The sequence below is a fragment of the Eschrichtius robustus genome, chromosome 3 (assembly GCF_028021215.1).
Source record: "Eschrichtius robustus isolate mEscRob2 chromosome 3, mEscRob2.pri, whole genome shotgun sequence".
Taxonomy (NCBI): Eukaryota; Metazoa; Chordata; class Mammalia; order Artiodactyla; family Eschrichtiidae; genus Eschrichtius; species Eschrichtius robustus.
In genome coordinates, this window is record NC_090826.1 from 153,820,461 (window position 1) to 153,883,643 (window position 63,183).

A 63,183-nucleotide genomic window follows, 5' to 3' on the forward strand; every position below is an offset into this window, starting at 1 on the left:
CCACATAGAGTGCAAAACTATTCCTGCTGGGTTCAAACATTGTGATCCAGAACCTGCCATTGCCTATTATCAGGAGCAGGAAAGCGTAAGAACCATATGTGTTTGCCCTTAAGTTGGTCTACAACACAGATACTGTCAATCAGCCTCTGATAGTACCCTCCCCGTGGACAACCTTCTGTGCCCTTTTGAGCATGCTCAGATGGAGTCTACCATCAGTGTGGTGGGAGTTCACTTCGCTTCAAGTGTGTCCACGTTGAAGGGTGAAATGAACAAATACTAACCAAATTTGTGGCTGTCCAAACTAGGAAAATAGTTAAAGAATCAGGACATGAAGAATCAGGCAAATACTCATTTGGCGTCAACCCAATAAAAAAGCTTCTTGGTGAGAAAAAAGTTGCCAAAGATGAAAGCCCAGAATAGTGCTACTTTAGCCTAACCACAGTGTCAAAGCAAATAACACACATACACACAAACGCAAAAGGAAGCCCTCTTCACACTAATGCCCCAAAGTCCTTTATGGGTCTTCAAATTGAGCAGATTAGGTAGGTTGATGGTTGTCCTTTACGGACTGGGTCCACCTAACAAGACTGCTTACTAACGGAATATCTCTGTTTTGCCATTTAATAGACATCCCAAACTTAATATACCTTGCAATCAAATACACACTTAGTCACTCATGCTTTCCCTGTATACTTTCCAAAACAGAAAAAGGCAGCTCCATTCTTCCTGGTGCTCAGTTACAAAATGTGATTCATCTTTGAATTTTCTTTCTCTCTCCTTTCACATCCAATACAGAAGCAAAATGTGTCAACCCTATCTTTGAGATAGAACCAGAATTTGACAATTTCTTGATTTTTCCACTATTACCACTCAGGATTAAGATTTCATTGTCTGTCATCTTAATTATTATCCCTCTGAAATGTGTCCTTAACACAGTGGCCGGAGAACCCTTTGAGAATCTAAGTCAGAAGAATTATGTGACTTCAGTGTCTTCCCTTTCATCATAGTTGAAGCTGAAGTTCTTAAAATGCTGGAAAGTTGCTACATGATTACCCTCCACATTATATATTTGATCTCATCTCCTCCACCTCTACTCCTTGCTCACTCTTTTCCAAACACCTTATACTCTTTAGTCCTTGATGTTCAACAAGTATAGTAGGCAGACATTTTCACTTGCTCTTCCCTTTACCTGAATTGCTGTTCTCTTTACTATCTACAGTACTCATCCACTCACTTTTTTAGGTCTTTTCTGAAATATCACCGTCTCCATTATAAGGCCTTGCTTGGATTCCCTGTAACAACCTGCAGCCCCACTAATACACCCTATCTCCTTAGAAGCCTCCCTTCTGCTGTAGAATCTGTTGAATGAATGAATGGAGTGAGCTATGTCTAATTTCCAAAAAAGTAAACATCAGCCATAAACACTTGTTGAGAGACGGGATCAGGGTATAAAGAATAAAAGAAGTGTAAATTCAGGCCTTACCATTCATCATCCATTCCCTCAGGGTTCTGCTATGGTGTATCTTTGAATAAAAAGCACAATTTGATAAGACTAATTAATAGCTTAAATTCGTTAGAATCCCAAACCTTTTATAGTAGAAATGTGATAAAAATTGTGTCAGAGATTCTCAACAAAATGTTAGCAAATTGAAGCCAAAAAAGTATAAAAACAATTATATACCATGACCAAACGGGATTTGTGTCAGGTATGTAAGGCTGGTTCAACATTTGAAAATTAATTAATATAATCCATCCAAGACAAAAAAGGAAAAAAAAAACATATAAATACATTCAGAAGAAGCATTTGACAAAATCCAGCGTGCACTCATGAGAAGAACTCTCAGTAAACTAGGAATAGAGAGGGACTTTCTTAACTTGATAAATACGATCTACAAAAAAACCAATAGCTAACATCATACTTACTGGAGAGAAACTCAATGCTTTCCCACTAAGGTTAAGCGCAAGGCAAGGATGTCCTCCTTTATTATAACTTTTCAGTATTGTGCTGCAAGTCCTTGCTAATGCAATAAGGCAAGAAAAGGAAATAAACGGTATACAGATTGAGAAGGAAGACATAAAGTTGTCTTTGTTCACAGGTGACATGATCATCTATGTAGAAAATCTTAAAGAGTTGACACAAAACTCCTGTAACTAATTAGTGATTATAGGAAGGTTGCAGGATCCAAGGTTAATATACAAAAGGCAATTGCTTTCCTATATACCAATAATGAGCAAGTGGAATAGGTTTAAAAAAACCCCACACTATTTACATTAGCATTGCCAAAAATGTAATACTTCAGTATAAATCTAATAAAATAAGTACAACCTCTATAGGAGGAAAACTACAAAACCGTGATGAATGAAGTCAAAGAATAACTAAATAAGTGGAGAGATATTGCATGTTCATGAATAGGAAGACTCGGTATTATCAAAATGTCAGTTCTTTCCGACTTAATCTATAGAAATTCAGTGCGATCCCAATCAAAATCCCAGCAAGTTATTTTATGGATATTGGCAACCTGATTCTAAAGTCCATATGAAGAGGCAAGAGACCCAGATTAGCTGTGACCTCAATGAAGAAGGACAAAGTTGAAGGAATGACACTACCCAGCTTGAAGACTTATTATGAAGGTGCAGTAATCAAGACAGGGTTGTATTGGTGAAAGAACAAATAGATCAATGGAACAGAATAAAGAGCCCCAAAATAGACCCACATAAATACAGTCAACTGATCTTTGGCAAAAGAACAAAGGCAATACAATGGAGCAGAGATAGTCTTTTCATCAAATAGTGCTGAAACAACTGGATGTCCATAGTAAAAAAAAAAACAAAACCAAAAAAAAACTAGACACAGACTTTATATCCTTCATAAAAATTAAGTCAAAATGAACCACAGACCTAAATGTAAAACACAAAACTGTAAAACTCCCAGAAGATAACATAGGAGAAAACCTAGATGACCTTGGGTATGGCAATGACTTTTAAAATATAACACCAAAGGCACAATCCATGAAAGAAAGAATTGATAAGCTAGACTTCATTAAAATAGAAAATTTCTGCTCTGTGAAAATCACTAAGATAGTGAAAAGACAAGCCACAGAGCAGGAGAAAACATTTGTAAAAGACGCATCTTGTTAGGGTAAAATGGCAACTTGCAAGCTTCTTACATGTGCAACTGGTGTAATTTATTTTGGTATGTACTGTGAGGTACAGACTTTAGTTTTCAATGGGTGTGTACTTTTCTAGGCATCAATTTTACAGATTATAACTTGACTTTATCACAATCAAACTTCCCAGACATACTTAGAACTATTTGTGGATATTCTTTTCTGTTTAATTTGTATATGTGTTCATTCATGTAGTAATGCTACAATGTTTGAATTGTAGTGGCTTTATACTTAAGTTATATAGCTGTCTGCTAATTAACAGATACTCAACTTCTAATAAAATTTATGACTTGTACCTGAATGCCTCCAGATTATGTTCTTCATTCAGACTCTTTACTATTCACTCAATATAAATTCAGAGCTGATATACATTAAAAACTGAACTAAGGTGGCTAACATTTTTTAGTTTTCATCTATATTCCTAGATTTAAAATCTGAGATAGTAATAGAATGCAACATTTTAAAAAACCTCTAATGACTCACATTTTCTATCTCTAACTAAAACAGAATACCCTGTGGAATATCTTTGCATCATTTACATGGTTTCATTAATTCTGGCTGCTGAAGTTAATTTAAATTCACTCTGGTAAAATGAGAGCTCAGTATAAGCTTTTAGCACACTCAGTGAGACTTACAAATAGTCATCTGCTAGGTGGTAAACGGTAAACAGTCTTGTTTATTGCAAATAATCTTAGCCAATAAATGTTATTTATGCTCCATTTAAGAATAAAGATGTTAATCTGAGATCACAAAACGATCTTTTTGTTAAATCTAGAAGCAATTCTGCTTTGATTAGTTGCAAATGCAAATATTACCCAACTTCTTTCTCCTTCTTTGATAGTTGTATAGAAATAAAGCTAAATATAAGAATGTAAGCCAAACCCACTACAAATAAAACTGCACTACAGGCCCAGTATCTTCAGTGATTTCTAGATGATTTCTATGCTCAAACCTTCATTCTATCCTCTCTTCCTAAACAGAATTGGTTTTTTTTTTTGTTTTGGTTTTGAGTAACTTTTATTACACAAGGGATTCATATTCTTTATAGAGAAATCATGTAATCAAATAATCCAAAAATAGATTAAAAAGCAGCCAAAATTCTACCTCTCAGATATATTATCACTGTATCTATTTTATAGTATAGCTTTCATATATATATATATTTTTAACATGTTTATTGGAGTATAATTGCTTTACCATGTTGTGTTAGTCTCTGCTGTATAACAGTGCATCAGCTATACGTATATATATATATCCCCATATCCCCTCCTTTTTGCATCTCCCTCCCACCCTCCCTATCCCACCCCTCTAGGTGGTCACAAAGCCCCGAGCTGATCTCCCTGTGCTATTTGGCTACTTCCCACTAGCTATCTAGTTTACATTGGTACTGTATATATGTCCATGCCACTCTCTCACTTCGTCCCAGCTTACCCTTCCCCCTCCCCATGTCCCTGAACAGAATTTTAAGAAGTTAGCCAAGATAAAATGAGAAACTGATTTAGACTTAGGTCCCAAATTTACAGCTTCAATGATTTAGGAAAATTTCTTGACAGCTATACTGAGCCTCAGTTTTCACATTTGTAAAAGGGTGAGGATTAAAAAAACTGATACTTCTGAAAATGCCTGTCATTCTGATTGGATATTTTTAAAATGTTAACTGAAATTTAAATGTATAAATTATAAAAAGAAGATGACAAAAAGGCCTATTATCATTTTATTACCCAGATAAACCCTGGTGGTCCACTGATAGGAGAAGGGGCTTCTCTAAGTAGTTTTCTTCATCCTGATTTCTGGACACTCCCTTCTTTAATCTGCTTTTGGAGGCAGCGGGTGACATTTTGGCAAGTTTTATTCAATTTCTTTATGCCTTGATTTTAGGAAAGAAGAATAGTAGCTGTGCTGAGCTCTGCCAGGTCAGATAGAATTTTGGAGTACTCTTTATCTCTCTTGTAGACAGCCACTGTCATTTGGTAAGCCATAAGCCTTTCTTTGCTTTGACTGTGGTTAGTGTGTTTGCTGGATTTCTAAAATATATTTTTAGTGTTTACTTGTTTAGATTGAAAAGATTGGGCTATATTTTTAAAAGTTTATCCCTTCATTTTGGAAGGCCTTTTAAGTTGTGATATTGCACGCAAGAGAGCTAACGGAATTCTGGACTCCATATTTTTGTTCCTACCTTTTTTTTTTCTCAGACTTTGAACCAACAATGGCTAAGAATGAAAGGAACTCAGACACAAATATTTTTTTCCCTTGTAAAGCACAGAGAATATGGGAAAAAATGAAATTGGGAAATTGTTTTGCTCGCTTCCTCCTCCTTTTTGGTCAGTTACCTTAGTCGTCCACCTCACTTTGTATTTCTAGCCTGGCCTCAGAAAGACCTGAATTTGATGAACTACACACTGTTGGAGTAGTGGATTGCTAGAAGGAACCAAGATCCAGACAACCTTCAATGGTGGCTTCATGGAATTATATTCAAGAAGGATGGTCCAGCCAATTTCCTCACTTCCATTGTGAAAGGAGTTCCCTATTCCTAAGAAAATGGACCTATGTCCGACTGACACAGAAGATGGAGATTTATCCCAGTGCATTTATACATGTATATATGTTAAAATTATGTATATATATGTATATATATTTATATATATATAATGCCTAATGGAAATATCTCAGATGGTCTATTTTGTGTTTTTTCTTTAATTTTACTTATAAAATTGTGACCATTTTTTAACTCAAAAGAGGAGAACCTTAAAAATTAATTAAAAAGACATTCTCAGTAGTCTAAGTGACTTGGCAGAGAAAATTGCTGAATGGTTAGATAACAGTGCTGGTATGCTTGGCTATTGTAACACTTTACATTTGAGTTTCTCTTCCTTGAAATTACAAGAACTATATGGCTCAAGAGAAAGATTGATAATTAGGAATATTCTGCTTGCTTTTTATATAGCCGATTGAAGAACATTTTGATTAATTATTTGGAGGTCATAGGAAGGAAACTTCATGATCTAACTTTTGAACAAGCAGTGTTGCAACACAAAGCTATGACTTCAAATTAAAAAGGAAATTTGAAATGACCTATTTCTTTTGGCATCTCAATACAGATATCTGTCAGTAAAATGAGTCACTTTTCAGTCAAATGGGTGGTCAGCAATATAATTTTTTATTGGGAAGCTGAAAGACACCATTGCCAAACAGAGCATCTGCAGTGTTAACATCTATATTTGAGCATCTTTTGTTTTCCCAAGGGGTGCAGATGAGAAGAAGGAAGGCAGAGAAATGCACTTGAATAAAGCTTTTCAAGATGGATAGAACAGAGAGCATTCCCAGAGGCAGGTCAAGTTCAACCCAAGAACAACTCTCTCAGTGCTTTCACACTAGTTAAAATACAAGACCAGTAGTAACTCAGCTCTCAAATCAGTGCTGAAATCAAGCAGAAGGTTGTTAACATTGATATGGTTAACATACATCAAATAGGATTACTGAATTTTCTGAATCCAAAAGTTCTCCACAGTGTTGACATTTCCTTACTGAACTCCCAGGATTGTTTGGTTTCAAAGGCTGTTGGGCTCAAGATGCATTTTGTTTTAAATAATCCTTCATAAAAAGTTCAGCTTTCAGTCTAATATGATTGAAACCCAGCTTGAGTGTGTTTTATAATGCACTGAACTGAAAAGACTATGGGCATTGAATTATTCAAAATATGGTAGGCGAAGGAGTGATATGTGGGGAGGAGGTGATCAAAGAAATCAGTGAGACTTGATATGTCTTGTTATTTCATTTTATTTACCTTTTAGAACTCTTCCAAATATCAGAGGAAAGAAATCAATATCAATTTTCACCTGTCACGTTCCACACTTCAATTATTAATGAATGTCAAATTTGACCACAGTTTTCTGTACCACCTGCTCTGCAATAATATTTCTGAGCCTTTATTAAAAATGTAAAATTGTCATTGAATTTCCAAATATGATTCTGCAGTGGCTAATTCAGCTTGTTTTATTAATAAGCAAGTTCTGATGAGTAATACTAATTTAATACGCCTGCATGTAAGGTTAAAGTGTAAATTATTCCTGCCAAAGGTGATGAGATATGACTGCGATGTGGTGGTAGGGCACTCACCTTCCTGAATAAACCCTGCGAGCACACAGTTCTTGGGAGAAACCAGTACTTCATATAGTAGCAAATCTGATATTATTTTGCATGTCTCCTGTAGCAGTGGAATGCATGCACACACACACACACACACACACACACAAACATGATCATGGGTGAAAAAACACACATGCGCACCTTAGATGCTTGCATTAATTTCTGAATATAGTTCCCCAGAAAGAAAAAGCTTTACTGATTATTTGTATTTTTATAGTTTATTATTTTATCCATACTAAAACACTTCATGAATCACTTACTGTTTTGTTGTCCATGGAATCCTTTCAATTTTGAGATGCTAAATAGAAATCGAAATAATGATTATAGTCCTTGGTTACAGAGAACCCGGTGACTGGAGGTCAGAGCTGCCACGGAATTATTCCCTGCTCCAGAGACCATTAGAATATCACTGTGTACCCACTTAAGGATAGAATGCTGCTATTGAGAAACTAGCTCTCTTTTATTTATGTTAAAATGAGAGAACAGTAGGGGACCTTGGCTGTGTGAGTGTATGAGACTTTCTCTGTTATGTACAATAAGCCAAAAACTATACATGAAATAGCCTCGGGCCTTTTGTCTTTTGTCCCCAGCTCTTTCCTGTATTGCTCCTGATCAATTACACTTAAATCAACAAGAGTTGCTTGAACATTTTGACAGTTATGTTCCCCATACCCTGAAGCATTTTTAAAGGGTTACTGAGATAAAGCTATTTCAAAAAATACTCCCTCCAAATTTTTTCAGGGTGGCATCAATGAAAGTAACTTAGAGGAAAAAAACTCCACCTTGAGTTCCTGGCCTACCACTCTAAGGCCAGGCAAGCATAAACCTTCATAGCAAAACCTAAGTTTGCTCCCAGTTGAGAATTTGGTTTCCATGGTCTTATATAAAAAGTATATGAAGACTTTAATTCTCTATAAGCCCTTTCCAAAGAGTAAATACAGTTCATCATTCGTAAGAGATGATGAAAATTACAATTTTGTTGAATAGGTGGAATATATATTATATATAATATATATATTTATTTTTAATATATATATAAAATATATAAAGTTACTATTCAGAGTCCTAAAACATGGATTTTTCTTACTTACTAAGAATGAACAGTAACTTGATCTCTAAACACAATGAAGCACCTGGTCATAGCAGAATCATAACAAATATTTGATATCAGAATGAATTCACTGTTCAGGTGTAAAGAGGGAATACCTTCAGTTTTCCTCTTTCTTGTACCCCAGTATTGCATCCTGGACAGAGGGGATTTTCTTGATTTTAATCTAAAGGAGAAATGTTCACTTTTGTTAAGATGGAAACTGACAACCTCAGTAGGCAGAGGCACTGTTTTTATTTGGCTGAATTCATGTTTCTAGAGATAATTCAAGGTGTAATAGGGTTTTCTCTGCCACTCCAAAATCTGAAAATGATAAGCATCTCACCAGAGTTTCAGGATGGCCCTATTCTGTGGAAAGGATATTCAAAATACCATGCTTCATCTATGTCTTCTTTGACTTATTCATCAATGGACAACTACTGAGTTAAGACAGTGTCTTATCCTTGCTTCATTAAAAATAAAAAAAACCCTACAAACACAAAAAAACTGTTAACGATGAAAACTTATTATGCCAGGCCTTAGTATGGCCTGACTTGGAAATTTAGTTTCAGAGGCTTTTCTGAATATACCAAGGAAAGAGGACCTAGGTGTATCTTATTCCCACAGGCCGCCAATAAATATTTGCTAAATGGAGAAAAAATTAATATATAGTATAGGAGAGAACCTGACAGATCCTTAACATTATTGAGTGATAGCAATGCCCAAACTCATCTGTGATCAAACACTATGAAGTATCCTCCTAAGGATAAACTGATTACAAATAAGAAGTGAAAATTCAATTGTGGAGATACTTTCAGTTTCAGCTCTGATATGAAAAAGCTTGGAAGTTGTCACTGTATCTTGTCCTTACAAGATAATGCTGTACAAAATGAAAATCAAGGACTTTTCTCAGACGTGATTAATAAAACATGTAACTATGAAAGAATTTTAAAACTGTAATTATGTATGTGTATATATGTGTCTCTGAAAAATCTGTGTCAAAGAAAACTGAGGCTATCAGTATAAACTCATTTAACTTCTATCTCTTCTTACCTTTATTTCCTCACAAACTTACCAGTATCCATCCAACTCAAAGGATACAAGTGAGTTTTATATACTGTGCAAGGTTTTTTTCTTATTCATATGTCCATGTTTCCCCAGTTCTCTAAATTATTATCTACATCTTAAGGATCTCCTTTATCGGTTCCTTCATTTCAACATATAAAATATAAGTCCTTCTCATTCTAAAAAATTCTTTTTTGCTCATTATTTTCTCTTTTCATCCAAACTCCTTCAGAGCAGCCTATTCCCACTGTCTTCACTAGCCCCACCTGGCCCCCACAGGCAGCCCTACACCCTCAATTTATTGCAATCTGGCTTTCTTGTCCACCACTTCACTGAACTGCTCTAAGGTCACTGGGGACCTAACTGCCCAAATCCAATGGACACTTACATTCTCTGAAGGATGACACTGTCATCTACTTCCTCCTTCTTGAAACTCTATCACCTCTCTCCTTCTCAGAATTCTTTCTCTGCTTATTACTTAAACGTTGTCAGTACTCACAATTCTCTGAAATCTCATCCATTTTCATGATTTTAATGACTGCTAAGTGCTGATGACATTCAAATTTTTATCTTTCCATGTCTTCACGTGCAGTTCCAGTTATCTACCAGTTTGTCTCCTGAATTCTACAGGTGCTTTAAAATTCTACATGTCCAGAACTAAAGTCTTTTCCCCAATTCAGTTCTTTATCCCCTATTTCCAAACTCAATGATACCACCACCCAACCTTAGTCACACAGATGGGGGTTCAGCCTCCGCCTCCTACTTCTTCCTTACTTCCCAAGATCAAGTCTTGCTTGTAATTTCCTAAATAAAATTAGAACTTCTTTCCTCCCTTCATCTATACCTTATTTCAGACCCCTTTCTATTACCTGGTCTAGAAGTTACCAAATTGCTGTTTGCTGGAACCAGTTGTTACACACTTCTATTAAAAAAGGACTCTAGAGTCAAATAACTTTGAGGATGGCTGTGTACCATACACCTGCTGTGATGATCCAGAATGAACATTAGCCTACAGCAGCCCCGAGAAGCTGTGCAGTAAAGAAACCTGAGTACCTTTACTTAAGCTAGGTTCTCCCTTCTGCCGGCCTATAAACCTTTCAGTAGGGACAGGAGAGGAGGTGGCAGCATGAAAGTCCCACTCGAAAATAAAAAACTGCTCCTCAGAAGAGTGGGGCATAATTGTCTCCAGGCTTCTTCAAATTCCTCATCCATACTGACGTCAGTGGTCTAAAATGCCACCTGAACTTGTCCTTTCCATTCTTAGCTATTTTCTGAGGAAAACAGCTCCACGCACATGGATGGCTAAGACCCGCTCTCCTCCTTCTCGCTGCCTCCTTTAGGGGCGCTTGCCACTGCCTGGTGACACTGCACTGATGCTCCAGAGCCTGTGCCTGTGGCCCCGTAACACACCCCTCGCGCACTCACGGCTCTGGACTTCCGCTGTCCTCTCTGCCTTGAGTGTCCTTGCCCTTCACCGGCTGACTCACCAGTTTTTCACGAGTCCTTTAAGACTTAGCTTAGGGACTGCCTCTTTCGATGACTTTTCTTTGCCTCACAGCTCCCCCTCTTCTTCCACAAACACTGACGAAACGCCCTGAATATGCCCGTCACAGCATGTCACGTGCAGGATGAGACATCTGCTGTGCGTCTTCCCCTCTCACTCCACTGCTAAACGCTACATCTTGCTCATTGTTTCGCTCCTCTAACACTCAATCCATGACTTATGAACTAACTAGTACTCTAGCAGTCCTCTTAGTAACAATCAGGCAGGACCTTTTAGAAGATATCTGACACTCTAGCTTTTCTCTGATCTCACCTTTCAGTCTGATTGAACTAAAGACTTATCTGTGCATGTTTTACCAGGGAGACATAATTTAATCCAGAGATGTGTCATCACATACTCTTACATACTCTGCTGTTTAAAAATTCTGCTCAGATGGGGGAAGGAGACAGGTGTGCTTTCTGACAGCCCCACTGTTTTGTACTTCTACTGCTCACTGCTCACTGGCTTCTGTCCCGGTGCCTTCCTTAAACCCTTCTTCTCTTAACAAGGAAACATGATAACAAAGTAATTAAGAGCCTGGGTTCTGCCTATCCGTGAAACAGAAACATAACCAAGGACATAGAGAATAGACTGGTGGTTGCCAAGGGGGAGGGCGTGGGAGAGGGTTGGATTGGGAGTTTAGGATTAGCAGATGCAAACTGGTGTATATACAGGATGGATAAACAAAAAGGTCCTACATGTGACTTCCCTGGTGGTGCAGTGGTTAAGAATATGCCGGCCAATACAGGGGACACGGGTTCGAGCCCTGGTCCGGGAAGATCCCACATGCCACAGACCAACTAAGCCTGTGCGCCACAACTACTGAGCCTGTGCTCTAGAGCCTGTGAGTCACAATTACTGAAGCCCGTGTGCCACAACTACTGAAGTCCATGCACCTAGAGCCCGTGCTCCGCAACAAGAGAAGCCACCACAATGAGAAACCCGCGCACCGCAAAGAAGAGTAGCCCCTGCTCACGGCAACTAGAGAAAACCCACATGTAGCAACGAAGACCCAATGCAGCCAAAAATAAAAAATTAAATAAATACATTTATTTTAAAAAAGTGGATGTATTTAAAGAAAACCAAAAAGGTCCTACTGTATAGCACAGGGAACTATATTCAGTATCCTGTGATAAACCGTAATGGAAAAGAATATGAAAAAGAATGTATATAAATGTATAACTGAGTCACTTTCCTGTACAGCAGTAATTAACACAGCACTGTAATTCTACTATATGTTAATAAAAAATAAAATTTTAAAAAAGTGCCATAAAAATAATCACATAAGGGGGACTTCCCTGGTGGTCCAGCGGTTAAGACTTCGCCTTCCAATGGAGGGGGTGAGGGTTCGATCTCTGGTCGGGGAGCTAAGATCCCACATGCCTTGCGGCCAAAAAACCAAAACAAAAAACAGAAGCAATACTGTAGCAAATTCAATAAAGACTTTAAAAATAGTCAACATCAAAAAAAATCTTTTTAAAAAAAATCACATAAATCAGAAACAAATGAAACATAATAAAGTCCATACATTAGGGCTTCCCTGGTGGCGCAGTTGTTGAGAATCTGCCTGCCAATGCAGGGGACACAGGTTTGATCCCTGGTCTGGGAAGATCCCACATGCTGCAGAGCAACTGGGCCCGTGAGCCACAATTACTGAGCCTGCGCGTCTGGAGCCTGTGCTCCGCAACAAGAGAGGCCGCGATAGTGAGAAGCCCGCGCACCGCGATGAAGAGTGGCCCCCGCTTGCTGCAACTAGAGAAAGCCCGTGTGCAGCAACGAAGACCCAACACAGCCATAAATAAATAAATAAGTAAATAAAAAGTCCATACATTAAAAAAAAAGAGCATGGGTTCTGGTCACATCCCAGTTTACCACTTACTTATAGCTGTGTAATTCTGGGTAACTCACATAATGTCTCCTCAGACTCCTCATCTATAAAATGGGGATGGTAATAGTTCCCTACCTCATAGTGTTGCTGTAATCCATAAACACGGTTAAGTGCCTTGGTAAATGTTTGATGCTCTCTGGTTATTGTGAATTAAAATATGTCCATGGCTCCTGGCCATACAATTTATAATAGTTTGACATTTAACCAAATGGTAAAACTATTCCATTTATTATTCCCATCTCTTTTTACCCCTTACACTGTTTTGTTGTTTATGTTTTCTCCCACCACAGAGTATTAGGTCCAGGAGAGTAAAGGCTTTATTTTGTTCACTGTTGAAAGCAATAGCACCCAGAAAAGTATGGTACATATGAAGCCCTCAGTAAACACCAGCTGAATGAATGGTGCAAAGTGTCACAAGGAAAAATACACCAAAACTTTCAATTTAATAAAAAGTATAGATAAATCTTTCTCTAATGGCTTCCAGTCAAGTATTTTAAAACACCATATGCTATAATAAAAACATAAGTAATTTATTAAAATTTGAAGGCAAAAACATAATTTTAAAAGATTTTAAAAGATTTAGACCTATGTTAGGTGTGATGGAGTATGGATGCTTTCTTGAAATTCACAATCAGATCCAAGAGTATCACTTTCAGAATGTTCTAGTAGATTGAGTTTACTTTTAGTTGTCTTTGATGAAACAGTCACTATTCTACTCTCTTTCTTAACAAAAATGTGTTTTTTTGAAGACTCACTTCTAATTGGTTCATTAAGCAAAGAATTATTTTGCCCAATTCCTTTGATTTTCTGCTTTACAGGTGAGTCAGAGCAGGAATGCAGGTCCTTCCCAGGTTGTTTCTTAGCAGAGTATTTTTTGGTATATTCACCTGCTTTGCTCATTTTCTCTGAAGAAGACCTGCTATTTCTAGATAATTCCTCTTCTTTTCTTTGACTTCCAGTTCCAGAAATGACATCTGCTGAAGGAGAACATGTTCTAGCAATGAAATCTTCAAAAGACTCCTGCCGCTGCTCTGTGACTGGGACCCCCAGGTTGTCTTTTGAAGTTTCCAAGGCCTCCTGAGTAGAGACTGGGACATGGAAGGAGTCGAGAGGCAAAGGAAGCCCAGCATCACCTGTAATTTTCTGAAACTGGAGGGAAAGACAAAAGACAAGGCAAAAATTCAGTGATGAACAAAGCCAACCATTAAAAAGTAGAGTTCAAAACTTCAATGTTATTCTGTGATCTTATTATTAACACAGTAATTGATTATTCAGAAGATTTCAGAGCCAGTTTTTTTCTAATTCTATCTTGCCAAGTGATTCTCAACTTAACCTAGCTATATATCCAAGGCTATGTCCGCTACATTTTCAGACTTTGGTGATTGGGGTAGTTATTACCCATTTCCTTTCCCTCACTAAAAATGAAACCCTACTCTGTAAGAAAATTAATTTCTTTTCTATCCTCCAGGCGCATGTAAACAGTATATAGTTTGTGACCAGACTGTGTTCTCAAGCTGTCAGTTCCCAAGACCAGTCTGAGATTGGCTGAGGTGGGCGAAGGGTGCTCCAAGTAAGGCTAGAGGAAAAGCTGACATGTTTCCCCTCCCATTCCCATGACCAGGTGAGTCACTATAATATCTTACGTATTAGCTATGTCAAGATTACTTATTTTAAAAATTCTGTCAATACGTGTACCTTCATTAGTGTTCCTTCATTGTAAGCTGACTGCATACAAATAGAAACCTAGATAAAATATGAATAGAATAGACATTTATTCAATTTAAAATTTGGAATATTTTCTGTAATGTTTTCTTTCTTCATTAAGGAGAGTTTGCTTTAACTCATAAATTTTCTACAGAACTTCCAGTTTTCTTATGTACAACAATACAGTATCATGAAATGGGCCCACATTTACTAATCTCAGATTTGGAGAGGACTCCACAGTCTTCTAGCTCCCGAGCATGTGAACTATTAGAGACTGACCATTATTAGTTTCTCTCTGACTTGGTCATTTCCTTTTTGCTAATCACTCTTAGAATCATTAAGTGCTGTCCTGTCCACTTACTTGGAGATTCTGTGTTTGTACTGGGGCACTCTGCTTTGATTCTGATTTTTCTTCTTCAAGTGCCTTCTTTTCTTCTTTAGGTGGACTACTAACAGTAGAATTCATCTGGGGACGACCTAGTAAATGAAAATCTGACTGATCTATACCAGCCATTGTGGCCAGCTGCCCAAGCCTGGACCAGAGGAGGAAAGGAGAAAAGACAAAGGTTATTATAATCACATAAGAGCAGTTTAGATTTCCCCAGACCTACAATCATGAAATACTTCTAAAATCTTAAAAGCCAACATCCTACTCCAGACTACAAGCCTCTCTCTCCCCCAAATTCTCAGCCCTTTCCAGATTCATCCTCTAGGAGACATCCCACTGTCTCACTAGCAGCTTCAACAAGTACCACGCACCTCGTCCACTGCCTGTCACACCTCCATTCCCACACTTCTTTACCACCTTTCCTCCAGTTTCCAAGAATGTGTTTGTTCCTTCCTTCCCAACACCAATTCATTCACTGACAAAACACCACTCCATCAACTATCAATCTCTACTTCCCTCTTTCAGCAAAATTGCTCCCAGTTGAGAACCACTGACCTATATCTTCCCTGAAGATTAATAATAATTTTTATGTCTAAGACAAAAATAACTTTAATTCAAACTTATCAAACAAGCAAAATAAATGAAAGATAGGAAAATTCTTATCCATTCCTGAATATTTTCAATGAAAACTGCCTTCAATTTAGTCTTTACAAAAAACTATACCTACTAATTACTCTGTCTACAGGTTACTCTTTTATAATGGGCTCCCCACTCTACCAAAGCAGGCTCCCCTATTTGCATTTCTTAAAAAATTTAATTCCTCATTTTAAAACGTCAACTATATTACCTATAATTACACTAAATTTGGCTAAATATGGCCATGTAAGTGATGAAAATTGCTCCAGTTCCTCAGCAAACTACCGTTATAGTCGCAAAGAGAAGAACGCCATGAAGAGAAATGAACTAACCCAGCATCTTTAAGGAGATCCAAGAAAGCATGGAACTTCTGAAAAGAATTCTCAGTGCTGCCCAAAACACCTTCATCATCCAGGATCATGCTTGTCAATGAGTGGGCATGAAGGCCTTCAGACAAAGAGAAATTTATATTTCTTAACTGGGCATTTTCATGTTCCAGCTATAAAAGAAGACTGAAAATGTCTGACATGATTTTTTCTCATTGTCATCAAAAGTAGTTTTGTCTAGTTTCAAGGAACAAAACTAAAACACTCAAAATGTAATTAATCTGTAATTAACCTAACTCTCCACCAGTAAAGACAGAGACCATATCACATAATAACCAAAACCCCCAGGCACCCAACAAAGTTTCCTATATAACACTTAGGTGGTATATAAATAAACCAAAGTTACCGTTTTATTAATGATCTTTCACAAAAGATCCCATTTCTAACTGGTTAAAATAAATTCATAATGGAGCCTCATTCCACATTAGAGAATTACCTGCTTTAAGTTTCCCTTAAATTAGAAAGTGAATCATAGAATCTGATTTGAACAAAACATATTACAACTCTGCTGAATGTTAAGAATTAACTTTAGTGAGCAAAATATCTAATGCTTACGTTTAAAAGTCCTAAATCATACCCAACCCAATTTATTAAATGTAAGATCACCAATATTTTCTTTGGCTTCTTGAAAATATTCACTCCCGTGCACTCTTCCCTTTCCACTCATCACCTATGCACTTAAAACCCCCTATAAGCTCAACTCTAGTATTTCTCAGAAAGGCTGTTATGTTCATGATGCCCCTTTTGCCTTATATAAGCAGGTGCTCAACATTTATTGAATGAGTGTCTGCCAATTCAATGGATGCACTTTGAAAAATTCCTCCCTATGTTCAACCTATGATAAGATGGAACTTCTTAGATTATGCCCTGCTTTCATGCACATTACCTAATGTAATTCTTATAGTATATATTTTTATCTTGCATTGCATTCGTACAGGTTTTCCAATATCTTAAATTTATTTAAATGATTCACTTTCCTAATTCATTGCCAGGAGAGTCTCATCATGTCTTTTATGCTACTGTATATACAGTATATGCACAAAAAGTGCTTTCTTGAATCAAAGAATCATGAACAGAAAATAAGCTAGTGTCATATGAAAGCACACACACACACACACACACACACACACAAAACGAGATTTTCACATTTTTAAAAACATGCTTTCTGGAATATAGATCATATGATCACTAAATAACAGTAAATGCAAAAGTCCATATGATACAACCAATTTGCAACATATTACAGTTTTAAAGTTTACAAACTATGTGTATATGGCTTAAAATCAAATCAAAATAAAACGAAAACACTCTCAAAAGTATAAGAAATTGTTTGCCTCATTGACTCATTTATCAGCCTTAAGTCTTATTACTCTTTCCTCCTTTAACTGCTTTAGGCACTCCTCCAGTTTTTCCTAAACAAACAGAGTAAATATTATAACTAATTCATAGTATAATATCCAAAAGCCTTTCCAGCTATAGGACTCTTCAGGATTTAGGGGCAGAGCCAGAAGTGAACTCAGGTTTTAGTCTGCTACTGGTAATATCATACCATGCTAGTGAAATGAATTATCAAAATCTATCAAATTAGCATAGTAAAGATTTATTTAAATTCCACTTTTTCCAACATAAATTTGTGGCAGCCCACCATAAAAGGCATATGCGTATAACATAGCAAGTCAGAAATAAATAGTTAAGACCAAGAAAGAAAACTTCTATTTTTATTTGTGGGTCTCTTTATAGTAGGAAGTCCTATTAATGAACATGCTTAATATACCTGAATTGCATAATTGTAGATTCAAAAGCATTTTTTTAAAAAGTAATCACTTTTAAAGCAATTTACAGTCAAGCACTGTTCCTGGAGTTCCCTGGGCATTAAATAATCTACTCATCAAAACCCTAAGAGGGGGCTTCCCTGGTGGCACAGTGGTTAAGAATCCGCCTGCCAGTGCAGGGGACACGGGTTCGAGCCCCGGTCCGGGAAGATCCCACGTGCCACGGAGCAACTAAGCCCGTGCGCCACGACCACTGAGCCTACACTCTAGAACTCCCGTGTCACAACCACTGAAGCTTGCACACATAGAGCCCGTGCTCCGCAACAAGATAAACCACCGCAATGAGAAGCCCGCACACCACTACAAAGAGTAGCCCCTGCTCGACGCAAGTAGAGAAAGCCCGTGAGCAGTATCAAACACCCAGCGCAGCCAAAAATAAATAAATAAAATTAATTTATTTAAAAAAAAAAAAACCTACGAGGAAAGAACAATCACTAGCTCCATGTTATTTTACAGATGAGGGAAACAGAGGCAGAGAAGTAGAGTAAGTAGAGCAGCACAGCCAAGGTGACACCACTAAGTAGCAGAGCCACACTGTGGACTCAGGAAGCTGGGTGCCATTCCTGTTCACGGAGGTGGTAGTCTTCCCATTCACCAAGGTCAATCAAACAAAATGAACACTGATAAACTCTCTTAGGAGTTTTAGGAACTAAGGCACTTCGGTCCTTGAAGTGGGGACACTGCTTGCAATAGGCTGAATTCTAACAGAGCCCCTAAGACTCCTACTTACTAAAGTACACAAAACTTCCACTTATCCAATCAAACCCTAAATCTAGGTGCTGTAGTGAAGGGATTTTGCAGACGGAATTAAGATTCAAAATCAGTTGATTTTTTAAGATAGGGAGATTATTCTAGGTGGATGTGACCTACTCGGGCACCCCATGAAAAGGACTTGAACTCTTCCTGAATTGAAGTACAAAAGGGACAAGAGGGAGACTCTCCATTGTTGGCTCTGAAGAAGTCCAATGCTGTGGCAGGGAAGGCAAGTGAGAGGCCTCTAGGAGCTGAGACTGTCCCCCGACTGACAGCCAGCAAGGAAATGGGGACCTCTGTCCTGCAACTGCAGAATCTGAATTATGCCAACAAGCCGAAGAAGCTTGGAGGCATTCTTTCCCAGAGCCTCTGGATGCTAACACAGCCAGACTGACATCTTGATTTCAGCTCTGTGACCCACACAAACTATGGTGAACATGCAATGTTTGGGGCTCAATGTTTACACTTAAATTTCACGTGCTTTAACACTCTCAGGAGGGAACCTACATGTTCCAGTGTGTATCTGAGCAGGAAACCCAGTCACGCTGTGCCTGGACTTCTGACCTGCAGAAATGTGAGCTAGTCAAATAGGTATTGTTTTCAGTCAGTGAGAGTGTAGTAAAAGCATTAATATTCTACTCAACCTCCAGGTTCATGGACAAAATAAATGATTGTCATTGTTTTGGGCCACTGTTTTGGGGTGGTTTCTTATGCAGAGAAAAACAATCAGAATATCCATACTTATGAAAACAGTAAGGTATATTTATACATTTTAACTGCTTTGAACAATCACTTAAAGAATGAGGAACTCTATTATATGCCATCATTGGGAGAGGAACTGGTATCACTTTCTGGAGAGTAGCTTTTGGTACCTAACAACAATCCTACGTCAGGAGTTTACCCTAAGAAAATCAAAGATGTGGGCAAAAATTTATCTACCAACATGATGTCATAAGATTGTTTATAACCAAACCCTAGAAGAAAGCTAAGAGCCTCCAAATTGGGATTGGTTTCAATAAAAATAGCTCACCTTATGAAAGAACCTGCTGTGAAGCCACTAAGAAAAGAATGACAAGAGGTCTCAACCAGCGTTAATGAATGGGCTTCAGGAGTTCTACATTCAAAATATATCTGTGCGTTTCTCCTGGGAGATGATGCATAAGCTTAATCAAATTCTCTGATGTAGAAGAGTATTTAGTGACATGGCAAAATATTTTTGATACTTTTTTAAGACAAAAGAGCAGATTAGGTGTGTGTACATGCAGAGGTGGCTTTTATTTCCTTCAATAAGTTGTTCACTGTTTTCGAAGATTTGCTTAATGAACATATATTTTTATATTCAGAACATGTTTAAAAAATTGAGAGTCTAAGAACTTCAAATTCTTTAATGTTTCATTACTAAAGCCAGTCAAGTTTTCAATGGGGAAAAAGGGAAAAAAATTGCAAAATTCCTCTACTTTTAGTATAATGGTTTAATCAATCTTCTAAAACTGATTTCAAAGAAATTCTAAGCAAATGAGCAAACAAACGAAAAACCCTCACCACAGTCAGAGGAAAGTAGACTAAAATTCCTGACTGGTTCTAAATAGCACATCAAAGTGCAATTACATGAAATAGTTTCTCCCTCTAATGGAGGGAATTAGAACACAGTGTGAAATTTTTGTGAAAAAGTGTACCCTCCTCCTACAAAGTATTAATAATTCATGTCCCTTACATGGAAATATGGAACCAAAAAAGTTAGAAAGTAAAATTGCTTGATATTCTATTACTTAAGACTAATGATAAGGCTTTGGAATAATTTTCCTTCCTGTCATCTGCTCTCCTTCCTCCCTTCTGTACACTGGCTAGGGTGATTTTTCTGGGACAAAGCTCCCATCATATTGGATATCAAATTTTATGTTCAACTTTTCTCCATTTAACATTGAAATCAATCATTTCTCATATAATCAGGGGATTCATAACCTTGATTTTTTTCTGTGGGCTACAATATATTCCACTGAGTGGGTTTACTGGTTAACCATTTTACACATTTAAATTCTTTCCAACTTTTCAATATTATAAGACAAAATAACCGTTTTTATGCATGAAGGCTTTTTTCCATATTGAGAATAACATTCTTACAATAAATGCATAAAAATGAGTTTGAGATCAAAGCAAATGAATATTTTTAAGGCTCTGAGGTACCTATCTCCAAACTTCTTTCCAAAAGAGTTCTGAGATTTTATACTGCCATCAGCGATGTATCACTTGGTATATAACCTCTACTATAACTGTTGGCTTACTTCCTCACCTAGAGTGCAAGTTATTTGAAGATAGGGGGTGTATTTTATTAAGTGTTTATCCCCAGCACCTGTGCCTAGCAGAACGCAGACGGTCAATAAATAATTGCTTAATAAGGAAAATCCCTGCCAATACAAGATGTACGTGTGTGAAAGACAGACTGTGTGTTTTTCTCTAACTGGATAGATGAAAACTTGTCATCTTCTTTAATGTGCAACTTTTTTGCTTATAATTAGTAATTAAATTTCTCTTTTAGATTATATTGTAAAAATTCAGATTCTCTGAGGCAAATGGGTCTGGCACTACCCATCAGCTATATAACCTTGGACAAGTTCTATAACTCTAGGCCTCAACTTCCTCATCTATAAAACGGAGATAAGCTCCCATATCACAGAGCTCTTGTGACTATTACATGAGTTAAATCACATATAAAATTAGAAGAGTGCTTGGTACACAGCATATGTTCAATTAATGCTGAATGAATGAACATGTGAACGCAAGCAGCAGTGAAGGGCTTAAAATAAAATAGTCTCATCCCACTCCCACATCCAGCACTCAAGAAGCAACCGATTCTATATGCAGGTTTTTAATTGTAAAATACGATATGTGTACTGAGAAGTGCACAGGACAAAACTGTCAATGTGACAAATAAAAAGAGAATACTTACATAACCACTACTCGAATCTGAAAGTACTGATACTTGTCAGCATCTCAAAAACCCCCCATATCGTTTTCTCATCACAAGCTCCTTCCCTCTTCCCAGTTAAACACCATCCTCATTTCTCAACAATCATTTCCTTTAACCTGCATGCATCCCTAACAAAAGAGTTTAGTTTTGTCAACATCTAACTTTATGTAGAGGATCATAGTATATGAAGTCTTTTCTATCTTATTTCTTTCACTCAACATTGGTTTAAAAAATTCATCCACATTGCAGCCTGTAGCTCTAGTTCATTCAATTTTATTGCTTGATAGTTTTCCCACTGTACGAATACACATAATTTATTTAATTTTTGACTCTTAATGGACATTTGGGTTGTTTTCAGTTTGTGCTAATGCAAATCATGGACAGGAATCCTGCTGTACCGGTTATTCTGGTGCATTTACACAGGGCAGCGGTGAGGGCTGCTGGGTCACAGGCTATTTATATACCTTCAGTTGATGGAGAGTGCTAAATGCTTTCCAAAGTAGTTGTGTTGATTTATACTCCAGTATAAGCAGGGTAGAAGATTCCCATAGTACTCCAGGTCTACAGTACCTGATACTACCAGACTTTATTTATGTATTTGTCAATCTGATTGGCATGTACTTTCATTGGTTTTGGCTCACTTTTCTCTTATTACTTAATGAAGTTGTACACTTTTCTGTGTTTACTGGCTGTTTGGATTTCCTTTTTTATGAGGTTGACGTCAACTATTGTTATTTTTTATTCTTATTTTTTAAATTATTATTTATTTATTTTTGGCTGTGTTGGGTCTTCGTTGCTGTGTGCAGGCTTTCTCTAGTTGCGGCGAGCGGGGGCTACACTTCATTGCAGTGGCTTCTCTTGTCGTGGAGCACAGGATCTAGGCACGTGGGTTTCGGTAGCTGTGGCACGTGGGCTCAGTAGTTGTGGCTCGCAGGCTCTAGAGCGCAGGCTCCGTACTTGTGGCGCACGGGCTTTGTTGCTCCGTGGCATGTGGGATCTTCCTGGACCAGGGCTCGAACCCATGTCCCCTGCCTTGGCAGGCAGATTCTTAACCACTGCGCCACCAGGGAGGTCCAACTATTGTTATTTTGAATTCTTCTCCATTTCCAAGTAATACTCTTACATGACTATTTTCTGACTAAATTTGAGGCATTATCTGTTCACTTTCTAATTTACTAAGTAAGGGTTTAGTTCCTTTACACTCTTTCCTATGTCCACACTGCTCAGTAAAGTTATGTCATCATTAGTTATTCCACTGCTCATGATCTCTTTGACTTGTAGTGATATACTTAAAAACCTACACTGTTGATCCACTATAAACTCTCTCAACATCACGCTTTGTAAAATGAGGACATTCATACCATCTTCCCTTTTTTCTACCTCCTGTCTACCTTCCAAACCTAGCTTTTACGTTGTCAAGGTTGAAATTTATATTCTGTTCTATGTGCATTTAAGTCTTCTGTTATTTGAGAGTCAGTACGGAGTAAGGTTTAAGAGAACAGGCAGAGAGCCTAAACTCAAAGCCTCTATCCAACCCTAAATTCGGTACAGCCTGGGCAAGTTCCTTCCCTGTCTTAGCATCCTTTTCTCAGAAGTGGGAATGATATTAGCACCAACCTCATAAGGCTATTCAGAGGATTAAATGAGTTAATATATGCAAAAACACTTAGAGCCTAATATATACTAAGTACATACTAGTACACAATACATTTCAGTACATACCAAGTTAATACTAATACATACTAAGTATAGTTTAGGTTAGTTATTTGTTATTACAGGCAAGTTGACAATAAAAGCTGCAAACCAAGACAGTATTGCCATTATTACAATTAAATTAATATTGCCCACTGCAGATGTACTGTGACTCTGTGTACAGACTACACCTCATTCCATACTGTGTCAGTGTCACTGCCCTTGTGCGGGTGACCACACACCCCAAGCCGCTGTGGGCTGTTCCAGTTTATACCTGTTGTCCTGATGTTACAGCATTAGAGCGCCTCCTTACACTATTGAAGTGTAAGGAGTTTGGACAAGTTCTGGTTTGGACAACAAATTAGATAGGTGGTCATTACCCCTGTGTGTCACTGAAAACGGGGGCATCTATAGTGTCAAGTTTAAGTGGATTCTTCTCTTCCTCACCAATAGTAGGTGAAAAATCAACCATAGTTTAGTTTGCTTCATGTTTATGTCAGTATAGCCTTTTCTCCTCTGGAGTTCAAGTTCCTTCTCCTCTTCCTCTCCCTCTTCCCTTCCAACAGTGCCTAATACCTAGTAAGTACAATATGCCTCAAGGTGTTTCTAAGCTCTCAATCACACAATCAATAGAAGCCTCTCCAATCTAGACTAGCTGCTCTCTGCACTGAATCCCCTATTACCTTCTTTCTTGGTTTATTGCCTTATTTTGCTGGATTATTTCTATAAATAGCTTAAGGTGTAGCACAGGAGGTAAATTTTTCAAATTTCTTTGTGTACAAAATATCTCATTCAGCCTCCACTTATGACTGATAGTTTGGCTGGATACAAAACCCTAGGGTGAAAATTATGTGCTGGAAAAGTTTGGAGGTATCTTTCTAATGCCTTCCAGCATCCATGGTTCTGATGACAACTATGATAAAGTCAGATTTTAACTTTTTTTTTTAGGTGACCAGTATTTTTCTCTCTGGAATGGATGTATCCTCTCAGTATTTTATTCTATTTTAATTTATTTTTTCAGTATTTTAAAGTTTCACAGTGAAGGGTGCCTAGGTACGAGTCTATTCTTGTTCATCTTGCTCAAAACTTGAGTAACTATTTTCAATCTGAGGCCTGATGTCTACTTTCAGCTGTGGGGAATTTTGTTGCCCTTTGACAGCTTCCCTCCATTTTTTGTCTGGGTCTGGAGTTTCTAATAGTAACATGTTGGATCTCCCAGATGCAGCCTCTCTAACATATTGCTATCACATTTTCCATTGTGTCGTTCTTTTTTATATACTGAGAAATTTTTAAAATTTCTACTGAATTTGTTTCAGCAACCATATTTTCATTTCCAAGACACCTCTCTTGCTTTCTGACCATTCTCTTTTTAATTAACACCCTAGTCTTATTTTATAGTTGCTAGCTCTTTTTAAACCTCTCTCAGGATACTAATTAGGGTTTTTGCTTAAATTATTTTGTTCCCTAAATTGTCCCCGGTCCTACCAGGATGTGTTTTCACTCTTTTTCCCCCCTCTCTCATGTTGTAAGCTTTACTCAACTATCAGGCAAATGACAGTTATTTTCTATTTAAGAATGAGCGCAGAAAGCTCCCTGAAGTCAACGATTGATTGGCTTCTTATGCAGGAAGAAGTGGGGAGTGACTGTAATAGGATCCCCCCAAAACACTCTTTTCTAGGGTGTAAAAACTCACACTAGCTGCCCTAGTTCTCCCCAGTTTCACTGTTTTCAAAATGAAATCATCTCATTTCAGGAGCGTGAGGGTGGGGCTGGGAGTCCACTCCTCCAAACACAACCCTTCAATGAGCTCCCCTATTTCAGTCACACTTTTAACTAACTCCACCCTCTCTCCTACATGTGCATCAAAGCATGAAGCTACTTCTGCAGGTGGGGTCAGAATCCTCCTCAGTTGCAGGTGGTCCCTGTGCATATTCTAGGTGATGCTTTTCCTCTGTTCTACTGCTTCAGTTTCACACTCTTCCACTTGTCTTCTGTCTTTCAAAACTATGTTGAAATCTCTTGACTGTTGTTGGCTTATGTACTTAAACACTTTGATACCATCCTTGTAGTGTCTTGTCAAAACGGAGAAGAGCTGCAAGGGTTCTCAGTGCATTCTGAATCTGCTATTCTGTGGTCCCAGTGTTTAAAGTTCTTGGTCTTCCCCAGTCTATCACTGCTTTTAGAAATACAATCTCCTGTTCTACTCATGAAGGAAATGAATACAACACATCTAAAATGACAAGGAATGCGGCTTAGATGCTCTAGGGTCTTGTTGTACTCTGCAATTTACTAAGAAACCACTTATGTGCTACAAATTGTAGGTGCTCATTTATAAAACGAAAGGGGGTAACTCTACATGAACTATAGATTTCTCCTACTGTTACATTTCATAATTTTCTAAGTTTTCTTAAAATTTCTCTATATTATCATTAATTTTAATTAAAAACATAAAAATCTAACTTTCTCTTTTGAAAATCAAAGAGTAATTACCATAGTCCTACAGTAATGGGATAATTAGTTCTGAAACCTGTCAAGTTTCATGTTTCATACGAAAAGAGAATCATATTAAATAATTTTAAAAAATTAAACATGGACTTCGTAGCACAAAGACAAGGTTCCCCCAAATGGTATTCCCTTATTTACTAGAAATGTTCAGCTCTGCATTAAAGTTGAAATAAAACAAATATATTATTTTTGAGGTGCAAAAGTTTCTTATGAAAATCAATTTTTCTTTTCTGTCCATACAAACAAAAGTATGGAATCACATTAGATGTCAGGTTTATTAGGGAATATAATGTAGCTTCTTGATGTTTTTTATTTTAGGAAAGGAGAATATTAACATCAAAACTTTTTTCAACCTTACTTTTATTTAAAATGAGGCCATATTTTCCTCTTATAAAAAGAGAGTTCAACTAGAACTGTCAATTTTCTCATTTGCAAAACAAGAGCACTGAATCAGCTGACTATATTCATTCAGAACTCAATTTCTTTATCTTATGATCACTAAGGTTCTCCCTAAATCGAATATCCTAAGGTTCTAAGGAAAGGAAACTATATTACTAACGACATGTTTTGATTTTTATTTCTTAGAGTTCAAATGTCCACCATTCACCTTGGTCTAAGCTTAAGGAACCATTCAAGGGGATACAATGCAGATGGGAGGAGAAAACAGAACCCTCACTCAAGCTGTGCAGTGTTGCAATCAGGCTTCCATTTGAAAAATAATCTCCTCTATAGCTTTAAAGTGATAACTTTCCTGCAATGCTTCTTGTTTCAAACTGATTTTCTCTGGCTCTTCCTGAACACTTTCTGAGGAATCTTCGACCTCTTCGATTTCTGAGGAGGAAGGACTCTCTACTGTCACAGTCACAGGAAATTCTGATGGACCTGAGTGTCACAAGAAGAAGATAGGAAACCACCGAGTTGTTAAACTGAAGTGCAAAGAAAGAAGACAAGATTGTATAAAAGATAACACAAGCCAGATACCAAATATCCAAATATTAGAGGACATTTAACAAAAGTGATCTGAGGTATCATTATTTATAAATATCTCTCACTGCTCCTTAGTCTAAAACAGGCAATGACTAAGTAAAAGTACAGTAACTTATTTTTGCTATGTTACTGTACAGACCTCTGTTGTACATGGTTAGGATTAGTAATGGGAATTGCCCATATTATTTTATTAAGTTTCTTTCACAGAAGCCAAGTGAAGAGCCAAGGTAAACATTTTTTCTCAGATCAACTTTATACTGCAAATGAAAAATGTATTCTTTACCATCAGACAAAAACAGTCTGGAAGAAAATGTAGTTTTTCGGAGGAAAATACATCAGTAAAGGGACTGATGAATAATCAGAAAGTCAACATATCTAAGCTGTGAATAACAGACGTTAGAATTTTAAAAAATAAATCACATACACATACACAACTAAAATTGACCCATCAAAAATTTCATCTTCTCGTCACCCGTAGGACAAAACTAGGGTAACAGTAATACAATTCTCCTGTCAAGCGTCACTGCCACTGCGATGTTGTTCCATAGGACATTTCCAAACATTTAAAAACTGACCTGGCCACAACCCCATAAAAGTCTACAGATCATACAGAAGTGTGCTGGGATTATATAACTATGCAGAAGACAAGTCACTAGGACATCATTTTCACAACAAGCAGCAAACCTGCAGCATAGGAAATTCCCAACAGGAGAACGAGGCACACACCCCTCCCTCTGGGCATGCAAGGGCAGGACTGACACCCAAGGTGCTCTTCTCTCAGTCTCAGCAGTGGTGCCTTTCACAGAGCAACTATGCAGTCTCCCAAGACCACTGGGAAGGAGAATCTGATACTGACAGTATTAGCTTGCCATGAGGCCATAAGCGAGGGAATGTGTGTGGCCTTGGTGACAGAGCAGAGGTTTGGGAGATGTTGCTTTATATTGGCTTTCAGATCAGGAAATTGTACATATAGCCTGCAAACAACATTTCTTGAAAACCTATGAACGTTCTTGAGTATGACAGCTCCATGTGAGGGGTCAGAAATGGCAGTCAAGTTCGTTTCACTGGGTAACAGCTGATTTGCGGACTGAAGAACACGCTTCCTTGTTTACAGACATAACCACAAGGCTGCCAGTTGTGTGCGAAATCCACACAACTACACAGTTGCATTGGGAGAGCAACCAGACAAGTTTTACATGGATTTACTTCAGAGAGGGAAATGCTTCTTGTAAGGCTCTGTCAGTTTAAAAAGCAAAAAGAATGACCACCCACCTTTCCCAATTCGACCCCTACATGTCATAAATATGATAGCTACGTACCTGCACCTGATTACATACATCACGAGTTTGATGAATGGAAAGCCCCTAAAAGGATATCAACAAAACCAAGTTAGATCTTGATGTAAATACATCACCAGTTAAATCCAGTTAATACAACTATTTAGTATTACGTACAGTATCCATACAGAATTGTGTATAAAAATAAATAAGCTCAAAAGAAGGACCTGGAGGGCTCTGCTACAGAGAAAACTGAACAGAATTCAGCCGACTGGCTTGGTGATAACTCTCTGAACTGCTAAGAGGCCCCTTCAGTTCCTATGTTCAGGATGGTTGAGAGTTCAGTCTCACTTCTTTAAATGGTGATATTAATCGTTCTCTAATTTACCACTCTGTGTGAGGAGGATGGACCTGAGATTAAGTGTCTCACCAAGAAGATAGGAAACCACAGAGTTGTTAAACTCAAGTGCCAAGACTGGGGATTCAACACTATAGTTTATGCAACAGCAATTCACATTACCATTTGCAAAAAATTAGTTGGTTGTCCAACAGGGATTATAAACATCCATTTAACATGAGCTACTGAACAGATACTTTACACAGTAACTCCTTCAAGTACTATTTAAAATCAATTCTCTTTGTTTTCTTAAGCAATTGTTAACCTCCAATTTCATGAATACTACCAAGTAAGTCACTTGAAAATCATCTAGAGCAATCTATTTCACTTAGCAAGTCTAAAGCTATAATTCAACAATTTTATTTACTGTTCTATGACAAAAATTACTATGAACAGCTATCCCTTGGATAAGTAATCAGCTAAAGCTAGCTTGACTCACTAAATCTGATTTACTGAGTTAATAAGCCAGTTGATTTAGAATAGGTCTAATGCAGATTTCTCATCCATTCTGCATTAAACTACTTCCCATGTCTAAAATATCTTTTTCCCATTCGTACATATCCAAATTCCTACTTCTGTGCTGTAGGGCTTGGCTCAACTACACCTGCCTTTAGTGAAACTTTTCTCACCTGCACAATTGGAGATAATTTTAGTCTCCTCATGACTCCCACGGGGTTACCTCTGTTGTGACACTTGAGAAACAACTTGAAACTCCCAATTACTTTTTGTTTTTCTTCCTTAGAGGGCTCATTAGGCAGAAGCCATGTGTGAGTTATCTTTTTATCTCTGTAGAAAGCACCAGAGACCGCCCACGTAATAGAAGTTCCAAAATAAAGAAATCTGAACGACTGTAAAGACAGGGAATGCAAACATATTACCTGTTGCTTTTTGCACGTTCTGCAGTACGCCACGGCAGGAAACCAGATACACCAGGTGGTAGAGGTTCAGGACCATAACATTCTTTACCAGCAGAGTGTTTCCTTCCGTTACTTACAGGTTTCTTTGTAGCCAGTTCTATGTTTGACAAAGCACGAAAGAAGGAATCAAGATGCACCAAAGGTCTACAGAGCAACTCTCAAACGTGTACAGTTTGAAAGGAATCAAACAGGCACTGTACAATGATGCCAAGGCCATTAAAAAAAGGATCGTTTTGTAAAAAGGTTTTACATAAGCCAGCATTTTTTAAAAATATAAGTTCTCTACAGTAACAAGTTATTTTAACTAAAAGAAAAGTATTGAGATGTGCAGAAATGGAAAAATAAATTTTTTAAATATCCCAAAGTATGATACATTTTATGTATCATACAGAAACACTCAAGTTTATTGAATCTTAGAACACCTTTGGCATTTCTGAATCTCAAGGATAGCGAAACACAGGTATACCCATGACTTCTGCCAAACAGAATCTTCAGAATTAGACCAAAATTTCAATTTAAGATGAATTTTTCTATGTAAAAACAATAAAAGTTATAAGACTGCAAGTTGCTGGGTGGTAGGTGAGTCAATGTTACTCTCCTATAAGCCTGTCAACCTTCACTGCTCCTTTGATTTCATATAGAAAACACACAGAAAAACAACTGAAACCCACTGGATAAAAGAGTGAAATGTGGAGACTTATCCTATATTTCAGTAGTAAAGAGGCAAGTATCTTTATATGAAATATTTGGTTGCAAAAACTAGACCTATGTGTTAATATTTTATTTAGAACAAGCCATATATTAAAATTCACATTTAAATATTTAATTTGAATTTACTGAAAACAAACATCATAGGTTAAAATGGTTATATTTATCCTTCAAATCTACTATATTTCATGTTATTTAATTTATTTATTTTAATAGATCTTTATTGGAGTATAATTGCTTCACAATTCTGCGTTAGTTTCTGTTGCACAACAAAGCGAATCAGCCATATGCATACACATGTCCCCATATCCCCCCCCTCTTGAACCTCCCTCCCACCCTCCCTATCCCACCCCTCTATGTCATCGCAAAGCAACGAGCTGATCTCCCTGTGCTATGCTGCTGCTTTCTACTACATTTTAGCAGCATTAGGATGGAGTGTATGTGGTAATATAGGATAACTATTTCATAGAGTGTAGCTTATTGATAATCACCACATGATCCTGTGTCATTTAACATGCCTCTTAAAAATATATAGGAGCTCAGTTCATTTTGTGCTATTTTATTTTGTTTTTTAACTTAATTACCCTCCCAAAAAAATGTCTGTATGCATGTGGTTTGTATGTGTATACCCTTCCTTTACTTTCAGAAACTAATGCAAATACATTTGTATTAAAATTTCTTTTAATTACACTTTTCGTGTTAGGAGATAAAAAAAATTTCTAATAAAAGTTCCCATCTTTTTTAGGCATACATAATTACAATATAAATGTGACACAATTCACACCATTATGTTACCCCTATACTCACCTGGATCTAAGTATATACCCAGCTATTGATTTGGCTTACCTCTATGTCTCCAAATAACTGAGGCAAATACAAAAAATAGCCCAAGAAATAAAATTACTCTTAAAATAGCTCAATGAGCTTGTATACTTCAGTTACATGTCCACTTTTTTTAATCACGCTAAATAAAAAAAAATTTTTAATTGTTTTATTCTCATTCCATGATGCCGTATTATATACCACCAGGTACTAATATTACAGAATTCCTAATATGTTTTACATATACATGTTTTATTTATATATATTTCCATTTCTAATATTATAGCAAAAGGCAACTTAGCTATTGTAAGAATGCTTTACATATCATATAAATTTTTAATGATAATATGTAATTAGTGTAATACCACAAATCTTAACTTCTTTGTATGTACTATTTGATTATTAAAATATCACTGTCTTGAAATAACAATTGGCAGATAAATCATAAGCTTTTTTTTTGACTTCATAAACACTCTTAACAACTTCTATTTAATACACTATTGTCCAAGCAAGTTGATTAATGGAGAATCAAAAACATACATCTTTAAGAAGAAAAAGAAAAGTTGTATTTATGAAGATGTTTACAATAGTTTGTTTTAGGTTATTTCCAATGTTTCACCAATTTAAAAACTGGACCAACTCAATGAAATCTTCTGAATCCAATGTTAAAAAGTATAGCTACGAATCATAAAATGTAAATTTAGTATGAAAAGATAAGAATGGCAAATTATATTGAAGCTATGTGGAATTATGTTTATAGACAACAGGAAGAGAAAATAAAAATGTAAACAATGCTTGATAGGATAATGAGATTAGACATGGTCTTTTAAATTTTTCATTGTTATGCTAATACAATACCTTTATAAAACCTAAAAATCTTGAAACAACACATTTTAAAAAAATTGTGGTAAAATACACAAAACAGAAAATTTATCATTTCAACCATTTTAAAGTGGACAGTTCAGTGATATTATGTCAACAAATTTTTAAAACTTTCAGATGGCACCTGAGTAAAATATGTGCTATCCATTGGTGATTTTAATATATCTGGTATATAACTAAAGTCACCACAAAACTTTTTCTGGGAAATTGGCAGATCATAAACATAAAAAATTTATTTTGCTTTATATTAAACCTTATTGTTTTACTATTTCAAAATTCAAATTTACTCACAAGAAAGAGTCAGTTTCATATTAGATTTGGTTTAACAAATGCTGCTCCTGCTATTCATTCTTATCACCAAAAAAAAAAAAAAAAAAGACTATTTGTGACTAACGATAATATGTTCCAGAAAATTAAAAGTTAAGGTCTCTTAGAAACAATACAAACGTTATAAGTAGAAGTGAAGTATACCAAATTTATATATTCAGGAGAATGTGAAACTTATACCATTGATTGTTAGAGGGTTTTAAAAGCTTTTTATTACATTTGGTAACAAAATTCTAGGCTTAGTTGTAAAATCCTTGGTTAACTATCATTTGGAAATTTAAATATACATTACAGTAAACATTTAGAAAATGTTTTTCTAAAATGTCCCATCTAGGTCAATAAACTTGTCTGTAGAAGTCTTTTATAAGGGTAATACATATTTCAAGTTTTTTTTATCATTGAGAGAAACAAGATATTATCTGATTCAAAAATTTAGGTAAGAATTCCTAAAAAAGAAGCAGGGAACAATGGGAACGTTGGAACTGGGAAGAAATTTTGTTTCGTATAGCACAAAAGGTAATTCTTCATATAAAAAAAAAAAATCATCCCTCAAAAGCACCACTACTAAAATTATCATCAAAGTGCACCCCAAGTTTCAATTGCAAAGTATCAGAAGTAATCATCAACCAGGAAATATTTTCAAAATAACGAACTTTTTATGAAATTCAAACAATAGTGTTGGTTAATATGGTTAATATTAACATCTCTTTAAATTCATTTATTATATCTATATTCTATAAATTCTCATAAGTATCAAAATAATTCTAGGCCTCCTAATATGCATGCGGTTAATATTGGCTGTTTTAATTTTAGCACACCGGAAAACATAAGGGGTGTAAGTTCTAGTAGCATTAAAAACAAGAAAGAGTTACCAATTCTAATAGTAACTTTTCCTTTTCAACCACTTCCCAAAATTATAGTTTTCTTTTGCTGTCTAGCAGCTTTGGATGGTTCCTTCACGATGGAGAAGTTATCCACTAGTACTGAGACAGAAATGATAAATATGCCATTTCAGTTACAGGTAACTTATGAGGGTTTGATCTTAATTGGAAATTAAGATACTTTAAGTTAATAAAAGGTTTTCAATCTGCATTTCTGGGAACCTAAATTAAAGCATCACACAATATTTTCAAAAACAGAAAAGCCATTTGATTTGACTAAAAACTTAGTTTTAAGATGGCAGAAAGTACCTTGATAATTTTCTTTTAAGAAAGAAAGAAAAACAACAAGCCATTAAAGAGAAATTCTTCTGAGAGAACTAAAACACGTTATATACCTCTGACTTGGCACTCCTTCCATTCTGGAGACCTTTTTTGATAACTGCTTTCATCACAGAATGATCTAAAGTAAAATAAATTGAAATTAGAGTAATTATTTCCCAATGAGTGGCTATTTCCATTTAAAACCAAAAGCCAACTAATTATTGCTTTTCCCATAAAATTAAACATGAAATCTTCATTATGTAATTATACACTTATTTCCCCCTTTGTGTATTCTAATTTCTTCCTCAGAAACCTACGATGCCATCTTGCAGACTGCCCCCAGTGGCTACTATTTTGGCAGCAGCAAAGGTCAACTTTAAACATTTTGCATCTAAAGTGGCTTTGGATACCTCTGGATAGAAAGTACAGTCTGAGCACTGTCCAGACACTTAGATACCTAAAGGGCATCTAAGATATCAAACCAAAGTCCTGATATTCCCTCAAAAGCTGCTCCTCCCATCAGCCCCCTTTTTCTAAGTGATACTACCCAGTTGCACACATAATCATCAATGACTTGTCTCCTTGTTACTATTTCCTTCATACCTCACATCTAATCTATCCACAATTCTTGTTAGCTACACTCTCAAAACACAACCTGAATTCAACCACTTTTCACTTGCTCCAAACTTCCAACCTAAGCTAAGCCATAAACATCTCTTATTTGGACCACTGTGACAGTCTACTAACTGGTCTCCCTGTTTCTCTTCTTTATCCCCCCCCCAACCCCGAGTCTATTCTCTATACCAGGTCATCTTATTCAGATACTATTTGGATCATGCCTTTTTCCAGTTCAAAACCCTCTACTCATTTAGAATAATCCACATCTTTACTCTGGCCTTCAAGACTTTACAAGAGCAGACCCCTGGCTAGCTCCTTGAACTCATGTCATACCACACTCTTCTTCACTCAGTACTCTGGCCACGTTGGCCTCCTTGCTTTTCCTTAAATACTCCACCCGCCTACATGCCTGCATACGCATTGCCTCCTTGTCCTGAAATGTGCTTACCCCAGATCTTCCATGGCTTGCTCCTCTCTTCATTCAGGTCTCTATTCAAATGCCACTTCTCCAGTGAAGCTGTCCCCTAACAAACCTATCCAATGGAGTCCTACCTGCTCCCCCCCCCCACTCTCCTTACATTAAGATATCTTTGCACTTCCTACTATCTAAAATTATATTACTTATCTGTTTACTCATTTCTATCTGAACTCCTTCACTAGAATGTAAGCTCCATGAGGGCAAGACTTTTGCCTGTCTGGGTCACTGCTTTATCCCTAGTGCCTGAGCCGTATCTGGCACACAGAAGGTATTAAAAAAATTACTTGTGAAACTGACAAATGAATAAAGTACTCCTTGCAAGAAGTCACAGGTTGCACGAGAAGGAAATAATGCTCTTGGTGGAAGCAGGCTTAGTATCTAGGCTCACCTCTATTCAGAGTAGAGATAAGAACAATTTAAAGGTATAACTCCCTTTAATTAGTACATTATCTGCTAAAAACATAAGGGAAGTGCAACATTAGAAAAGTACAGTTGACGCTTGAACAACATGGGTTTGAACCTCGTGGGTCCATTGACACACGGATATTTTTCAATAACTATGTACTATCGTCCTACACGATCCAAGGTTGGTTGAATCCACAGATGCAGAACCACTGACTATAAACTTATACCCAGATTTTCAACTGCGTAGGGGTCGGCACCCCTGACCCCCACGTTGTTCAAGGGACAACTGTATACGATGAGGAAAGTTAAACACATTAAGTTTTAAAAACTGTCAATACGTGGACAAACTCTTTTTGTTTTGCTATGTGTTCATCAATTAAAAAAAAAAAAAAGTGACCACATACCAACAAGTGGATTTTTTCTTATATCCAGAATGACCAGAGTTCTGTTGGTTTCAAGGGCCTTTAGTAAAGCCTTTACTCCTTCACTGCTGAGGCCACACTGCTGCAGGTCAAGTGTTTTCGATGAAAGACAAAAGGTCACTTGCGAAGTCTATACGGATTTCACATATAGACAACACTCATTTTCTCACGTGTGGAAGAGCCCTGCACAAGACCAGCCATGGCAGGTTTGTAATTTTGGGTATGGAAAAAAACAGAAACGTATATGCACACACACAATGCATAATCCAATCTAAAACCTCTTTTTGGATGTGCAATGATAACCCTGCCTTTAGTACCAATAAATCATCCAACATATTTTACAATTATAGAACTGAAACATAATTGTATATAACCTATGAGCAAAAAACATCACAAAATGAATCTCAGTTCATAATTAGGAAGGGCGGCAGTGGCATGTAAACCTCACAAGCAAAAACTGGTGGAGCTCAGAAATGCACTGCATTCTTTTGATCATGATCATGAGCTTCAAATCACACTTGAAACTAGTTAAAAGGGGAAAACGAAAGAGAAGAAATGTAATAACTGTTAGTTTAGTACAAAAAAGACAAGTCTAAGAGGATACAAATAATAACAAATTCTAACAATGTGTGAATACACAATACATACTAAAAACCTATCATGAAAGTATGATGGTCAAGAACTCTCTCAGTAAAAGGTCAGACAAAAACTAGAACAAATGATCATTAATTTTAGTAGTTCTGAGGTGGAACAACCTACTCATTTAAACAAAAGGGATCATCACAAAAGCACAGGTATTAAAACATATTACATGAAAGGCAACTATCATGAGTCATTTTTTAAAGTGTTGTGTGGACCATCACATTAAAATAACTGGAGTCTTTCAACACCCCACGACACACAGAAATCAAAAGTCAGAAATATGGATTTGACAGGATAGGATACAACCGTTACAAACTCTCACTACAGAAGAATGGACACAGGGTATAATTAACCAAGTAGCCAAATTAATACAAACAGCCAGTAAACCCACCAGTAAATCAAATGAATACAAAATAAAACAAAATGTGGTTATTCTCCTATCAGATTAAGCCAAGCCTTTAAAATGTGTACACCCTTTTGATCCAACAACTCTCTTTCTAAGTATTTAACCAAAAGAAATAGTCAGAGATATAGGCAAGGATACATATCAGAATACTATTTGGAACTGAAAAACTGGACATAGCTTATATACAAGAATGGATAAGCTATGTGTACTGTGGCATATTCATATAATGGAACATTGAACAGTCACAAAAAATCATGCAGTAGATGCAAATTTACTGACTTGCTAAGATGCTCACACTAAATTAACTGAAAAAAGTTATGGCATTTGGAGTAATCCCACTTGCATGAAAAAGGGAGAGGTACTCACTTTTGTAGTTTTACACTTTTTTAAAAGTGCTACAAGCCAGTGTTTGTGTGAGGCAGGCTTCACATCCACTGTTGCGGTGGACTACAAATTGGCATAGCATTTCTGGATGGTAATTTGGCAATGTGCATCAAAAGTCTTAAAAAGGCAGAAGCAAGAAGAACTACAATCCTGCAGCCTGTGGAACAAAAACCACATTCACAGAAAGATAGAAAAGATGAAAAGGCAGAGGGCTAGGTACCAGATGAAGGAACAAGCTAAAACCCCTGAAAAACAACACAATGAAATGGAGATAGGCAAACTTCCAGAAAAAGAATTCAGAATAATGATAGTGAAGATGATCCAGGACCTCGGAAAAACAATAGAGGCAAAGATCGAGAAGATGCAAGAAATGTTTAACAAAGACCTAGAAGAATTAAAGAACAAACAAACAGAGCTGAACAATACAATAACTGAAATGAAACCAATACTAGAAGGAATCAATAGCAGAATAACTGAGGCAGAAGAACGGATAACTGACCTGGAAGACAGAAGGGTGGAATTCACTGCTGCAGAACAGACTAAAGAAAAAAGAATGAAAAGAAATGAAGACAGCCTAAGAGATCTCTGGGACAACATTAAATGCAACAACATTCGCATTAGGGGTCCCAGAAGGAGAAGAGAGACAGAAAGGACCAGAGAAAATATTTGAAGAGATTATAGTCGAAAACTTCCCTAGCATGGGAAAGGAAATAGCCACCCAAGTCCAGGAAGCGCAGCAAGTCCCATACAGGATAAACCCAAGGATTAAAACGCTGAGACACATAGTAATCAAACTGGCAAAAATTAAAGACAAAGAAAAATTACTGAAAGCAGCGAGGGAAAAACGACAAAAAACATACAAGGGAACTCCCTTAAGGTTAACAGCTGATTTCTCAGCAGAAACTCTACAAGCCAGAAGGGAGTGGCATGATATACTTAAAGTGATGAAAGGGAGGAACCTACAACCAAGATTACTCTACCGGGCAAGGATCTCATTCAGATTCGATGCAGAAATCAAAAGCTTTACAGACAAGCAAAAGCTAAGAGAATTCAGCACCACCAAACCAGCTCTACAACAAACGCTACAGGAACTTCTCTAAGTGGCAAACACAAGAGAAGAAAAGGATCTACAAAAACAAACCCAAAACAATTAAGAAAATGGTCATAGGAACATGCATATCGATAATTACCTTAAACGTGAATGGATTAAATGCTCCAACCAAAAGACACAGGCTTGCTGAATGGATACAAAAACAAGACACAAAAATATGCTGTTTACAAGAGACCCACTTCAGACCTAGGGACACATACAGACTGAAAGTGAGGGGATGGAAAAAGATAGTCCATGCAAATGGAAATCAAAAGAAAGCTGGAGTAGCTATACCCATATCACATAAAATAGACTTTAAAATAAAGAATGTTACAAGAGACAAGGAAGGACACTACATAATGATCGAGGGATCAATCCAAGAAGAAGATATAACAATTATAAATATATATGCACCCAACATAGGAGCACCTCAATACATAAGGCAACTGCTAAAAGCTATAACAGAGGAAATCGACAGTAACACAATAATAGTGGGGGACTTTAACACCTCACTTACACCAATGGACAGATCATCCAAAATGAAAATAAATAAGGAAACAGAAGCTCTAAATGACACAATAGACCAGATAGATTTAACTGATATTTATAGGAGATTCCATCCAAAAACTGCAGATTAAACTTTCTACTCAAGTGCGCACGGAACACTCTCCAGGATAGATCACATCTTGGGTCACAAATCAAGCCTCAGTAAAGTTAAGAAAATTGAAATCATATCAAGCATCTTTTCTGACTACAGCACTATAAGATTAGAAATCAATTACAGGGGAAAAAAAACGTAACACACACAAACACATGGAGGCTAAACAATACTTTACTAAATAACCAAGAGATCACTGCAGAAATCAAAGAGGAAATCAAAAAATACCTAGAGACAAATGACAATGAAAACACGACGATCCAAAACCTACGGGATGCAGCAAAAGCAGTTCTAAGAGGGAAGTTTATAGCTATACAAGCCTACCTCAAGAAACAAGAAAAATCTCAAGTAAACAATCTAACCTTCCACCTAAAGGAACTAGAGAAAGAAGAACAAACAAAACCCAAAGTTAGCAGGAGGAAAGAAATCATAAAGATCAGAGCAGAAATAAGTGAAATAGAAACAAAGAAAACAATAGCAAAGATCAATAAAACTAAAAGCTGGTTCTTTGAGAAGATAAACAAAATTGATAAACCATTAGCCAGACTCATCAAGAAAAAGAGGGAGAGGACTCAAATCAATAAAATTAGAAATGAAAAAGGAGAAGTTACAATAGACACTGCAGAAATACAGAGCATCCTAAGAGACTACTACAAGCAACTTTATGCCAATAAAATGGACAACCTGGAAGAAATGGACAAATTCTTAGAAAGGTATAACCTTCCAAGACTGAACCAGGAAGAAACAGAAAATATGAACAGACCAATCACAAGGAATGAAATTGAAACTGTGATTAAAAATCTTCCAACAAACAAAAGTGCAGGACCAGATGGCTTCACAGGTGAATTCTATCAAACATTTAGAGAAGGGCTAACACCCATCCTTCTCAAACTCTTCCAAAAAATTGCAGAGGAAGGAACACTCCCAAACTCATTCTATGAGGCCACCATCACCCTGATATCAAAACCAGACAAAGATACTACAAAAAAAGAAAATTACAGACCAATATCACTGATGAATATAGATGCAAAAATCCTCAACAAAATACTAGCAAACAGAATCCAACAACACATTAAAAGGATCATACACCATGATCAAATGGGATTTATGCCAGGGATGCAAGGATTCTTCAATATACGCAAATCAATCAATGGGATACACCATATTAACAAATTGAAGAATAAAAACCATATGATCATCTCAATAGATTCAGAAAAAGCTTCTGCCAAAATTCAACACCCATTTATGATAAAAACTCTCCAGAAAGTGGGTATAGAGGGAACCTACCTCAACATAATAAAGGACATATACGACAAACCCACAGCAAACATCATTCTCAATGATGAAAAACTGAAAGCATTTCCTCTAAGATCAGGAACGAGACAAGGATGTCCACTCTCACCACTATTATTCAACATAGTTTTGGAAGTCCTAGCCACGGCAATCAGAGAAGAAAAAGAAATAAAAGGAATACAAATTGGAAAAGAAGAAGTAAAACTGTCACTGTTTGCAGATGACATGATACTATACATAGAGAATCCTAAAGATGCCACCAGAAAACTACTAGAGCTAATCAATGAATTTGGTAAAGTTGCAGGATACAAAATTAATGCACAGAAATCTCTTGCATTCCTATACACTAATGATGAAAAATCTGAAAGAGCAATAATGGAAACACTCTCATTTACCACTGCAACCAAAAGAATAAAATACCTAGGAATAAACCTACCTAAGGAGACAAAAGATCTGTATGCAGAAAACTATAAGACACTGATGAAACAAATTAAAGATGATACCAACAGATGGAGAGATACACCAAATTCTTGGATTGGAAGAATCAATATCGTGAAAATGACTATACTACCCAAAGCAATCTACAGATTCAATGCAATCCCTATCAAATGACCAATGGCATTTTTTACAGAACTAAAACAAATAATCTTAAGATTTGTATGGAGACACAAAAGACCCCGAAGAGCCAAAGCAGTCTTGAGGGAAAAAAACAGAGCTGGAGGAATCAGACTCCCTGACTTCAGACTATACTACAAAGCTACAGTAGTCAAGACAATATTGTACTGGCACAAAAACAGAAACATAGATCAATGAAACAAGATAGAAAGCCCAGAGATAAACCCACACACCTATGGTCAACTAATCTATGACAAAGGAGGCAAAGATAGACAATGGAGAAAAGACAGTCTCTTCAATAAGTGGTGTTGGGAAAACTGGACAGCTACATGTAAAAGAATGAAATTAGAACACTCCCTAACACCATACACAAAAATAAACTCCAAATGGATTCGAGACCTAAATGTAAGACCGGACACTATAAAACTCTTAGAGGAAAACATAGGAAGAACACTCTTTGACATAAATCACAGCAAGATCTTTTTTGATCCACCTCCTAGAGTAATGGAAATAAAAACAAAAATAAACAAATGGGACCTAATGAAACTTCAAAGCTTTTGCACAGCAAAGGAAACCATAAACAAGACGAAAAGACGACCCTCAGAATGGGAGAAAATATTCGCAAATGAATCAACGGACAAAGGATTAATCTCCAAAATAGATAAACAGCTTATGCAGCTCAATATTAAAGAAACAAACAACCCAATCCAAAAATGGGCAGAAGACCTAAATAGACATTTCTCCAAAGAAGACATACAGATGGCCAAGAAGCACATGAAAAGCGGCTCAACATCACTAATTATTAGAGAAATGCAAATCAAAACTACAATGAGGTATCACCTCACACCAGTTAGAATGGGCATCATCAGAAAATCTACAAACAACAAATGCTGGAGAGGGTGTGGACGAAAGGGAACCGTCTTGCACTGTTGGTGGGGATGTAAATTGATACAGCCACTATGGAGAACAGTATGGAGGTTCCTTAAAAAACTAAATATAGAATTACCATATGATCCAGCAATCCCACTACTGCGCATATACCCAGAGAAAACCATAATTCAAAAAGACACATGCACCCCAATGTTCATTGCAGTGCTATTTACAATAGCCAGGGCATGGAAGCAACCTAAATGCCCATTGAGAGACGAATGGATAAAGAAGATGTGGTACATATATACAATGGAATATTACTCAGCCATACAACGGAACGAAATCGAGTCATTTGTTGAGACGTGGATGGATCTACAGACTGTCATACAGAGTGAAGTAAGTCAGAAAGAGAAAAACAAATATCGTATATTAACACATGCATGTGGAACCTAGAAAAATGGTACAGATAAACCAGTTTGCAGGGCAGAAGTTGAGACACAGATGTAGAGAACAAACGTATGGACACCAAGGGGGGAAAACCGCGGTGGGGTGGGGATGGTGCTGTGCTGAATTGGGCGATTGGGATTGACATGTATACACTGATGTGTATAAAATTGATGACTAATAAGAACTTGCAGTATTAAAAAAAAAAGTCTTAAAAATATGTCACACTTAGTCATTCCACTTCTAGGACCTTATTCTACAGAAGTAATCCCAATGGACACAGAGACGTATATAAAACGTATTCACATTGTTTCTGACAGGGAAAAGCAAACTGTCTAAATCTAATTGCAAAGAATTGATTAAACTATGGGACATCAATATGATGGAATACTACATGATACATCATTAAGTGAAAAAAGCAGGAATATGAAATAGCAAGTATACTACAATTCTATTTTTGTAATCCCTAAGTGTACAAATATATTTATAGAAAAATAAAAGACTGAAAGTGTATGCACCAAAATGAACAGTGATTATGTCTGGGTATTAAGATTATAGGTAATTGTTCTCTTGTTACTCTGTATTTTCTGTAAAGAATATATGCAACTCTTAGAGAAAGTTTAAAAGCAAAATAAAAGCTATCAGTAAAATGAGGCTTTAAAAAAATCCTATCACAATAGTATCATGCCAAAAGCTAAGCATATATCATATTAAAAATTCAATATTTTCAATTTTAGAATTTACCTCTGAGCCACAAATCTTCACTAAGAGATTCTGCCAAAGCACTTGCACCCAGGTCACCAATGAGCGTGCTGCAATTCAGAGTGATGCGCCTCAAATCAGCCATACAGTCAAGATCAGGTCTCCTGGAACAAAGACTCTCAGCCCAGGTTTCTTCATGCCTTCTGGTAGTCTGATACTTCAAAGATTTAATGGGATGAAATTACGGTGCTTGAATAAGGAAACAGGGTGTGCCTACTGAGTATGGCTTATTATGTCAGAGATTTACACACACACATATCAAGCATATATGCCAGGAGAATCAAACTGAGAAATTAAACAGTCAGTTCTGGTTTATGAGTCCAGTGACCCAGATTCTAGTTGGTCAGTGATTAGATTCCAGCCACTGGATGACCTGCTTTTGAACAGTTATGTAAAGTTGGACAACTCAATTACAGTCTATGAATTATTTTTCTTATCTTCTAAGTCAGGGAACTGGTTCTAAATTCTATCATTGCTGAGGCTCTAAATTTCATCATTCTGTCCTCCAATGGTCTCCAAACACCTGACTGGGCAACCCATAAGAAAACTTTTTAATATACATCTTATTTTTTAACAAATTATATATATGAAGTTCTATACATATAATGTATGTACATTATAAACTACACAGATATTTTTTAAATGATACAAAGCTAAATAGGTTCTAATATTTTCTTTTCCTAACTCCTAAGGCATTATTTTATTTATTTTTAAAAAATATGTATTTATTTGTTTATTTGTTTGTTTGGCTGTGCCGGGTCTTTAGTTGCAGCATGCCGGATCTTTTAGTTGTGGCATGTGGGCTCTTAGTTACGGCAGGCACGTGGGATCTAGTTCCTTGAGCAGGGATCGAACCCAGGCCCCCTTCATTGGGAGCGCAGAGTCTTAACTGCTGGACCGCCAGGGAAGTCCCAAGCATTATTTTAAAAACTATAATTACAAAATGGATCTCACATGCTACCTAGGGTATGCACACAAACTTTAGAGGCCTGGACTATGCAGAGCCAGTTTGATGTGCCTTGGGAAAATAATGGTTTGACATTTAACCACAAGTCTTGTCTTAAAGACATTCAATTCTTTATATTCATAAAATAAATTTGGGTAACAGGGAAAACTGACTTTAAATGGAAAAAGTCTTATTACATTCTTGAAAAAATAAAAGACTCAAAGTGCCTTTGATACTCTAAAAGGAAAATCATTAGTGTCATTTTTCTATTAACAATAACTTATAAAAGCTCCAAGCAGAAATAACACCAATCACTTACACAGTGCTTAGTATGTGCCAGGCACTATTTATACAAATGAGTTCATTTAAACCTCATAATGAGGCATAGACGTTAAGTGATTTGCCCATGTTCAAATGCTATGAAAAGGGAGAAAGGGAATTTGAACCTAGGCCATTTGGCTTTGGCACCCAAGTTCTTGACTGTTTTCTACCCCAGGGGTTAATGGACTTGCCCTGTATAGGCTCAAATAATTTTTCAATTTTTCAAATCTAAATCTAAACATTTCCAGCTTTCTGGGTTTTACAGTTTCTGGTGTAACTACTCTGCCCCACTGGTGTAGGGTGGAAGTAGCCACAACTACCATGTAAACAATGGGTGCGACTATGTTCCAAAAACACTTTCTTTACAAAACCAGGCGACGGGCTGGATCTGGCCCACCAGCCATAGTTTACCTATCCCTGATCTGCACCATCAAACTATTAAAAAGGCTTCATGTCAAATTATTAAATAACTTTAGGCCTAAATACAGTCATTATAACCACTGTAAAGTTGTTAAGGCATTATTTTAAAAACTGTATTTACAAATTGCTGATGTAGTGATTTTTATGACTTTATAAACTACAGCAGCTAATAAACACTTGATTCATTTAAGTCTTGAAGACTATAATGGCATACTCTCTTCACAGTATCACAATCAAAGTTTTCAGTAACTAAAAATACATAAAAGTATTATTATGTATTATATATTAAATCTCTTATTTCTAAAATTAAGTGGACTATCTTTACTAAATGGTAGAATCCCAAACTGAAAACTGGTCATATTCTTTCAACAAAATGAAAGCTGCACTCACATGTATTAAAAGACAAAAATTAACTGCCAATTGTATCAATATGTTAATGTGCTTCAATCACATATGTTTTCATGGAAGTTTAAACATAAAATCACCTTTAAGATCTTGACCTTGTGATCTGCTCCCTGCCATTTCAGATTATAGCCCGTGAAGTCTACTGTCTTAAGAGTGATAGAGTTCCTTATACCTTGACAAATAACTGAAAGGAAAAAAAAAAAAAAAACTACACGCACAATAAGATGAAAAGCCTATACATTTGTCAGTCTTAACTTATTTGCTTTTCTTAGGTCAATTGGAAGTTTATAGCCACATTCTTAAAATCATTAACTACAATCTTCCCAAACAGGTAATTGATGAACAGATGCATTCTAAAACTTGTCAGTAACAAAGTGTTATTCCACTTTACAGAAACAGTTTAATTCTTTTTAGATACTAAAACTGAATACACTGAATACTGGAAACTTTATTCCCAACCACTCAGTAAAGTACTACGTACCTTTTGAGACATAGGAAAAAAAGGAAAAACCTAAAAAGCATAAGACTCTTCCTATTTTCATTTCCAATCATACATCCCAACCTTGATGATCAATCAGTGATTTAAATGTCAACTATAAACCCAGTATGTTATGAGGTGCTATGTAGTATATTAGAGCAATATGAGAGAGAGGACCTCAAACCCTCTCTTCCCTCAAATTGAAAGGCAGGCTTCCTGACCCCTCCAGGCCACTACTGGACACAGGGAACACACACTAATGTTCCAGGACCCCAACCAACAGTCACCTGCTTTGTGATTATTTCCATGACACACCCCCACTAACACCACTGACTTTGCTGCTCCTACGGGACATTACATATATTTCCTATTTTAACACATACCACAGTGCATTATAATTATGATTGTAGATAGATGTTCTAACAATTTAAAGAGAATGATGACTTTTTTGCTCTTTACATCTTGCTATTTCCCTTCTCATAATATTTCTTGAAGAGAAACCATAAAAATATAAACAAACACAAAAAACAGAAAATATACAAAATGTGCGCTTTGCAGCTTAACACAAACTTAAGTAAAATTAATTCTGACAGTATCCAGCAAGATAAACCTCCACGGTACAAATGAGAATGGACCAAGGTTTGAGCACGTACAGGAGACAATCCAGGCATGAACAACACCAAGAAAAGGTAGACAGCAAGTAACATGGTGTGTAGGAAATCACGAGACCAGTCTGATGGGTAGAGGCTTAAACAAGACTGAAACTCACTTTCTAAACCTCCATCTCCAATTGGACAATTCGCAAGACACAGGTGCCCCAAAGTGGCCGATTTATTCAGTCCCTTTAATGGGGAGGAACAGTTTAAAATTTTAACCATTTAGTTTGACACAAACGCAACTATCAAATGTTGGCAGGAGACAATGAAGGCTTACCTTTGTTAACGTAGTTTAGTCTCTCTCAGAACTAGCCCATTTAGCTCCAGGTTCCTTAGCACACCCGACGCACTTACACAGCATTTAAGAGCTTTACACAACTGGAAGGTCACATCTTTATTTCTTATTGCAGGAACACGACTTCTGGAAACTTTATTTCTGTCAGAACCTACAGCAAAATTATTGTAAAATGAGTGATTTAAACCATACATTTTATCACCGTTAAAAAGCATCTAAAAAGAAAAAACAGCATCTGCTGTGTGCTAAGGATTAGAAACGACCACTGCCCTTAAAGCCTCATTAAGGAGGGACATGTATAAACTCAAAATTTCAATCACATGAGATAAAGAACCATAACCTTTATGCACAGAGGTTCCTATGGAGGCAAAAAGTTATATCTAAGTGACGGCTTCATGATAACCCTGAAGTACAATCGAGAAAGATGAGGCTATGCAGAGTTGGAGGAGGAGGTGCAAAGACACTCAAGCCTGACACCTGCTGCGCACTGTAAATACTGCAGGTGGGGATAACTAAACGCCAGGGGTCCAAGTGTGAGAAGGGACAGAAAATAGAGATGTTGGTCGAATCAAGCCTGGGAGACAGCATGGCTTGTATCCCACAGGTGATGAGCCCTGGGGCTACCACTGGCTGAGTAAGGGTGCCTCCGCTGATTAGAAAAAGGTGCCCCGCTGCTGAAGGACCAATTAGATAAAGGGAGTGATCACAAAAAGCTCTCCTTCCTCAGGGCCAAAGAGCCCCAGGAGGCTTGGCAGAGCACAGTTCAGACTACACGCCTCTGTGCAGAGCACACACTGGGCGGCTAGTATGCACTAACTTTGTGTGGGCAAGTCATTAGCAGCATTATTTTAGGCGTATCTTTTCATGTTAGAAGATCACTCAACCCGAGTAGGCAGATGAACTTAGAGGAACTGAGTCCAGGGGCCGCAAAACCACCCAGGAGCTTCTGCCATAGTCCGGGCAAAATGTAATGTGGATGAAGAAGCAAATTTAGGAGGAGGCCAAAATCTACAAGCTAGATCCACTGGATGAAAAACATAAAGAAAGTTCAGTGAAGGAATTCTGAAGAGAATGGGCTCTGCCATAAATTTTTCTTACAATCAAGGTTAAATATTAGGCAAAATTAAGTACAGTGGCCTTTAAGGTCCCTTCCAGCTCTAATTTCTTTTGATTTCTAACTTATTACCCTGCTTAAGTAAAGTCCCTTCAGAGGTACAGAACAGTTCTTACACCTGAATGGGATGCAAAGAATAATCTGACTTCTCTTCATCCGGGGATGAGTTGAACTGTCCTTGCAGAAGAGATAACACATGGCGAGAACCCCAGATCCTAGAAGAGGGCCAGGCACACGATAAGTATTCAGCTTTTTGAAAACAAATAACAATCATTTCCTCTCCTAGATCTTCACACCCTTTCTCTGCTGGCTACTTTCTTTCAGCTTATAAACATCCTCAATATACCCATTTAAAAAGCCCTCAGACCTATGATTCTTTGGATCTTCTTGTGGGTAACCTAAGTCTCTCCCATGCCTTCAAACACCTGTCCTCCCAAAAGGCCCAGATCTGTACCTTGGGCCCAGATCTGTCTACCAGGCCCCTCTAAAGCACTGAAGATGAAGTAAGATCCTCTCCCCTCCGCCAATCCCTTCGTACTGTGCTCTGTATCTCACAAAAAGATGCAGCTGTAAACTGTCACCCACACTTGCTGCCCTCCATTTTCTAACTGGTCACCAGGCCCCACCCATTCTCTCTCGGATCTGCAAAATCCAGTCCAACATTTTATAACTTAAGTGGGACCCTTAGATTACAATTCACCCTGCACCCAATCAAGTGCTTTCCACATGGAGGTCCGAGTGAGTCTCTAAACCAGAAGTCCATCTCACTGTTCTTTAGGGTTTCCCACAGCCTTCAGGATAAACATCTAAACTTCTGACAGGACAAACAAGGCCCCTTTCTGTTGGACCCCACTAGGTTTCCAGTATCAACTCTCATTTCTTTCCCAAACCCGGAGTTCCAGTCCTGTACCTTAGTATTGCCATATTTTCTTATATTTCTCAAACTTTGACACACATTGCTCCCTCCTGCCACCCCTGGAGCTTCTACATATCCTTAGAAAGGATGGCACCCCCTCCAAGAAGCCTACCCTGAACTTTCCCTTCCAAGATTCTGTGCTCTGCAACGGGGAAAGGTGGGGGGAGGGATACATTAGGAGTTTGGGATTAACATATACTCACGACTCTATATAAAATAGATAATCAACAAGGACCTACTGCATAGCACAAGGAACTCTACTCCATATCCTGTAACAACCTGTATGGGAAAAGAATCTGAAAAAGAATGGATATATGTATAACGGAATCACTTTGAATCACTTTGTGTACACCTGAAACTAACACAATATTGTAAATCAACTATACTCCAATATAAAATAAAAATTAAATTAAAAAAAAAAAGATTCTGTGCTCTGTAGCACCAGATCTCACTTCTTCCACAGCACTGACTACTGTGCTTGTGTTTACCTGCTGCCCAGTAGAAGGGAAGATTACCTAGGGCAGAAGCATCGTCTCCAGCAGCCCTTGGTTCTGACAACTCATTCAAGTGCCAGGATACTTTACACACATAACCTGCTTAATTAATTCTAAGAACCCACAGAAAGAGTGGTTTTTCATGTCATTTTACAAGTGTGGGGATTGCAGTTCAAAAGTAACCTGCCCAGGCCACAGAGAGCATAAGCCCTGGAATTCAAACCCTAAGCTGCCTTCACACCGGTGCTCTTTCCACTATATGATACGACTATTGAAAAAAAGATTTTTTTTTTTCCTGAGCCCTGTTTTAATGGAAAGGAAATGAAGCTGGGATATATCCATTTCCTAAACGCTTTGGCGTGTACCAGGCAAAGTCGTTCAACAGACCAGGTAACATCTGTGGAACAAGTAACGATGCTCCAAACTGCGCTAAGTGTTCTACATTGTAGAGTCTACAAGCATTAACAGAATGCGACCTTGTAACCACCACAGAGAGTGAGTCCTGTTCAGCCCATGCTACAGATGAGAACACTGAGACCTAGAAGCCTTAAGGCACTCGGCCGGGGTCACCGAGCCGGCAGGAGTCCTAGGCCGCACGCCCCATCTAGTGCACGCACACCCAGGCACTGGGCACCGGTTCTAGTGCCCACCTCCACCTTGCACCATCTAAAACCCCGCTTTGCAGCGCCCACACGAGAGCCCCTGGAAGCGGGAACTACAAACCTGTCTCGCCAAGCCGTGGCTGGAAGAAACTCTGGATACAGATCGGAGGCAGAGGGTGCTCAGGGGCGGCGCCCAGTCCACCCCGCGGAGGCGGTCGGCGTTGAAGTCCAGCAGGCCCTCCCGCAGGGAGGCGCGCAAGGCGGGCAGAGGCACAGAATCCTGCAATGCGCACAGGTCCTCACAGTGCCAGAAAAAGTCGGCCGCGCTGTCGCGGCGCAGCTTCACTGAGTGATTATGGGCCGAGCGCGGCCTCGGGGACGCTGGCTGCAGACACGTTGCCCACACACGCCTGGAGATCCCAGCTGGCATCCCCGCCCCTCGGGCGGCCACCGCAGTCCAGGGAGTCACAATAAGGAGCAAAGTGGTAAAAGTCCTGCATTCTTCTTCTTCTTGCATTATTTCAAAACCGGCATCGCTGGCGTCAGGCAGTCCGGTAATTGGGTCCGGCGGACTGGTAATTGGGTTCATTTGCCTCGGCTTTATCTGCCTGCCATCTGTTTCCTGAAATGCAAACAGCTACACAGGGTGATTGGCTACAAGAGAGGGCAGGGAGCTTAAGCACCAGATGCAGGATGTCATTTACATAGACAGCTAGGGAGTGATAGGAACAGAATGTAATTTAGCTTTGCGAAAGATAAACCTAGTTACAGACACTACAGATTAGTAACAGTTTAAATAAAACTAGGATCGATTAACCCTTTCAGGCCAGTTTATGTGTCTTCTCTAGCCTGTTCACTGTCCCCTTTACTTTCCTTATTTTCAGGAGAGGAAAAACTTCATTTCTATTTTTGCTGCAACACTATTATGCTTACTGAAATAAGTCAAACACAGAAAGACAAATACGGTATGTTATCACTCCTATGTGGAACCTAAAAAATAAAGAATAAATGTAACAGAAAGGAAATGAACTCACAGATATAGACGTCAAAGCAGTGGTTACCAGTGGGTAGAGGAAAGGGGGTAGGGGCAAGATAGGGGTAAGGGAGGGGATTAAGAGGCACAAACTACTATGCATAAAATAAATGAGCTATAAGGATAACCCATGTTTTATAATAACTTTAAATGGAGTATAATCTATAAAAATATTGAATCACTGTGTTCTAATATATTGTTATTACAGTATAATACTGTAAATCCACTATACTTCAATTTAAAAAATGATCACCACAGTATGTCTAGTTAACATCCATTACCATACATGGTAGAAATCTTTTTTTCTTGTGATGAGGACTTTTAAGATCTACTCTCTTAGCAACTTTTAAATATGCAATATGGTATTATTAACTATAGCCACATCCCCAGGACTTGTTTATTTTATAACTGCCAGTTTGTACATATTGACCACCTTTACCCATTTCACCCACCCTCCACTCCCTGCCTCTGGTAACCACCAGTCTATGTATCTATGAGCTTTTTTTTAAATTCCATATAAAGTGAGATCATACAGGATTTTTCTTTCTCTGTCTGACATATTTTACCTAGCATAACGCCCTCACGGTCCATTCATGTCACAAATGGCAGGATTTGCCTCCTTCTCATGGCTGAATTTTATATATATATATATATATATAAATAATTTGGCATATATATATGCCAAATGTCTTTTATCCATTTATCCATCCATGAACACAAGGGTTTCCAAGTCTTGGCTATTGTAAATAATGCTGCAATGAATATGGGGGTACAGATTTCATTTTGAATTAGCGTTTCTGTTTCCTTCATACAAATACCAAGTAGTGGAATTGCTGGATCGTATGATACTTTTATTTTTAAGTTTTTGAGGACCTCCATACTGTTTTCCATAGTGGCTGCAACAATTTACATTCCTACCAACAGTGCACAAGGCTTCCCTTTTCTCCACACCCTTGCCAACACTTGTTAGTTCCTGTCTTTTTGATATTAGCCATTCTAACAGGTATGAGGTGACATCTCTTTGTGGTTTGATTTGCATTTCTCTGCTGATTAGTGATTTTAGGTGTCTTCTTAATTATCTGCTGGCCATCTCTGTACCTTCTTGGTAAAAAAGTCTTTTCAGACTCTCTGCCCATTTCTTAGTTGGATATTTTTTCTATTTTTTTGGTATGAGTTCTTCATATAATTTGAATACTAACACCTTATAGGATATATGATATGTAAAAATTTTCTCCCATTCGGTAGGTTGCCTTTTCATTTTGTTGTTGGTTTCCTTTGTTGTGCTTTTTAGTTGGATATAGCCCCACTTGTTTATTTTTGCTTTTGTTGCCTTTACTGGGATCAACGTCTTTGCATAAGTTCTGGAAACAACTCTTTCATAGTTTCCATGGATCGTTTTTAGGGGAGAGGGTGAGTTGAGATGAACTACTAGTGAAAGGAGGGTCAGTGGGTCGAACTATAGCCTCTGTTACTGTAGGTGGCCTCAAGGCCACAACTGATAGTCATTGTCTCCCTCCTGTGCTATCCATTCTCAAGTCCCCTCATCCTTGGATATTATCTCTGCTAAAATGGATGGCTTACTTGGTGGGGTGACCCTCACCCTCGTCCCTGAGTGAGTGTTCTGAGCCCTGGTCATCATTTCTTTCTCAAACCATGGCTGCTGCACTTGACCATTTACTGTGTACTTGACCATTTACTGTTGAAATTGAGAAAGGCAGTACCAAGAAATACCCCACAGACTTCTGTTTTTAATCAATCATTTTCCAATTAAAAATTTTTTTCTTCCCACAGACATTTTTATCACCCCAAACAGAAACTCTGTACCCATTAAGAAGATACTACTTCGCTCTCTCTGCCAGGCCCTGAAGACCACCAATCTGCTTTCTTTCTCTATCGATTTACTTATTCTCGATATTTCAGATAAATGGAATCATACAATGTGTGACCTTTGTGTCTGGCATCTTTCACTTAGCATGATGTTTGTGAGAGTCATCCACACTGTAATATGTATTAGTATTTCATTTCTTTAAAGAATGTTTTTGGCCGTGTAATTGTTTGATATTTAATTGCTCCATTCCTTTTTATGACTGAATTACTATTCCACTGTAGGTATATACCACAATTTGTTTATTCGTTCATCCATTGATGGACATTTGGGTTATTTCCATGATTTTTCTATTGTGAATAGTGTTGCTATCAACATGTGTGTATGCAGATTTGTTTGAGTGTTTGTTTTTAATGATTTAGGAGTGGAATTGCTGAGTCATACGGTAATTCTATGTTTATCCCAAAATACACACCCCAAGAAACTTCCCGAAAGTCTGTCCTTGTCTCAGAATCAGCTTTTCAGGAAACATGACGTGCAAAAGTATGGACAGTGTCCCATGAGAGCTTATTTGTGATGCCTGGGGGTCTGGAGTTGGAAAGGGCTTCCCTTAGGAAGTGGCAGCTAAACTGAGGGCAAATTCAATGTTTTTTCCTTCCTTCCTTCCTTTCTTCCCTCCTTCTTTCCTTCAGAGGGGTGACATAGATGTTTTACACAGTATATCCTTTTAAAACTTTTGCATTTGAACCCTGAACTTATTCGTAAGACAAATAAATGATTATTTTAAGCAGGGTATTAGGGCTCAAATTATTAATATCATAGAACCATTATAGTGACAACATGGATTGGAAACAATTTATTAGGAAAAAATATGGAAACTTTTTTTATAACAATTTTGATAAATAAAAAAGTTGACAAATCAGAGTGCATAGAGAGAATCTTGGTTATTTGGGAAATTGTATCATAAAATGGATGGGCTCCACAAATTCTTCCATTTACTTGAAGAAAAGAGTGCTAAGTCAGTTTGGGCTGCTGTCACAAAGTACCATAAACGGGGCGGGGTGTGGGCTTGTAAACAACAAGAGTGTATTTCTCAGTCCTGGAGGCTGGAAGTCTGAGATCTAGATCTAGGTGCCGGGATCATCACCTTCTGGTGAGGATTCTTTTCTGGGTTGCAGACCGTCCACTTCTCATTGTGTCCTCACAGGGCAGAGAGCAGAGAGAAAAAGCCAGCTCTCTCATGACTCTCACAAGGGGAAGAATCTCATCATGAGGGCTCCATCCCGATGACCTCATCAAATCCCAAAAGACCCACCTTCTAATACCATCACATTGGAGGTAGGGTGTCAACATGTGAATGCTGGGGGGACCCAAATATTCCGTCTATAACAAGTACTAATGGGGAAATGAGAGCTTCTCTTGAGGATGTTAAGGGCTGCTACAAAGATCAACGGTACATGTGTTTCCAGACAGAACTACAATATAGAATAAGTTCTATAAGGCGTTCACAGAATAGATTCGTCTTTCTTCCCCAAAACAGTCCTTGGTATCCAGGGACCCATTCCTGGAAATTCACTCTTGCTCAAGGAAATCCATCCTCTCATTAAAAAAAAAATCTTATGTAGCTACATGAATGACACAAAGGATTTTCCCAGCTCTAAGATTCTGTGTTTAAAACTTGTTACTCTAAATTTACTTCCAAAACATAGACCCTCCGCGGGGTCTGCTCCTGCGGGGATGGTGGGCCCCGCGCTTGTGCCGCGGCCCCCAGGTGTGGCTTCCTCAAGTTTGGGGTGAAGCCCCAGTCCCCTTGGGCTCTGCAGCGCTGCGGTGGGCTTGGGGGACGGAGCACAGTCTCTGGGGTTTCTCAGCAGGAGATGCCGGGCTGCTGCTCAGGAACCCAGCGGCCCTGGGTGGGGCGCAGACTCACCAGGCCTGGGTGTCCCTGCTGCGCACGGCTGCTGAGAACAGGGTCCACGATGAAGTTCTGCCTGGCAAACGGGGACTATCGGCGGCTCCACCCTCCCCTTCCGTCGGCACAGCCCCATCGCAGCCCTCCTTTCCGACAGGCAAAGCCTGTGACCTGCGGCCAGATGGCTCCACACCCTCAGGCCCCGGTGCTCGCCCCATGCCGGGAACAGGCACAAACCCTGGGCCGGCCTCTCCGGACGGCTCGAGCGGGACGGCTTCTTCAGCGCACCCGTCACCCACCCCGAGCCCAGGGGCCAGCAGGGAGGTCTGAGGGCCGCTCGGGCCTGGGCGGGGTGGAGGCACGGGCTTCGCAGCTGGGCCGGGCCCCCTCGCCGCCTCCTGCCTCTGCGCCCTGGCCCGGCATGGGCTTCCCATGGCCCCGTCTCCTTCCCACCCCCATCGCACCTCTTGCCCCCTGGGCCGCGGGCTCCACCCAGAGCAGCACCGAGTCGTGAGGGTGCGGGAGGGCGCTCGCCCTCAGGGCTTCCCCGACACCCACCGGCTGTTCGGCCACGTCCCGGATGGGCAGCGGCAGGTCAGTGGAGCGGAGTCGGCCCGGGTCTCCTCCCCCCTGAGGAGGGGCGACCGGCACCGCGCACGAAGCGTCCCTGGCTGGAGGGAGACCTGGGGGGAGGGGGTCGGTGGGGAGCTTGACTCGCAGTCACTTCCGAGGGGACGCTGACCCCCCAGAGCTGGGGGCTGACTGGCCTCAGCACTCCCACGAGGGGGTCGTCAGGAAGGAGGGACCCTGTGCGTAGGGCCCAGGGCGCTCCCAGGTCAGGCGGAGTCGCCAACTGTGCCGGGTGCCTGGGACAGCTGAGGCACGTTTAGCCCAAAGGAAAGTTCCAGTGCATTGCAGAGAGCAGACAAAATACACGGTGGTGAAAACTCCCTGTTGCTAAGGGTTGAAACGAACCAATAATTCCTCTTGTTTCTCAGGGTGTTCCCTTTGGCTGTTAATGAAATGTATTTCCAAGGAAGGCAGGCATGTGGCTGAAAAGGCCAGCAGTGCCTCGGGGTCACAGCGAGACCCTCCCATCTCGCCCCCCTCAGCCATCCTGTGCTCTGGGAGCAGAGCTCTCAGCCAGAAGTGAAACATAGTAGCTTCCATATCCGGATTCTAAGATTTTCTAAAGCCCTTTAAAGGCCCCCTTCTCTGAGTGGTGCTTGACCTGCTGGTGTTTGGGGCGGGAGGGTGGGCTGGGTGGAGGGTCTGAGCGCCATCCTGAGGGAAGGGCTTTGGAGGCCTGTGTGAGCCTGAGACCAGGGGGCCCAGTGCACGTGTCCGAGGGGAGGCTAGCGCTGACTCCAGCCGTGCCGAGCCAGACGTCGCCCTCCTTCCCAACAACCCAGCAAAGCCTGTCGCTCATATTCCTGGCTGTGCTGCTTACACTTGCCCTCTGGGAAGGCCAGCCTGGCAGATCTCTGTTCCTGCCCTCTGGGCTGCTGGTAACTGAGTACCTAGCCTGGGTGCTGGAGGGGAGGATCCGTAGATGGTGGAGGCCCAGTGCCTGCCCAGGGTGCTGCCCCTCTACTGAGGGACGCTTGCCCAGCTGGTTAGACCTGTTCGCACCCAACTGCCCACAGTCAGCACCCAGGCTAGGAACAGCAGCCTCCCCATTTCCTCGGTGTCTTCTAGTTTTGTTCCTTTCTTCTTTTCGCTGCCTTCCTCCCCAAAGAGGCAAGATACTCATCTTCAAGAACCAAGTCAGACCATGATTTTCCAGCTAAACTCATGACAGTTCTGCACTTCTGAATGACTAGGTACAAACATTTACAAGGGTGAGCTCTTGGGTGAGGCGCCAGCCAACTTTTCTAGCTTCATCTCTCTTGTGTGTGGGCACCCCCTGCTGCCCCAGATGCCTTGACTCCTCCATTTTCCTATATTCCTCCTCAGAATGCTGCCACCACCACATCCTGGCCTTTGGGAATGTTAGCTGGCTGTTCCCCACAACATCCTGTCACCCTGGTCCACTCTTTCTAACCTCTGTATGCCCTTCTATGAAATCTTGTCAGGTCCAACTGGAGGAAGACCACCTATAGGTCAGTTAGCTTGGGAAGGAACCCAACTGTGTGACCTGCTTCCCCTTTCCCAGTGTCTTTAAAATAACGTTAAAAAAAAAAAAAAAAAGAAAGAAAGAATGTTGTGAATGTTGTTCTAGAGCTCCTGTATCATCTCTTACCACCATCAGAAAACCACCCCCCAAAAGGGGGACCTCATTCATATTGAAAATAACTTCTTAATGTGCAGGCATTACAGTAGGGCATTCTAGACACTGGGGGAGGGAAAAACCATTGTATTGTTTTCTAACATTCATGTTAAACTTATTTCCAAAGTTCTTTAAACTGCGGTATTCTTACAGGTAGACAATGTTGCTGAACAAGCGTTTGTTTCTTCCCTTTTCTTCCCCCAGGCTCAAAGATTTGGAAGGAGATAGTTAACAGAAAAGGTAAAGTAATCTCCACCTTAACAAAATATGTGATCAAATGTGACCATTTGACAGATACTATGTAGTTCATAAAAACAAATTTAAGTGGAATTGGCTCTCTTTTCCCTAAAGTTGAGGATAACATGGATGTTTCTGTCTAATGTGCTGTACTAATAGGCTATTATGTGTTAGCTTTTGGTAACTCATCGAGTTTCCCAGTCTGGGTTCCGTACCATCAAGTCTGGATTATAACTTGTCCAGGTCACACTGGTTTTCAAAATCAGTTTTGTTCTAGTACTCTATTATGTGTCTGTTTCACCTCTAATCTTTCCATTTTTCACCACTCTGGAGGTGGTGTGATATGATCTTAACGGAAACATCACGAACATGTCTTGTGAATATTTCGTTTTCTTTTTGGCCGACTCAGCATTGCCTGCCATTCAGTCATTGTTATGTGACCAGGCAGTGTAACTATTTGTGTATTAGTCCATTGGTTCCTACCTTGGGAATGTGGAGACTTGTAAACCTATATCCTTCCTTTAGGAATGCATGAAGGAGAAATGGAATCTCTTGCATGAATTTCTGCAGACAGAAATAAAGAATCAGTTATGTGACTTGGAAACCAAATTACATAAAGAAGAATTATCAGAGGTAAGTCGTCAGCATCCCACCGGCTAGAAAACGTTTCCTCCCATGTAACTTGTCTGTGACCAGGGATGCAGAATAATCCCACCTCTCCCTGTTACCTGATAGTTATAAAGGAAGCGCATGTGTTTCCTTATTCTCTCATGGTCCCTTGTTTACATTCACTGCTACTTAAATTATCCTTTCCTGCTGTAGGAGGGCTACCTGGCTAAAGTCAGATCCCTTTTAAATAAAGATTTGTCCTTGGAAAACAGAGCTCATGCTTTCAGTCGGGAAGTGAATGGCTGTCTAGAAAACGGGAGCCAGACAAGTGGTGAGGAGCGCAGAGTGGAAATAGCAGAGAAAAAGAAGTCCGCCAAACCTGTTTCCAAACTTTGCATGCCCAGGAGAAGCAAGTCCGATGGAGAAACAAACTGTAAGAGCGCTTGACTCGTTTGACCTCGTTGGAATCTGGCACCACCTAAGGGGAGGACAGACTTGGCGCCATAGGGTCTGTCTGTCCCCCCCCCCACACACACACACAACCCCTCCACCGGCAGTACTTGTTTTTTGTGTATCTTTTTTTTTTGGGGGGGGGGGCGGTGGCTGTGTTGCTCGGCTTGTACAATATCCAACCAGGGATCGAACCCCGGCCCTCGGCAGTTAGAGTGCTGAGTCTTAACCACTGGACCGCCGTGGAATTCCCTCTTGTGTATACTTCTAACTAGCTTAGATATATACTTTAAATTTTTGTCTTCAACCAAGTTATAGAACATTAGATCCCCAAATGCGGTTGAATTTATGAGGTATAAGATAACAGGAGCTGCTGATATTTATGACTTCTAAGTTACATGCCTGTTTAAGCTAAACATTTATTATTAGACCCCTTCCTCACTTGTAGTCAGAGTAACTCTTCTGGAATTTTTAAAAAAAGAGCATGGGACTTGAGCTCAGGTCAGGTGCTTGGCCACTTCATCTTTTGACGAAATAAAGGGAGGCTCTGTTTCCTTGTGCGTCTCAGGGTTGGGCCCCTCATACAAGAGCTTGTGTTAAAATGGCCCAGCAAACTGGCAGGTGCTAATTTGATGAGTTTATCAAGATGGTGGTTGCTTAGAATAAGAAAAGAAGGTTACTTAATCCTCAGAACCTGGTCTCTGCACCAGCTTGGTAATGCTGAAGAACTGTACCTTGGCTGTGAACTCTTTATTCATAGTGGCTTTTTTGTTTCTTTTTCTTTAAGCAGCTGAAGTCTCATCTAGCCCCAGAATTAGAAGGCAAACTACCAGGCAGACCACCATCACATCTCATTTCACAAGAGGGTCAGTATATAATGAATGGACAGCCCCCATCTTAGGGCCCAACTGTTTTTGGTAAAACACATATAAATTAGTAGGATGTAACTTAGTAATTCTGACTTCCACATTGCTTAGGTTTTCCTTTTGATATTCTGTTATTAGACATTCATGAACAGCATTTCTGAAGATCTCATCCATTTTTACTCTTCACATAGGAAACTTCAAATGTACATACACAGAATTACCAAGGATAGTAAAATGAACCCCTGTGTACCTATCACCCAGTGTCAACAGTTAACATCTCCTGGCTGTTGTTTCATCTATACCCCCATATGCTCCAAGTGAAAATTAATCCAAATGGATTACAACTCCATACACACCCATATCCTCCCAGTTGGATTACTTTGAAACAAATCGGACATGTCATCTTATCCACAAATACGATATTTCTAGATGACAAGGTCTCTTTCTCTGACAAGTTTTTTATTCATATTTTTCTATAATTGCTAACATCTAGCAAACAGTCTTTTGAAGAAGACAAAACATGCCTTATAAAGTGTAACAGTTCCTTACTAACAAATATATAGCAGTGTTCATTCTTCCCCTTGTGTAACAGAGTTTGGTTGATTTGCTCCTTAAGCCTTTCAAGTGGTAGATTCCTTATTTTCTTGCCATTTATTTAAAGAAAATAGGTCTTTTTTCTAATAGCTTCTAGGTCTGGCTGACAGCATCGTTTTGGTGGTTAATGTGTTCCCTTGCCTCCAGTTTTCTGTAAACTGGTAGTTAGGTCTAGAGTCTTGATCAGATTCCAGCTTTATTTTGTGAGACTTCATTGATGGTATGGGGCTGTCCATCAGAGGCATGTAATGTCTCTTCGGTGATTCTAGCAGCCATTGATCAAAGTCTAGATCCATTATTTCTTAAGGTTTGCAAAATGGTGGTATTCTAAACCTGTCATCCAAAGAAACATTAAGCTCGAAGCTTCTTTTAATGTCCTGGCAAAAAGGGCTTCTCAGAGGGAGGAGGGGACCATGCCCTGAATCTTTCCAAAGAGAGGGTACTCTTGATAGGGAGGAATGTGAGTTGTTTCGTGCCCACTGGAGGTCTAGGGTCTGGTGAGCTAACAGTTGGCTTTACTGTGTGTGACAGCCCTGCCAAATGGAAACCTGAGGAAGACTCTGAAAAAGCAAAATCAGATGATTCTGTCGATGAAGAAGAAAAAGACCAGGTAGGGCTCGCATTTAAGTTTCTTAACTCTGCTTTTTTCTTGTTACACTTGCTGGTAATTGTGAATTTATACTTGGTCTATCTATAGACTGTAAGTGACTGAGAGGGTGTTAGAACACATCCCTGGACCCAGGACAGTACGAAGTGTATTATGGTTAGACCCGAGGACTCAGCAGGCCCGTAACTTTGGTCTGTTCTCTCCTGTCTACCTTCCTACGTCTCCAGCTGTCAAGATTTGACAGTCGAACCAGCAGATGTGATGTGTTCAAAGCATTTGCTTCTGATGTCAGATAAGCTCCCTTCCCACACCTAATTTCTCTATAAAAGCAGAATTGTCATGTTATTATGTGTATTGTAATAATGCTGCTTAATTATTATGTGTAATGTAATAATTTCTCTATAAAAGCAGAATTGTCATGTTATTATGTGTATTGTAATAATGAGCATTATTACAATACACATAATAGGTTAGGCTTTTTAGGTTAGAAAACTGGTGGCTTGCCAAAGACCTCCAATATAGAAAATGTCAGTCTCTAGCACTGTCCCATGTGACTTGAGGGGCAAACCTAGATAATACCAGATGGTCACACGCTATCTATTTCATTCCTGCCACAGGATTAGCTGTGTAAGTCAGGAAGTCTGTAGGTTTACAAGTGGGTAGTAAATGCCCTGTTACCTGCTAAAGATGAGTATCTGTGGTTTGCTCTGAGGCAGGGTTTCTCAACCAAGGCATTGACTTTTGGGGCCAGATAAACCTTTGCTGTGGTGTGTGAGTCCTGTGCATCGTAGAGTGTTTAGCAAGGTCCCGACCTCTATTCACTAGGTGCCCGTAACGTTCCCTCTCTCTCCTCCCAGTTGTGACAACCAAAATCACCTTCAGACTTTCCCAGATGTCCCCTGGGGGGCACAATTGCACTCAGTGAGAAGCAATGGACTCAAGGCTACCAATATCTTTGAGGTAGACTTGACGTCCTGTTGTAAAAGACATACTCATTCTCCTGTTTTTATTTTGGAAATTAGATGCCACTGTTCATGATCCTTATTCAGATGTCTGTAATTAAGTTTAGTCAGACTACCCACTCACAGGTGGGACACTGAGACAGAGGGAAGCAGCTTGTCCAAGTCACATGGCCACATCCCTTGCCTCCTAAGAAAACGTGTCACAAGTGAAAGCAAGCTGGCTCTTGTAATATTGACAGGTCTTTTTTTTTAAACAAATGTGCCAATTTTAGAGTTGTTCTTTGCCCTCTAACCTTTTGGAGGGCTTACATAGCCTTCAAGCTTCTAAAGAAACGAACTGGGGCACTCTTTCCCAAGCAAGAAGCAGTTTCACTGGCAGTGTGTGAGAGGCCTTGGAGACTTGGAGGATGAACACTTGTCGAAACAGGGTTTATCCCGATATGCTAGAGTAAGGCTCAGTGCACCACACCAGTGTTATCAGGTGGTGTTGGTCAAATAAGTAGTACTACGGAGAGAATCTTACCTTAGTCAATTTAAAGTTTTGAGATCTCCCTATGTTTTTTAAAACAGGTATTAAATACATGCATTTGGTAAAAGAGTAAAAAAGGCTGTTTGGTACATAGCAGCCAAAGAAAAACAATGTGGCTATTCCGTGCTGAGCTATGCTGTGAGCATTATCAAATAGATACTGGATTCTGAGGCTTTTGTTCAGGAACAAAAAAGAATATAAAATATCTCATTACCACAACTAAGGAGCTGGCCTGTGGCAACTAAGACCCGGCACAATTAACTAACTAACTGACTATTTTAAAAAATCTCATGAATAGGTATTTAATATGATTTTTAAAAATTTATTTATTTGTTTTATTTATTTATTTTTGGCTGCATTGGGTCTTCCTTGCTGCGTGCGTGCTTTCTCCAGTTGCGGTGAGCGGGAGCTACTCTTCGTTGCGGTGCGTGGGCTTCTCATTGCGGTGGCTTCTCTTGTTGCGGAGCACGGGCTCTAGGTGCGCGGGCTTCAGTAGTTGGGGCACGAGGACTCAGTAGTTGTGGCTTTTGGGCTCTAGAGCGCAGGCTCAGTAGTTGTGGCGCACGGGCTTCATTGCTCCGCGGCGTGTGGGAACTTCCCGGACCAGGGCTTGAACCCTTGTCCCCTGCATTGGCAGGCAGATTCTTAACCACTGCGCCACCAGGGAAGCCCAGGCTCCAACCTTTTTAAAAATGTGTTCCTTCCACCTTCATGGAGCAGGCATAGGGGATGGGGAGGAGTAAGAACCTGATTGGCAGGGGTCCGGTCGCAACCCCGGAAGGGGACGGGGGAGGATCTAAGAGGTGGCACCGGGCCACAGTCCACCCCCAGTGACAGCTAACAGCTGCACTGCTGCCCCTTCCTGCCCCAGGACCTGAGCTCAGGTCCCAGGGCGGCTGGAGAAACGCACTGTTTTTGGTGAGATGCTCTTACTTACTGTGTGGAGCTGCTCCGTCTGCCCCGGCGACCACACCCCTGCAGGGCCCTGTGCCCGTCCTCCCTGCCCCCTGCCCAGGGCTCGGAGAACAGCAGTCTCTGTGGGGCAACCTGCTTGCAAGTCCTTCAGTGACCACGGAGGACTGGGAACGGGCTGGGCTGCTGGGGAGCCTGGGCATCCAACACCTGAGCTCAGCCCTGGGGGCTCACGTGAGGGCAGGGGCTAGGGGGTGCAGGCGGTGAGCGGAGGGGCCTCCAGCCGGCGTCAGCCTGGGCCCTGGACCCGGGGAGAGGCCTCACCCTCTCAGTCCTGACCTGCCGCTCGGGAACCCTGTGGCCCACCAGCCCGAGGCCTGTGGCGCCCGCCACGGACTGCCCGGCACACGGCTGGGGTGCCAACGCCACACCTGGATTTTGCACGGAGACCATCTGGGGGCTCGGTGCACAGGAAGACAAGCAGACCCCAGGCCCCGACACGCCCCTTCCATATCCATCGAGAGGTGCCTGATGGAAGGCCAGCTGTGCTCCTTTTCAAGCCCCAGGGAATTCACACGAACAGCCCTCCCGGCCACGGGGTGCCTGCCCACCGGCTCTGGGCCTGCAACCAGCCCAGAACACAGAAGACACCGAAGTGGGTGCAGGGAGCTGAGCCGGGTCTGCAGAAGGGCAGACACCACAGCCTGGTTCACAACCGACTGGCCTAGGGCGGGTGAGAACGGGCGGGCAGGCTGAGGGGGCGACAGAGTGTGGCACGGCCTGCCCGCCTGGGCCACGGGGAGAAGGTCGGGGCGCCACCCGCGCCCTCGCTCTGCTGCCTGGCATCCTTTGTGGGGGCGAAGGGCTGGAGGCAGGGCTCCCGAGGAGCTCAAAGGCCAGGGAAGGACACACGGGACGGTCCAGAGCCACCCTACCGCTCCAGTGGTGCAGCACCCTCTCTGAATTCCTACTGCCACCAAAACACATCCCTAAGGCCTTTGGGAAGAATCGCTAGGACCCAGGAAGGCGGCCCCTTGCTGTGGTCCAGACTTCAGCAGCTGCCGATGACCAGAGGGAGCCAGCCGGCCGGCCGTGGGCAGGAGGACAGGACAAGGGGACAGCCGGGCTTCCCGCAGCTGTGCCCACCGCCAGAACCAGCTCCAGCCAATCACAGCCCCCGAGATGCCAAACAGTGATGGGCGAGAGGCCGGCAGGAAACTGACACCCCCTCACTGGAGAGCCTGCCCGGCTGGGGTGCGAGACACCATCCCCATCTGAACTCACCCCACAGCTCAGCCATCTCCCAGTGACCCAGACGCGTCACCACGGCCCCAGGGCTGATCCCCGACCAAGGTCAGAACTCCC

General features: G+C 39.5%; 1 protein-coding gene across 1 annotated transcript; it reads right to left on the reverse strand.

Moving 5' to 3' along the window:
* Positions 1–13,481: 13,481 nt before the first annotated feature.
* LOC137760735 (centrosomal protein of 78 kDa-like) lies at positions 13,482–54,217 on the reverse strand. Its single transcript, XM_068537638.1, is given in 21 exon segments — positions 13,482–14,045; positions 14,962–15,133; positions 15,957–16,123; positions 17,345–17,415; positions 26,505–26,642; positions 28,063–28,092; positions 28,095–28,111; positions 29,300–29,435; positions 32,950–33,039; positions 33,042–33,060; positions 33,354–33,418; positions 35,185–35,298; positions 42,349–42,523; positions 44,539–44,642; positions 45,706–45,778; positions 45,870–45,886; positions 45,889–46,038; positions 49,135–49,188; positions 49,191–49,635; positions 53,568–53,706; positions 53,802–54,217. Coding segments are annotated over 21 exon segments (3,156 nt in total).
* Between the last annotated feature and the right edge of the window lie 8,966 nt (positions 54,218–63,183).